This window comes from Pristis pectinata, chromosome 20 (assembly GCF_009764475.1).
Source record: "Pristis pectinata isolate sPriPec2 chromosome 20, sPriPec2.1.pri, whole genome shotgun sequence".
NCBI classification, from domain to species: domain Eukaryota; kingdom Metazoa; phylum Chordata; class Chondrichthyes; order Rhinopristiformes; family Pristidae; genus Pristis; species Pristis pectinata.
The window spans coordinates 13,324,389-13,396,477 of NC_067424.1; the positions used below are offsets into that span (position 1 = coordinate 13,324,389).

The 72,089-nt window shown below is 42.3% G+C and overlaps 1 protein-coding gene across 5 annotated transcripts; it reads left to right on the forward strand.

Moving 5' to 3' along the window:
- The first annotated feature begins 25,268 nt into the window (after positions 1 to 25,268).
- Positions 25,269 to 43,931, forward strand: LOC127580962 (zinc finger protein 623-like). 5 transcript variants are annotated; one of them, XM_052034967.1, is made up of 2 exons: positions 25,269 to 25,446; positions 41,726 to 43,931. In XM_052034967.1, the coding sequence occupies exons 1-2, from the start codon at positions 25,393 to 25,395 to the stop codon at positions 42,776 to 42,778; spliced, it is 1,107 nt and encodes a 368-aa protein (XP_051890927.1). In that variant the 5' UTR covers positions 25,269 to 25,392; the 3' UTR covers positions 42,779 to 43,931. The 5 variants fall into 5 exon arrangements, with proteins under 5 accessions (XP_051890927.1, XP_051890931.1, XP_051890928.1 ...); XM_052034971.1 differs by lacking the exon at positions 25,269 to 25,446 and adding an exon at positions 33,046 to 33,266; XM_052034968.1 differs by lacking the exon at positions 25,269 to 25,446 and adding an exon at positions 36,889 to 37,606.
- The last annotated feature ends 28,158 nt before the right edge of the window (positions 43,932 to 72,089 follow it).

Below are 72,089 nucleotides of genomic sequence, written 5' to 3' on the forward strand. Positions count from 1 at the left end.
AGGTTTTCAATGATTTCCTCTTCCTTTACTACTTTAATGTAAATATTAACATCTCCCCAGGCTTATCTTTCAGTTATTCCTTTGTCTCTTTATTTTTTCTTTATCTTCTTGTTTGTCTTGCACAATTATCCCTCTTGCTTATGCTCATTCTTCTGTCACAGACTTAACTTTCCCTTTTGTTCTTTACCTGAATTGCATAAACCCACACCACTCAAAACCTTTGCCCAATTTCCCCCAACACTTGCTCATAACCTGTTAAACTCCAAATTCCTTCCAGCTTTCACTAATGGTAGACAACCCAAAACATTAACTCTGTTTCCCTACAGATAATGCCTGATCCGCTGCATACTCCCAGCTACTTTATTCTGCTGAGTTTAGCTTTAGCTTACAAAGTCTGTTGAAGATCTTTGACCTTAAATGCTAACTCTGTTCCTCTTTCCACAGATGCTGCCTGGCATGCATGAAGATTTTCCTGTTTTTATTTCAGATTTCCAGTATCTGCAGCTTTTTGATTTACAAACAGGACTTGCTGAGTCCTGGGACTCCCTTGAACTTCAATTGTTATCTACCTTTAACTTTTGGAAACCTTCCAATTCTTGGAGATAATTTTGACATTGGGAAATATTGTAATTCCAGCATTGTTGGATCAACTACCCAGTGTATGTCTTGCCCCATGGTGACTTTTTATTGATTAAGGCCAATATCTCATCTAAAGGTATTGGTATTGGTATTGGTTTATTATTGTCACTTGTACCGAGGTACAGTGAATAACTTGTCTTGCATACTGATCGTACAGGTCAATTCATTGCACTGTGCAGTTACATTGGGTTAGTACAGAGTGCATTGATGTAGTACAGGTAAAAACAATAACAGTACAGAGTAAAGTGTCACAGCTACAGAGAAAGTGCAGTGCAATAAGGTGCAAGGTCACAACAAGGTAGATCATGAGGTCATAGTCCATCTCATCGTATAAGGGAACTGTTCAATAGTCTTATCACAGTCAGATAGAGGCTGTCCTTAAGTCTAGTGGTACGTGCCCTCAGGCTCTTGTATCTTCTACCTGATGGAAGAGGAGAGAAGAAAGAATGACCCAGGTGGGTGGGGTCTTCGTTTATGCTGGCTGCTTCACCAAGTTAGCGAGAGGTAAAGACAACACTCAGGACTCAGTACTGCACCAATAAGGCAGGCTAAGTCATGAGGTGTAGTCTTCAAGAGGGACCTCTGACTTGGAGGTGACAGTGCCAAACACTGAATGATGTGACATTGATTAGCCTATTACATAAAAAGGAAAAAAATGCAGATGTTGGAAATTTGAGATAAAAACAGATAATACTAGAAATACTTAGCAGGTCAGGCAGCATCTATGGAAAGAGAGACTTAAGTTCTGATAAAGGATCATTGACCTGAAGCCGTTTCTTTATCCACAGATAATGCCTGACCTGCTGCATATTTCCAGCATTTCCACTTTTTCATTTCTGGTATATGATATGCTTGGACCTCTCTGCATCTCGTTGGTTAGATTCTATGTTGAAGAATTTTTACTGGATTGAAGGTGGCCCAGGAAGGAACTACCAGTTATGCAAGATCCTTTCTGCCTCAAACTTCCCATTCGAAAGTCTATAATTTATGACGCCAGATTTAAACTCTGCATAAATGTGGCAAATAATTCAACGTATCATTATAGTGGGTTTACCTGTCATTATCTAATGTCAAGTAAATTGACCTTCTCCTTCCTAGAAACCTGAAATCCATGGCCCACCACAGGACATCTGCTACTGAAGTCCTCATCCGTGGTTTTATTACTTCCATATTTGCTTATTCCAATGGGATCCTGTTCAGCTTCCTATCATTCAACCTCCTCAAAGTTCAGCTTGTCTAAAACTCTGGAGTAACACACAGAAAGCTGGAGGAACTCCGTGGGTCAGGCAGCATCTATGGAAGGAAATGGACAGTCGACAATTCGGGTTGAGACCCTTCATCTGGACTAAAAGATTGGGGGAGATAGCCTGTATCTATTGAGGTGGAGGGAAGGGGTGGACCAAGAGCCGGCAGGTGATAGGTGGATCCAGGTGAGGCGGGGGTGATAGGCAGGTGAGGGAGGGGAGAGTGGGAATAGCGTCAGAAGCTGGGAGGTGATAGGTGGAAGTGACAAAGGGCTGAAGATGATGGAACCTGATAGGAGATGAAGGTGGAGCCTGGAATAAAGGGAGGGAGGTGGGGAGGGCAGAAGGAAGTAGTGGGGGAAGGAGTTGTGGGTGATGGGCAGATGGTGAAGGTTGAGGGAGAGGTTAAAGGGTCCGGGTGAATTAGGATCCTTTTGTGTCTTCACCTAGCACTCTGCTGTGTATACCATAATTTGCATCAACACCCTGCACTCCACAATCCACATTCTCTCCCACTGAGACAAAGACTCAAATTTAAAATCTCAGTCAGCTCTTACCCTCATCCCTTTCCATTTCTGTAACTTGCTTTAGTGCTACAAACCTCTGAGGTCTCTCTGCTCTCTTAATTCTACCATATTGTGCTGACTCAATTTTCATCACCCCAGTATGGCTGCTGTGCTTTTAACTGCCCTAAGCTTTGAACTTATCTTTCAGCTCTCTCTAAGATGCCCCTTAAAATCTATCTTTTGTTTTGTCTGTCGGCTCTTCAGTTTTGGCAAACAACAGAGTAGAGCTACCAATAAAATATTCTTTACTGAAGACAGCCAATTCTCAATCAACATTGTGTCAGATACAACAATGTATGAAAAGTCATATCACAAGATATATTCAAGTCATAAATCTTTAAGCAAACATTAGGTCATCCCTCTTGATATGTGCTTATGTGGCTTGGTATGGCGTTTTGTTTGATAACACACTTGGGAGGCAATGATGGATGTTTTACAATGTTAAGGATGATGTATAGAGGCAAGTACTTATTGATGTCTTCAATCAGGACAAATACCACTGGCTGTGATTTGCCCAGCAATATCTTACTGGCTGTATGCTTGGATCTTAGGTTAATCTCCTTGTCCTGAACATTCATGACTTAACAAGCTTTCATTTGCATTTTCATTTTTTTACCCTCTAATTGGAAGTGATGGTTCTCTGGAGCTGGATTGTTCAAGACTGAGGTCATAAAGCATTTGGGGGTCTGGAAGTGTCTCTTCCCCAGTCATGTTGAGGCAGAGGTTCAGGAGAAAATATCAAAGGTCAGATTGAAAGACAGTTGAAGGGCCTGGATTATAAAATTAATTATAAAACTAAAGCAGTTGTATGGAATAAAGATACAGGTCGATTGTAAATGCTTGAACAGGCTGGTGGAGCTGAATGACCTAATCCTGTTGCTGATAATAGCCTTTAATGATACATCAGTTGGCACAGACTACAGAGTGGGATCATCTGTGCCTGAGTGGTTAGACAGTAGTAGTGATGTGTTGCTTTTTTACATATGCACCTGATGACCTTTTAATGATGTTACTTTAACACACAAGAATCAAACATCCTGTGATGATGATCAGGGTGAGATTCATTGCTTACTTTTTGATCATCCCTCCCTAACAATATGCATAGATAAGTCACAAAAAGATCCAATAATGCACTCTGACAAAAGTCTGGTAGATCAGGCCATAGAATTGGGAATAAATCTGTATGTAGACAACTGATCGAATGCTAGATTCCTTAATATATTACTGCCCTCAAAGAGGATCTCTGTATTAAACCATGTTTTGCTCAGAAAGTAGCTTTTCCATCTGGATTAGTTCATTCAGTCTGAGAAATCTGCTTCTAATTATTAAAGATAAACACTTGGGTCAAAGCACCTCGTTTGTCTGTTTTTCTTCCCTTAAAAGGGGCTCATCAAGTACTTGCCTGTCTCTCTGTTTTATGACTAATACTGCAGCTGGCAGTCTTTCCAACTCTCCACTCTCATTCCCTTTGAGTTAAGACTTCACAGACTCACTCTCTCTTCCTAATCCCATAGCGTGCAAACCAGGATATTCCATACCATTTCCCATTGTCTCCTTTCCCAAATTCTCAGGACCCCTGAGTTTCATTTTCTTCTGTCATCTCACCAACTGCAGATGTTTAGAACCCACAAACCATTAAGCATGAAGCTTAAACCTTTGTTAGGTTACTAATTAGGCCAGATTGGCTTGACCACCCATGAAAGGAAAATAAATTCTTACACTTACATTGATTTTCACAAATTCAGGGCATCCCACAGTACTTTACACCCAATGAAGGTCATTTGAAATGTAATCACTTTTATAATGCAGGAAATGCAGAGAGTCAATAAAATTGGTATTTGATTACGTGCATTATAGAGTGATGTATATGTATAATTTTACATCACACTGGTAATTTGACCGAGCCTTCCAGGCACGAGTGACCATAGCATCACATCAGCCACACACAAGATAATGTCAGTCGTAGCGGTTAGCGTAACACTATTACAGCACCAGCGACCCGGGTTCAATTCCAGCTACTGCCTGTAAGGAGTTTGTACATTCTCCCCATGTCTGTGTGGCATTCCTCTGGGCGCTCCGGGTTTCCTCCCACATTTCAAAGACGTGCGGCTTAGGAAGTTGCGGGCATGCTATGCTGGCACCGGAAGCGTGGCGACACTTGTGGGCTGCCCCCAGAACATTCACTGTGTGTTTCAATGTACGTGTGACTAATAAAGGTACCTTACCTTATCCTTGCGTAATATTCCCTTCAGAAAATTCATCGGGAGCAGTGTAAATTGTCCTGGAAGCAACCACTGATGATTATTCTTGGACAGCCACTGGTGATAGAACATGGAACATAGAACAGTACAGCACAGGAATAGGCCTTTTGGCCCATGATGTTTTGCGAACTAATTAAGCCAATGACTCCTAACTAATCTAATCTCTCTTCCCCACATATTGACCATATCCATCCCTTCTCTGCACATTTGTGTGCCTATCTAAGTCTCTTAAATGTCTCTATTGTATCTGCCTCCGCCACCGCCCTGGGCAGCACATTCCAAGCACCACCACTCTGTGTAAAAAACTTGCCTCGCACATCTCATTTGTACTTTCCCCCCTCACCTTAAATACATGCCCTCTAGTACTAGACATTTCTAGATGTAGTGATAAACTGAGGTGCCTGTAGACCTTTGGGTATATCCCACATATTGCTAGTGCCCCCCACCTCAACACACTGGTCCTGAATCCCCAAGATGCATCCTCTAAACACTGGACCCCAGACGCTGCAATCTTCCCAATTCCCTGACCCTCCAAGGCCTTGGTTCTCCCAATCCCCAATCTTCCTCACACCTTTGATACCCCAATTCCCCCCTTAATCCGCCCAACCCTGCTCTTCCAGTCCCCCAATCGGCACATCTCTAGGGCTTCTTCTATCTCCACAATCTCCTGATCATTTGATCTCCTGCTCCCTAGTCCACTGAGACAAAATCCGAACTCCAAACAGGCCCACCCTCTCACCAGAAACCGGATTTCAGCTCCCAACCTAGATCTGGCCAAGGACATCACCCTATGCCTGAACAACCCTGCCCCTACCCCCAAACCTACCAATACATTTCTGTATAAAATAAAAAATTGTAATGACCATTCCGTTGCATTTGAAATGCTTGGGTACAGGAGAAATCCCCAGACATGTGCGGTAGCTGGAGTTAAGATAAAAAATCATCTTTATTATAATTGAAAAGCAACGAGGCTTGAGGGGGCTCAATGGCTTACCTTTTCTCTATGTTTCAGTGACAACCACGTCCTGCGGGTGAATTGAAAGAATTTGCATTAATACAAGCAGGGAGCTACCTTGCTAATTTTTCCCACACACTTAGTGCAACTGAGAAAATAATGAGTCATTAGTTTTACAAAAGAGAGCAACACTGGAAAACAAAAATAGATGCACGATTGAGGAAAATAAATAGAACAATTTTCTCCCTTTTGCTTTGGTGTGGTGTGGAACAATGCACAACCCTATGCGTTTTCCCCCCGGAGAGCTGCAGTGTCCAGAATGCAATGGAAAACAGGAAGCCTTACAGGAATGACACTTGTGGTTGGATCGGGCACCCCGCCCAGAGAGAACCTTTGCTCCTGGGAACAGATGTCTATAAATAGGATTTCTAGAGATTTATAGGATTCATCCTGTTGCCATCCTGTCCCTGCTCCACCCCAGCTAACAACTCTGTTCCATTTTGATGTGACAAAGGAAGTTAATTACTTAATTGTGGGGGTCAACATTGCAGGTCAAGAACTTCCCTTTCCTGCTGCTACAACCCTGGTTGAGGCTCTTCCACTCCAATCTAAATCTCTAAAGGTTTTTAGTAATGATTGATGGGTCAGTGAAATCGATTCATCAGGCTTCTGAGTGACAACTCCACTGATGTGTCCATTACCAGACTAAAGGACTTCATCTCCTTCTTCATCTCTTCTTCACCATGCCTTCGTGGGAGTCTGGTGGAAGCAGGGTGGCTCTTTTGTGGGCAGCCGGGGTGGTGGCAATTGATGTATGTCCCTAAGCCATCTCCATCCCCTCCCTTTCACTGCCTGAACAATAGGATTTCCGTTTCTCCTCTGCCGCATCATGTGCTCTGAGGTTCTCAGAAAATTCCAAGGACCTTTTGCAGGAACTGTTTCGCAAAATCTGTAGCTTTCATTCTTGTAAACATTCATTCCTCAGACCTACTGTTTGTTTATTCTTGGGATGAGGGTTTTGTTCAGTTGGTGGAAGTGAGATGTCATCTTGAATCACTCAGTCCTTCAGGTGAACCTATAAGTCAAAGTCGAGTTTATTGTCATATCCATGAGTACATGTATGCAATGAAAAACTTACTTGCAGCAGCATCACAGGCACATAGCATCTGATGCACAACATTCTCAAGGAAAAACATAAATTATATAAAATTACACATGAAAGAACACAATTAGAACCAAAAAAACAAAGTCCATTGTAGTGCAAAGTGGTCAAAGTGGTCATATAGTTGCTAAATAGTGATTAGGGTTGTGGAGGTTGGTTCAAGAACTGAATGGTTGAAGGGAAGTAGCTGTTCTTGAACCTGGTGGTGTGGGACTTCAGGCTTCTGTACCTGCCTCCCAGTGGTAGCTGGGAGAAGATGGATCTAGTGACAATGAAGAAAACATATTTCCATATCATGCTGGTTTTGTCTGTGGCAGTAGATCCAAAACAATATACTGTGGATACTGGAAATGTAAAATAACACAGAAAATGCATGAAATACACAACATGTCAAACAGCATCTTTGGAGAGAAAAACAGGTCATCGCTCTGAAACTTTAACTTGATTTCTGTTCCCCACTGATGCTGGCTGATGTGCTAAGCTTTTCCAGCATTTTCTGGTTTTATTACCCCAAACCAGTGGTGTGCCAGCTTTGATTATGAGCTGAAATTATCAGAGTAACACTTGAACCTAGAGCCTCCTAACTCAAGAGACAAGAGTGCTTCCTACTGCACGATGTCTGACATATGACATTCAGTAAAGGAGTCTTCCTGCTTTTCTTTAACTCTTCTCTGTGTCTTTTTTTCTGAACAGTCGAGAACATGTCAGTCCAGTTCAAAGTGATAGCAGGACTTGGCTCCATAAACTGATTGGAAGAGGCACCAGGCTTCCTCTCCAGCCGATAAATACTACTTTGTCTCCTAGCTGTGTTATCGTCTTCGCACAGCTTCTGAGAGCAACTCCATCTGAGTCAACCCAGAGCCTTCAGCTGTCCACAAAGCCTGCACTTATCTCCCTCATTGTTAGATAGCTAATATTATTAAAACTTTACTGATATCTGTTAAAGGGGAGGTGTGGTCTTGGCCCAGTCAGCAAGCATATCAACAATTTACAGCTTCGGTCTCCTATTTGATTTTCCACCCCTTATCCTCACTAGTCTTCTTTTTACCTACAGAATATTGTCCATCTCCATGCCCGGCATTAATCCCCACGCTTTGGAGATCCCCATCCATGCGTCTGTTACCCAACCATTCCAGTGCTTTCCTGGCTGCCCTTTAGTCATCTCCCCTCAATGGATATGAGTCATTCAGAACATTCTGAAGCCATCTGCTCTTACCCTAACTCACCCACCCCGTGATCAATGACCTGCACCGATGGCTCGTCTGAAAATGATTCAACATTTAAATTCTCTGCCTTGTATTCCAATCCCTCCATCATCTTACCCTTCCCTAACCTCCTGCAGTCCCACACTCCTTTGTGTCCTTTAATTCCTCCTTCAGTTGCATCCCCAGATTTCATTGGGAGCCACACCTTTAACTATCTTGGGTCCTGATGCAGGTTTTCAACTCGAAATGTTGACAATTCCTTCCCCCCCCCCCCCCCCCCCCCCCAGCCACAGATGTTGCTCGACCTGCTGAGTCCCTGCAGCAGATTGTGTGTTGCTGCAGGTTCCAGCATCTGCAGTCTCTTGTGTCTCCATTTAACTATCCTGGCCCTAGTTCTGGAATTCCCCCAATCTTCCTCAACTTTCTCCACCCCATTAAGATTTGTATTAATTCTGACTCAGTAACAAACTTCTTTAACTGAATGTCAAATTCTGTCTGATTATGTTACCCTGGGACGTTTACTATGTTAAACCATAGAACCATAGAACAATACAGCACAATACAGGCCCTTCAGCCCACCATGTTGTGCCGACCTTCAAACCTCTCCTAAGACTATTTAACCTCTTCCTTCCACATATCCCTTATCTTAAATTTCTCCATATGTTTATCTAACAATCTCTTGAGAACCATAGCACAATACAGCACAATAAAGGCACTATATATGTGCAGGTTATTGTTAATGCCCACTAAGCCAGTTGTATATGCTTCATTGTTGGAATACCTGGGTGGTCATAGAGTCAAGCAGCATAGAGACAGGCCCTTCGGCCCATCCTGTCCATGCTGACCGTCGACTGCCTATCCATACTAACTCTATTTACCAGCACTTGTTCCATAGACTTCTAAGTTTTGGTGTTTCAAGTACTCATCTGGATGCTGTGAGAGTACCTGCCTCCATCACCCACTTGGGCAATGAATCCCAGATTCCAACCACCCTCTCTACATTCCAAACGTCTTCTCCAGCATCCTGTTGGTGTATCTCAATGTTGCATCCAGTGCACAATTCCTCTGACTCAACAACTGACATTCCATCTCTAACTAATTAGTAGTTAGCAAAGCCTTTGCCATCATCTCCTTCCCCCTGCTCCCATTTCCTGAACTTTTGTTTCGGTATGGATTCAAATCCCACCCAAACACCTTGCAGCACACAGTCATACATAGAACATAGAACAGTACAGAACAGAACAGGTCCTTCGGCTCAATGTCTCAACCCTAATTCCTCCTACCTACAGAATGCCCATATTCCACCATTTTCCTCTCATTCATGTGCCCATCCAAGCCCCTTTTAAAAGCCCCCAAATAATTTGCCTCCACCATCCTATCAGGCAACATATTTCAGGCATCCACCACTCCCAGAGTAAAAAAACATATCCCTAAAAACATATCCTTCTGAACCTACCCCCTCTCACCTTAAATGCATGTCCTCTGGCATTGGATCGCTCAATAATGGGAAAAAGATATTGCTTGTCCACCCTACCTATGACCCTCGTAATTTTATACACTTCCAACAGATCACCTCTCAGCCTCCGCCATTCCAGAGAAAAGAGCCCAAGTTTGTCCAGATTCTCCTGATAGCACATGCCCTCTAATCCAGGCAGCATCCTCGTAAACCTCCTCTGCACGCTGTCTGAAGCCTCGACATCCTTCGTATAGTGAGGTGACCAGAATTGCACCCAATACTCTAAATGCGGCATAACGAGAGTTCTATAGAGATGCATCATAACTTCTTGACTCCTATACTCAGTACCTTGATTAATGAAAGCAAGCATTCCATAAGCCTTCTTAACCACCTGTGTAGCCGCTTTCAATGAGCTATGGACTTGCACCCCAAGGTCTCTCTGCTCTTCAACACTGTTAAGGGTCTTGCTCTTAAGAGCGTATTGCCTCTTGACATTAGTCCCACCAAGTTGCAAAACCTCACATTTATCCGGGTTAAACTCTGGTCAAAGACAGTGCCAATGAGCTCTGTAATCACACTTGGTGCATCAACCTTTCATCGGAGACAACGAGAGAAATCGGACCTTGGGTGTTTTTAAATAAAATGACAAGAGATAAAGAAGGAAAATTATTTCACAACCAACAAATTATCTACGAAATGAGTTCACTTATGTATGCAAATGTGGTGCTGCTTGAGGAGGACTGTTAAACTGAACTTCTTCAGTCTTCCTTCATATAATGTCGTGGGAATTTTTATATGAACAGTTAAACAGTGTAATGCCTGGTGTGAGATGCTCCTCCTCCATTAGCACAGCAGACCCTTGGAGCTGTCCTTTCGATAGTACAGCACTCCCATTCCCCTGACGGTGCAGCAGTTCCCCCAATACTGGCCCCTTACTAGGTGTGGTGTTGCTTCAATGCTGTCTCTCCAATGGCACACTGATCTCTCAGTACTGGTGCAGCATTCTCCCATTACCATCCTTGTACAGCACACCACTAGATAAGATATTATTTATTAGTCACATATACATCGAAACACATAGAGAAATGCATCTTTTTGTGTTACTGAGAATGTGCTGGGGGCAGCCCGCAAGTGTCGCCACTCTTCCGGCGCCAACATAGCACGCCCACAGCTCCTAGCCTGTACGTCTTTGGAATGTGGGAGGAAACCGGAGCACATGGAGGAAACCCACGCAGACACGGGATGAACATACAAACTCTTTACAGACAGCGGCGGGAATTGATCCCGGGTCACTGGTGCTGTAATAGTGTTACACTAATCGTTACACTACCGTGCCGCCCAGATACCCTGATACAGTGCCCGTGACTGAGAACCACTCACTTAATAGTCCAGCACTTCTTCAGCAATGGTCTTCTAACCATAATACTCTCAGATCTTTATACAGGCTATCTGCCCTCTATCTTTCAGTCCAGATGAAGGGTCTTGACCCAAAACATTGACGGTCCATTTCCCACTACAGATGCTGCCTGACCCGCTGAGTTCCTCCAGCAGTCTGTTTTATTGCTCCAGATTCCAGCATCTGCAGTCTCTTGTGTCTCCGTAATACTCTTTTGTGTTACTCCTCCAACAGTCCAACATTACACCTATTTCTGGTAATCACTCCCATGGAACTGTTCTTCCGCCAGCTCAGTGCTCCCTCTGCACTACATCAGAATATCAGTCCAGACTGCTGTCTACATGGAGTTTGCATGTTCTCCCTAGGGCCCTGTGGGTTTCCTCTGAGTGTTCCAGTCTTCTCCCACAGCACAAAGTCTTGTAGGTCGGTAGGTTAATTGGTCAATGTAAATAGCCCCTGGTGTGTAAGTGAGAGGTAGAATCTGGGAAGAGCTGATGTGAATGTGGGGAAGAATAAAAATGAGATTGGTGTAGAATAGCTTCTTTCTCACTGCTATCAGACTCCTGAACCAATCACCTCTTTCACATCCCCTTCCTGGTGATGCTGCCACGTCCTTGGACTCTTAACTCTGCCTCTCTCAGTTATTCTGCTATTGTCATTTTAGTATTCTTTTTGCACTACATCCGATTGCACTACAATCTTTGCACCATTCTGCTGCTTTGCACTTGTCAAACATTTATTGTTGTATTTATTATTGCCATGTATACTGTTTACACTGTGAGCTTCACGCGAACAAGGAATTTCATTGCATCCTGGTCTATATGACAATAAACTAATCTAATCTCACATGTGTGTGCTTGATGGTCAGCAGAAACGTGGTGGGCCAAAGGGCCTGTTTCAGTGTTCTATGACTCTATGATTCTAAGACCCTATGATTATGTCCTCAAGCCATGAGTGTGGGAGTTGAATCCACCTCCTTCAGGCTCAGAGGGGATAATGCCATTGCTGTACCAAGCTGACAAGTGAAGCTGCAAACATGCAAAATATTTTTGTCCGAATAATGGCTTATCTTTCTGGCAGTCATTTCCTGCATTGCAATATCTTTGGCGCAGTGGGAGGAGAGGAGGAGAAATGTTACATCTCCTCTATGAAGTAGTCACCCTTTGTAAGATAAATTCTGTGGTGCCTTAAATTTATAAGCAGCCTGTAATATTACAGTGGGAAATGACAAGCTAATTTAACATCCCTGTATTGGCCTCTTAAAGACACACAGTCAACAGAAAGAGGAATAGTGGAGCAGACTCATTGTTGAACTAGTCCAGCTCTTTCATAAAATCACGGCAGACTCTGCCTCTCTAAGTACACAACTTTGTATTTTTGCAAATACACACCTTATGTATTTTGAGAGCCATAAAAAATGAGTCATAAAAAATACGCATGAACATTGAGTTCTCCCACTTTAAGTAATCCCCACCCCCCCTTCCCCACAAACCTCACCCCCCCCACCACCACGCTTCTTCTCTTCTTCCCTTTCCTAGCCTCATTTTTTTTCTACCTTTTTTTCTTTTCTCTCTTTACCTTTGACCCATCCCCCAGTGGATCTGCTCTCCCCTCCTCCCCCACACCTGCCTATCACTATCTCTTACCTGCATCTACCTATCACCACCTTGTGCCCACCCTGCCTCCCCTCTTTTATCCACCTATCACTGCTCTGCTTTTCCATCCTATATACTGGGCTTCCCCTTTTCCTACCTTCAGTCCTGAAGAAGGGTCCTGACCCGAAACGTTGACCGCCTGCTTTTCTCCATGGGTGCTGCCTGGCCTGCTGAGTTCCTCCAGCAACATTGTGTTTTCATCATAAAGAAAATAAGGTGTATTTTATACACCTTTGTTTTTTGAACACCTTATTCTCTTTATAAGAGTCAGCAGCTTTAAATTTCTGGGCATTAACGTAAAGGATGACCTGTCCTGGGCTCAACACATTGGTGCAATCACAAGGAAGGCGTGCCAGTATCCTTACTTTCTTAGGGAGTTAAGGAGGTTCGACTTGTCACTGAACACTCCAACAAACTTCTACAGGTGTACTGTTGAAAGTATCTTGACTGGTTGCATCATGGTCTGGTACGGCAATTCAAATGTGCAGGAACATAAGAAGCTGCAGAGAGTAGTGGATTCTGCCCAATACATCATGGGCACATCCATCCCCACCATCCACAGGAGCTGCTGCCTCAAGAAGGCAACATCTATCATCAAAGATCCCCACCATCCGGGCCATGCCATCTTCTCACAGCTGCCATCGGGCAGGAGGTACATGAAATCCCACACCACCAGGTTCAAGAACAGCTACTTCCCTTGTACCATTCAGTTCTTGAACCAACCGGCGAAACCCTAATCACTACAGTTTAGCAACACTATGACCACTTTGATCACTGCACTAAAATGGACTTCGTTTTTTTTGTTCTAATTGCATTCTTTCTTCTAAAAATTGTGTATAATTTGTGTTTAATTTATGCTTTTCTTGTGAATGCTGCTTATATGATGCTATGTGCCTTGTTGCTGCTGCAAGTAAGATTTTCTTTGCACTTGCGCATACATGTATTTGTGCATCTGACAATAAACTTGACTTTGACTTTGAAAATACACACCTTATGTATTTTTGCAAATGATTGGGACAGCACAGTGGTGCAGTTAGTGCTGCTGCCTCACAGTTCCAGCGACCAAAGTCTGATCCTGAACTCGGGTGAAAATGGCGCAGGGTTTGCAAGTTCTCTCTGTGACTGTGTGGGCCTTCCCATGGTCATCAGTTTCCTCCTACATCCCAAAGATGGTCTGGTGGGTTATTTGGCTGCTGTAAATCTCCCTTAGTGTTGGTTAATGGCAAAATGAATCAAAGGACAATTGATGGGCTTGTGTGAGAGAGAATAAGTTGCAGAGGAACAGGAAATAAGGGGAGAGGGAATGGGACTAAACAAGATTGCTCCACTGGGAGCCAGCATTGATCTGATGGGCCAAGAGGCCTCCTTCTCTGTCATTACAAGATATTTCACACCAATCTTCTTCTTCTGCTGTCTCTTCGTCCTTTCCTTCTGCTTCCTGGCTGAGCATGAGTTCCTCAGGATCTGACACCCTCTCATCCTTCAGGGAATGTATGAATCGAGGAACTATTCTCCCACGCTTGGCATCATAAAGTGGTTGAGGTCCGTTCACCTACAATGGAATAGGCTCAGGAACAGGACCACAGGCTAGCTGCAGGTACAAAAGGAGACCAAGATTAACAGAACATTGGCTTTTATCTCAGGGGGTCTGGAATACAAAGGGGAGGATGTTATATTTCAGTTGCATTGACCCCATCTGAAGTAACTGTTCAGTATAAGAACATTAGAGAATAGGAGCAGGGCTAGGTCATTCAAGACTGGCCTGTCATTCAATATGATCATGGCTGATCTCTCCCAGACTTCATTTCCTCTTCTGTGCCAGTTCCTCATAGCCCTCAATTCCCTAATACTTCAAACATACATTTAGCTCCTCTTTAAATGTCTACAATGATCTAGCCTCCACAATCCTCCAGCAAAGAGAATTCCAGAGATTCACCACCCTCTGAGAAGTTTCCATGCATCCCAGTTTAGAATGGCCTCCCCTAACCTTGTAAACATGTCAAGATTCTCCCACCGGTGGAAATATCCCGACATCTACCCTATGGATCTCATGCGCTTCAATAAGATCCCCCTCCCATTTCTTTTAAACTTCAAAGAATATATCAAACTAAATTACAGGTGGCATAAACTTGGTTTATATTCCCCCAAATTTAGCAAATTAAGTGCTGATAGGATTGAAGCATTGAAGATGATACATGGGGGAGCCCAGGGTAGGAAAACACAGCCTTGTAATTGGAAGCTGGGATGTTTTAATGCAATTGGAAGTATATTTTCACCTAATGTTTACTTGAAACCTGACTTAGACTGTGAATGCTGGGAATCAATTATATCCTCCAAGAATGAGATCTGAAGAACATAAAATGTCAGAAAACTATTTGTTTTTTAGAGGTAGAAAGAACACTCAAGTGTTCAAAGGAGGCTGGTCTGATCTGGGCTCGAGCTCGACAGTGAAGCAGTGGTCTCCCTGCAATGAGGGAGAACTGCTGCCATCTGGTGGTGACCTCTTAGGTTGTACCCCTTCAACACCAGACCAGCATGGTCTGGAAACCCTCTGAATTTATAAAAGTTACCAGGACTCCTATTGATCTCTGTGATAAAAAGAAAACTCTGTTACGAAAAATAGCGAATGTCATAGCATTATGAGTGCTGCATGCTATCTGATTTTGGGAGAACACTCACTTAGCAGGTGTCCAGTTTTGACAGACAGAACATAGGATTCCCACAACACTGATCTGAGGATCAGTACAGGAAATGTACAGTGAGACAACATGTACAAACCCATCTGTGCATGTGCATTTTTTCAGAGCTTGAATATCATTTCAAATCATCATGAAACCCCCCCAGACAAGTGCATCAGTAGATGTAAGGGTCAAGTGCAGAAGTTTTCAGGTAGATATTTTATTAGTGGACCTTCTCAACACAGCTAAGTCTGAGAGAGAAAGAAGCAGACCAGGCTAAGCTAAAGGAACAATCAGAGCTTTACACGGAGTACTCTTATTCCCTTGTTAAATTGTCTGCTTGATAAACACATATTAGAAAATCACCATTCAATAAGACCACCATGCATTTTATGACCTCTTTAATGGACAACTTCACAGGTGTCAGAAACATTGAATCCAAGCCATGTAGGAGAGAGCAGGACAGGTAACTAAAATGGTTGAAGAGGCATCTTAATGGAGGAGAGAGAGAGGTAGTGAGAAAGCTCCAGAGCCTAGATCCTAGGAACAGAAGGCTCAGCAGCAATGATGGAGCAAATAAAATCAGCCTATGATAGGAAAGGCCAGTGGGCGATAGAGGGTTTTGGCAATGGAGGAAGTGTGCGGCCAGGGAGATACTTAGAAGCAAGATGAGAATTTTTATGTTGTGGCATCAGGACTGGAAACCACAAAATGGGTGAATGGACTTCGGTTATGATAAGGCAATGGAAATCGTCTGTCTTATTAATGGAGATGACATGGGATGGAAAGGTCAGTTCATGGTTAAATTGGATGGCAATGGTGTAGTTTGTTTCAGCCTGAGAGAAGGATGGAGTTGCCAGTGAGGGTTCATAGCTAATGACACTCACCTGCACTGTACCCTTGAAATAGAGTGACTGACCTAGTACTCAGCCCTCTGCTCTACTCCCTATACACTCATGACTGTGTGGCCAGATTCTGCTCTAACTCCATCTACAAGTTTGCAGATGATACCACCGTTGTAGGCCGTATCTCAAACAGTGATGAGTCGGCGTACAGGAAGGAGACAGAGAGCTTAGCAGAATGGTGTCATGACAACAACCTTTCCCTCAATGTCAACAAAACTAAAGAGCTGGTCATTGACTTCAGGAAAGGGGGCAGTGTACATGCATCTGTCTACATCAATGGTGCTGAGGTTGAGAGGGTTGAGAGCTTCAAGTTCCTGGGAGTGAACATCACCAATGACCTGTCCTGGACAAACCACGTGGATGCCATGGCCAAGAAAGCTCACCAGTGCCTCTACTTCCTCAGGAGGCTAAAGAAATTTATTTTGTCCCATTTGACTCTCACCAACTTTTACCGATGCACCATAGACAGCATCCTATCAGGATGTATCACAGCTTGGTATGGCAACTGCTCTGCCCAAGACCTCAAGAAGCTGCAGAGAGTTGTGGACACAGCCCAGCGCATTACGGACACCAGTCTCCCCTCCTTGGACTCTGTCTTTACCTCTTGTTGTCTTGGTGTAGCAGCCAGCATAATCAAAGACCCCACCCACCCGGGACATTCTCTCTTCTCTCCTCTTCCATCGGGTAGAAGATACAGGAGCCTGAGGGCACGTACCACCAGACTTAAGGACAGCTTCTACCCCACTGTGATAAGACTATTGAACAGTTCCCTTATACAATGAGAACTATGACCTATGACCTCATGATCTACCTTGTTGTGACCTTGCACCTTATTGCACTGCACTTTCTCTGTAGCTGTGACATTTTACTCTGTACTGTTATTGTTTTTACCTGTACTACATCAATGCACTCTGTACTAACTTAATGTAACTGCACTGTGTAATGAATTGACCTGTAATATCAGTTTGTAAGACAAGTTTTTCACTGTACCTCGGTACAAGTGACAATAATAAACCAATACCAATACCATCAGTACTGCACCTCAGTGGTGTACAATGACAGACTTTTATGCACTAGTATAGTACTTGTGTTAGACAGTGAAAGACTTGTATTCACTAGTACTGTACCCATGTTATAAGTGACTGAGCTACACCCACCAGTCTTGCATCCTTTTTACACTGTGATGGACCTATATCTACTTGTACTCTACCTATGCTAAACAATGACTTACTGACAGTCCTATACCAATCAACACTATAACTATATTTTACAGTGGCTGAGGTGTACCCACAAGTGCTGTACTATTATGCACTAACAAACCTATGCTTACCAATACTGCATCTGCATCATACAGTTGAATTGGAATTGGAGTTAGTTTATTGTTGTCACATGTACCCAGGTCCAGTGAAAAACTTGTTTTGCATGCCATCCATACAGATCAGGTCATTACAAGACTATTGTAACTCTATCCTAGTGTTATACAGTAAAAGACCAATATCCAGCAGTGCTACACTTGGGTCAAACAGTAATTGACCTGAATTGCCAGGACTATATTCCAGAGTCGTACAGTGAAAGATCTGCTCTCACCAGTACTACATCCCAGTATAATACAGTGGCAAACCTGTGTCCACTTGTACTGTACCTAAGTGTTGTACAGAGGTAATTGTGCACACACCAATACTGGATCACAGTGCTAAACAGTGACAGAACTGGATCCATCAATACCGCACCCTAGTGTTCTACTGTGAATATTTGTAGTACTGGCGGGTAAGGTCATTCACTGTGTCCACCAACACCACATCCCAGTGTTCTCCTCTGACAGACCTGTATGCATAAGTACTGTATTCCAGTGCTGGGCATGACAGATCTGTAGACAGTAGTACACTACTTAATGCATTCTGTATTCTTTTAATGAATAGAGTGAAAAGAACATGCACATCCAAACAGGTTAAAACAACTAATCAAATTTATTGTTACTTAAACAAAGAACACAAGTAAAACTGTTTGATGATGTAATTAATACAGACAGTTGCTCAGGTAACTCATGAAGTATATTCGCAGAATGCTTTAATTTAAGTATCTATTCATTAATACCAGCATAAACTGATGTAAAGTGATGTAATTCCTTTTATTCCCCCCACCCACCACCGTTCCGTTCAAGAATACTACAGCTCAACATTTGGGCATCAATAAGACAGATTCTCCCACCATTTCCCTGAGAACAGACAACAGAACCGGGAGTTACCTTGTACAGCTTTGATGTTTTCAGTACATTTGATATCTATAAATAACTTGTTTCAACTCCCACAGAAATACTGTACCACTCAACCATAAGTTCAACAAAGATGTCTAGGCAGCCATTTTAGATCTTGCTAGCAAATGCCAGTGGTCCCATTTAACTGGTAGTAAAGTGTGGGGTTTAATGCATGTATTTCAGGATTTGACAGTATTAGTTTCCTCAAGGAGGACTTTGTGTACTTATGGCATTATCCTTTCTTTTCTCACTGGATTGAGACAGTAAGGGTGATGCTTTTGGTCTCTGGCTTCAGCCTCAGTCATCATTGATACAGTTACTGTTGCCTTCTCCCAGAGGTAGGGGTCCATTCTATGCTCATCCTGGGTACTTCAGGAAGTGTCTCACCGCACTAAGGGTTTGTTGAAATCTGGACAGGTCTGCCATTGACGTATTGAATCAGGAGGCTGAGTCTTGCTTCTTCCCGCTCTGCAATAACAAAACCATCAGTGGTTTCTATGGCTCACTTCAAGCAGCTTTCAACAGGAACATGGGGTTATGCAGCGAGGACCTGCAGATATCCAACAGAGCTTGCTATCTTTGAGCCCTAACTTGAGACTGAAATGGGCAAAGGAACCTCATTGTAATATTGAAAAAAAAGGTAGAATTGATTCATTAATGAACCGGACAGATTCAGCATAGATCTCTCCCAGGCTAAATCAATCATCATTGTACTCATGCTATGTCCAAAGTGCAGGCTGAACTCTGTCAAATTTAAGCTGCAATATTTTTACAAAACAAGTCATGTCAGCCCTTTAGTATAGTCCCAGAATTTTTGAAAACTCAAGATTCATTTTCAGGATTGCTGGGACTAAATCTCCAGGAGAAAAATTATAGGGTTAATAAAAAAAAATGAACATTGTATCCACTTCTTTTATTGCCACAGTCTTGTTAATTGACCAGTAGAGGCTGTTTGATGAGCATTAATCATTCAATTGTGTAATGTAGAGTCTGTTTGCATTTTGATTGGCTGGGAGAACAGCGCTGTGTTTCTAGTGACCAATGACATGAGTGTGAGGCCAGGGCATGCACTGACCCCTCCAGGAGTACATTCAACCAGGATAGGGAACTCCACCATAGGAAAGAGATACTAATTAAACTCCCGTTTATTTAAACTTGATACTGGCATATTCAGACACACGTTCAGGATGGTGGACAGTAGTGGGCTGGCTCTCAACCTCGAATTCCACTGCGCTATAAATCACTGAGGGAGCCTTTGCTACAACCACCTCTGGGTGCTCCAAGCCTGCGTCCTTTGGATCTTGTGCATGGGGTTTCTGGACGGTAGCATACAGAATATTCTCATCCATTTTTTTAGAAGTTGTATATTCAAAACTGTTGGTTGGTCTTTCGGAGTTCTGCAGTGGAATCAGAAAGGAGTGTTTTTAATCAAAGTAGTAGAATTAATGACAACTATAGTAAAAACTGTCTGTAGATGAACAAACAGGAAACAGTCAACCCATTGGTATCCACACCAGCCTTAGATATTAATATAGCATCTTTAAGATACAAAAGGAGGCATGAGTAGAATAGGAGAAGGAAGTGGACAAGTTGTTAGGAGTAGCAAAAATAAACTTGGTCAAAGAATCATAGAGTCATACAGCATGGAAACAGGCCCTTTGGCCCAACTGGTCCATGCCGACCAAGATTCCCATCTAAGCTAGTCCCATTTACTGGCATTTGGCCCATATCCCTCTAAACCTTTCCTAGAGAAACAAAGGACTGCAGATGCTGGAATCTGGATGAAAAACACAATGATGCTGGAGGAACTCAGCAGGCCAGGCAGCAACCGCCTGACTGCCTGCTTTTCTCCACGGATGCTGCCTGGCCTGCTGAGTTCCTCCAGCATCATCATGTTTTAAACCTTTCCTATCCATGTACCTATCCAAGTACCTTTTAAATGTTGTTAATGTACCTGCCTCAACCACTTCCTCTAGCAGTTCATTCCATATACTTACCATTCTCTGGGTGAAAAAGTTGCCCCTCAGGTACCTATTAAATCTCTCCCTTCTCACCCTAAACCTATGCCCTCTCGTTCTTGATTCTCCAATCCTGGGAAAAAGACTGTGCACATTCACCCTATCTGTGCCCCTCATGATTTCACACACCTCTATAAGATCACCCTTCATTCTCCGATGCTTCAATAAAAAAAGTCGCAACCTGCTCAACCTCTCTCCTTGAGTCCCGGCAACATCCTCATAAATCTCCCCTGCACTCTCTGAGAATCTAAGAAATTCATCTTGATTTCCAGTGCTCAAGTACTGACCACCTATTTATTTCCCATCCAATATTCAGTTCCATTGAAGCCAATGTTGGAAGGAAGCAGCACAATTGGCAAATATTGCAGCACCCATTCAGCACCCAGCAACTATGATGAACTTCTATACCTTGATTCCAAAGGGCCTTAAAGAGGGAGATGATTTAATAAGCAAATAACATGAGAGCTCTCTGTACTGTCCTTTGCCAATATTTATTTTTCAAACATCGAACAATTGCCTGGTCATTATCACATTCGTGGGCCTTTCCTCGGCACTGATTGGCTGCCACATTGTCAAAGATGATGCCCAAACTCATTGTTCCTTCTTCCTACATTAAACTGGGGCTGCAGAACGTCCAACCCAGGGGAACTTTTCCTCAGAGTTGAGTGCTTCTAGTGCACGCTGCAACCATGGCCTGTCAGTCGTCTGACTGAGAAACAAACAAGGTCACGGAAGTGATAGTCTTGTGTTTATGCAACACCCCTCACAATATCAGGCCCTCCCAAAACACAATACTGACGACAAAGCAGTTTCAAGGTCTAAACACTGTTGAATTTAAGGAAGTGACACTCTAATCTGCTGCCGATGCAGAGAGCGAAACTGTGAGATGGTCCTCCTCCTCCTCTCAGTCACCCTGTCACAGAGTCATGGTCATACAGCACAGGCCCTTTAGCCTATCGACTACATACTGACCATCAAGCACTCCTTTACACTAATTCTACAAAGGTTCTCTTTTATTCCCTTTATTTTCCATCAGCTCCCCTCATATCCTATCAATCGCTTATGCACTAGGGGCAATTTACATTTGACAATTAGCCTAACAACCCACATATCCTTGGGATGTGAGAGGAAATCAGAGCACAAGGAGAACGTGTAAGCTCCATACAGATAGCACCAGAGGTCAGGATCAAACCTGGGGCCACTGAAGCTGGGAGCAGCAGTTCTACTAGTTGTGCTACTGTGCTGCCCTCCACAAACAGCTTCCCATCATCATCATTTCTCAATGCCTTTAATCCTCAAGCTTCTCTAATAATGGTAGTCACTTGTAAAATTATCATATATAGTCCATCCCTGGTTTCCCTGAGGAGGTGGTGGCAGACTGTGTAATACAACTGATTGGTTTGCTAGGAGACTTCAGAGGGTAGGTAAGAATCAATCACATTGGTGCAACACTGTAGTCACATATAGGCCAGACCAGGTAAGGATGGCAAGTCCCTTCCCTGAAGGAACGGTTTGATTTCTACAACAATCCAGAAGTTGATGGTCACAGATACTGATGCCAGGATTGTTTTGTTCAACTCATCAAGTAGTCAACGATGGGCTCGAACTCTCATTCATTGGATTACTAGTCCATTGTATAAATACTACACCATCATACCTAGCAAGTCATTATTGCCTTATTTCTCTCTAAGCAGCTAATAATCTGTGGTTAAATTTAGACTTGTCCATTTTAATCTCAAGTTCTCCAGGTACAGACCTGAAATTGGCTGCTTCATGAGTTTAGTAAAACAATCCTGGTATCATCACCTTTGCCAATCAAATTCTGGATTGTTATAGAAATCAAACCAGTCCTTCAGGGAAGGAACTTGCCATCCTTACCTGGTCTGGCCTATATATGTGGCCTCCTCTACGTTGGAGAGACCAAACGCAGACTAGGTGACCATTTCGTAGAACACCTGCACTCTGTCCATGACCGCAATCTGCATCTCCCCGTTGCCAGTCACTTCAACTCCCCCTCCCACTCCATCACTGATATGTCAGTCATTGGCCTCTTCCACTGCCGGGACAAATCCAAATGCAAACTGGAGGAACAGCACCTCATTTTCCGTCTTGGGATCTTACAGCCTAATGGGATGAACATCAAATTCTCCCACTTGAAGTAAACCAACCCCCCCACCTTGCCTTTTCTTTTCTTCCTTTTTCTAACCTTTCTCTTTTTTCTCCTCACCATTTTTTCTCTCTCTCCTTTTCCTCTCCTCCCCTCCCCCCATGGGGTACCTGCTTCCATACCTTTGACCCATCCCCCAGTGGATCTGCTCTCCCCTCCTCCCCCACACCTGCCTATCACTATCTCTTAACTGCATCTACTTATCACCACCTCGTGCCCACCCCGCCTCCCCTCTTTTGTCCACCTGTCACTACAATCTTCAGTCCTGAAGAAGGGTCCTGACCCAAAATGTTGACCTTCTGCTTTTCTCCATGAATGCTACCTGACCTGCTGAGTTCCTCCAGCGTCTTGCTGTTTTTTCATCTAGATTCCAGCATCTGCAGTCCTTTGTTTTTCTACTTTTGGATTCTCCACGTTTCTCTACACGCTTCTCATTGGTTTCTCTACGTTTCTCTACTTTCTACAGTGTAGAGACTACACTTGCCCATCAGAGATGGAAACCTGCCATCTTCACCTTTGTCTGGCCGATCTGTGACCACAATTCCACACCAACGTGACTCTTAATTGGCCCCACAGAACAACCGCAACTTGTTTACATCTTCCATGTCTCCCAATCTGTTAAGACCTTGAATTAGGACTTGTTTTCAGGGGAGAGGTCTAGAGAGAGTACCTTTCTATCAATAAGGGTGTACCTATCAATTTACTTATCTATAGACGCTATCTCCTTTAAACAATCAAACCCTAAACAAAAAATAATTTTTGCTTACCTCCTCTTCCTTTGTTCTCACCTTCTGGGAAATATCTGGGTCCTTGCCTGTGAAAGAAAAAAGGCAAAGCTTGACACTGTTGCTACAACATCACCAAAGGAGGCAGTGATGTAACCATTGGCAACTTTGGCATCTCCTGCCAACACTACATGTCACAGGTGATCACACAAACACGGTGTCAGATAAAGATCTAAGCAACTTCAAAGTGTTTATAAGGCTTTAAATGTTCACTTTGCACTAAAATGGACAGTGTTTTTTCTGATTATGTTCTTTCTTGTAAAAATTGTGTTTAATTTATGTTTATGTTTTTCTTGTGAATGCTGCTTATATGATGCTATGTGCCTGTGATGCTGCTGCAAGTAGGTCTTTCATTGCACCTGTGCATACATGTACTTGTGCATATGACAATAAACTCAACTTTGACTTTGATAATTCTGCATTCTTGGTGGAAAGGCATACTCCAGATAACCGCAGACTGGAAATGGGGCTCTAACAACTGGATTTCCCCAGGAAGAGACTTCTGCCTCTGGTATTGGTATCGGTATTGGTTTATTATGGTCACTTGTACCGAGGTACAGTGAAAAACTTGTCTTGCATACCAATCATACAGGTCAATTCATTACACAGTGCAGTTACATTGGGTTAGTACAGAGTCCATTGACGTAGTACAGGTAAAAACAATAACAGTACAGAGTAAAGTGTCACAGCTACAGAGAAAGTGCAGTGCAATAAGGTGCAAGGTCACAACGAGGTAGATCATGAGGTCATAGACCATCTCATCGGATAAGGGAACCAGTCAATAGTCTTATCACAGTGGGATAGAATCTGTCCTTAAGCCTGATGGTACGTGCCCTCAGGCTCCTGTATCTTCTACCTGATGGAAGAGGGGAGAAAAGAGAATGACCGGGGTGGGTGGGGTCTTTGATTATGCTGGCTGCTTCACCAAGACAGTGAGAGGTAAAGACAGAATCCAAGGAGGGGAGGCTGGTGTAACCACCCCTCAAGTCACTTATGCCATTCTCTTGGTGAGAAAAATTGGATGGGCTATAAACCTTGAACCAGCCCTGTTGATAAGCATAACAGGTTAAAATCAACCCCAACGTCATTCTTTGTGATGTTGCCCATACATAATTTGCTTGTATTCTCACCTCTGGGCAGAAAAAGACGGGTTCAAGTCTCCCTCAGTATCACACTGGGAGTGTCTGCTATCTCCTCTGGAGATAGCAGACACTCCCAGTGTGACACTGAGGGAGTACTGCACAGGCAGAAATGCTATTTATTATTAATTATTAAACAGAGGCCCAATCTAGCCTCTCAGGTGGATGTTAAAGATATTGTATGAAATTTTTCCCCTGTGTCCTGGTGAACATTTATCCCCTTTCTGACATGACCAAAATTAGATCAGATTACCAATCGTTTTGGTAGCAAACAATCTAATGGAGGAACTGTATGGGTCGAGCACAATGTGTGGGGGGAGAGGAATTGTCGACATTTTAGGTCAAAACCCTGCATCAGACCTGAAATGTTGACAATTCCTATTCCCCCCTCGTATGCTGCTCAATCTGCTGAGTTCCTCTACCAGATTATTTGTGGTTCCAGATACCAGCATCTTCCGTCTCTCGTGTCTATCATTTTAGCAATCTGTTTGTGAGGGTTTGCTGTGTAGAAATCAGCTCTTGCAGCTCCTCTTTAATCAGCAGTGACTTCACTAACTGCAGTGCACTTTGAAATGGACAGAGGGCATGTAAAGCTCTGAATAAATACAGTCCTTCTTAGGTTGCTGCTCTTCAAAGGATAATGATACACTTACGCAGATGGTTTCTCTTCTTATGGATGAGATACAGACAAACAGCAAGGAGCAAAACCAGCACCACGAAGAGAATTGATCCCACTGAGGCATACTTCACATAATCTGGTGGCAGAAAGAAAATATCTCATTGCTGTCATTGTGTGAGAACATAAGAAATAAGGACAGGAGGAGACACAAAAAATTCTGCAGATGCTCGAATCTGGAGCAATACACAAAAAAAGTGCTGGAGGAACTCAGCAGGTCAGGCAGCATCCATGGAGGGAAATAAACAGTCGACGTTTCGGGCTGAGACCCTTCATCAGGATAAGGTAAGATAAGATATCTTTATTAGTCACATATACATCAAAACACACAGTGAAATGCGTCTTTTGCGTAGAGTGTTCTGGGGGCAGCCCACAAATGTCGCCACGCTTCTGGCACCAACATAGCATGCCCACAACTTCCTAACCCATACGTCTTTGGAATGTGGGAGGAAACCGGAGCACCCGGAGGAAACTCACGCAGACACGGGGAGAACGTACAAACTCCTAACAGACAGTGGCCGGAATTGAACCTGGGTCACTGGCGCTGTAATAGCATTATGTTAACCACTACACTACCGTGACAGGAGGTGACCAGGATTTCCTTGAGACTGCTCTACCATGCACTAATATAAGATATCTTTGTACCTTTGTATGTGTGTACCTCGAAACACACAGTGAAATACATCTTTTGCATAGTGTGTTCTAGGGGCATGTGGCTAACTCCTCCTTCACACCTGATCCCCACATCCTTGGATTCCCTGGTGCCCAACAATCCATGAGCCTGAGTACATTTAATGACTGAGCACTTGTAGTCCTATCAGAGAGATATACCAAAGATTCACAATCCATGTGTAAAGAAATGTCATCCTATTTCGTCCTATCTCATCCTAAATGGCCAAGCCCCACTCTGAGGAATTTGATCCTTAGTTATTAATTGTCCTGTCAACTTTCCAGCATTTAGAAAGCAGCCAACATAATCAAGGACCCCTCCCACCCTGGTCCTTCTCTCTTCTTCCCTCTTCCATCAGGCAGAAGATAAAAAAGCTTGAGCTTGAACTACCACAAGGCTCAAGGACAGCTTCTATCCCGCTGTTACAAGGCTCTTGAACGGACCTGTTCTATGATGAAGATGAACTCTTGATCTCTCCATCTACCTTGTCATGGCCCTTGCACTTTATTTGTCTTCCTGCAGTGCACTTTCTGTATATGTAACACCATATTCCGCTTTCTGTTTTGCTTTCCTTTTGTACTGCCTTGACGTACTTATGTATGGAATGTCTTTATCTTTATTTCTTTATTTGTCACTGTACTGTTGCAACAACAACACAACGAGATTACTATGGCACTCCCTTGCCTAATAAAAACCAAAACAGTAAATTGATAAGAGCAATTATAACTATAAAATAAAACAAACATACTTACACAAATATAAAGTATAAAAAAATATAAAAAGGCAGTGTGCAAATGAACCATGATGATAATAATAATGATGATCAGCAGCATATCAATATCAATATATTAAATAACACCATGATGAGTCCAGCCGGTAAAGGAGGGAAAGACATAGTATGTGAATGTATGTATGTATAGAAGGTGTCAGTCCATGTTCAACAATTTGACAGCTTTGGGAAAAAAGCTGTGTTTCAGTCTTGTAGTGTGTACATGTATTGTCCTGTATCGCCTACCAGAGGCGAGTAGTTTAAAAAGGTAGTGAGCAGGGTGAGCTGGTTCTCGAATGATGTTTAAAGCCCTGCTCCGACATCGAGCCTGATAGATGTCCTCCATCGCTGGTAACTGAATTCCAATGATGTTTTGGGCCGTCTTGATGACCCTCTGCAGAGCCTTCTGCTCCTTCCTAGTGCAGCTGGCATACCAAGCAGTAATGCTGTATGTTAGGATGCTCTCCACCGCACACCGGTAGAAGTTCACCAAAATGTTCTGAGACAGTCTGGCTCTCCTCAATTTCCTCAAAAAATAGAGGCATTGCTGTGCCTTCCTAATGACAGCTGAGGTGTGTATTGCCCAGGAAAAGTCCTCGGTGATGTATGCCCCCAGGAATTTAAAACTGGAGACTCTCTCCACAGCCTCGCCACGAATGAACACTGGACCAAGATCTATCTTCCTTGACTTCCTGAAATCCACCACAATCTCTTTAGTCTTTTGGGTATTGAGAATGAGATTGCTGGCGGAGCACCAGGCTGTCAGGTTTTGTACCTCATCCCTGTACGCCAATTCATTACTGTTCATGATCAGGCCAATGACTGTCGTGTCGTCTGCAAACTTTATGATGGTGTTTGTTTCATGGACGGATGAACAGTCATGAGTAAAAAGGGCATACAGGAAGGGACTCAGCACACACCCCTGGGATCTGTCTGGATGGCAATGCAAACAAACAAAAGCTTTGCACTGTATCTCGGTACATGTGACAATAATAAACTGATTACCAATTACTCTATTATGGGGTAACAGTACTATTTATCGTCATTGGACAATAGTCTCCCAGCATTTACCCTGTCAAGGGGGCGAGAACCTCCCATAACTTACAGTGTCAAAGGGCAACAAACTGCCAGTGTGTACCCTGTCAAAGGGCAAAAATCTCCCAAAATTTACCCAGTCAAGAAAAAAACAACCTCCCAGCATCTACCCTTTACCTTGTCAAGGGGAATTACTCTCCCACCATTTACCCTGTTAAGGGGAAACCATCTCCACATATTTCCCTGTTAAGGAGAAATAACCTGCAAGTATTTACCCTGTGCAGAGGCACATCCGCCCAGCACTTACCCTCTCATGGGGAAGCAGCTCTCTGGAAGATTCACCCTCCCAGCATTACTGTGTCAAGCCTATTTTCAATGAGATCATCTACCATTCCCCTGAACCCCAGGGAATGGAAGACCATTCTCCTTTCCCTCTCACTGGATAACTGCCTCACCCCAGGACATAATGTTACACAGAAACCCAGCCTGCCTCCTCTCATATTATGCTACAATTGTATTCCACTCCTGAATTTACTGGGAGATGAAAGGTGCTTATTATCCAATAACCAATCTGTAGGCAGCTTTTTTTTTAGCAGCATGATATCAGATGTCACAAGGCTGGAGAAAAGGATATGGAATGAGAACAAGAACAAGTTTGGAGGAGTCATTGTTAACCGCCTCTGCAAACTGGCATCATTCTCAGATTGCTAAACAACATAAACAGACCCCTAGCTGAACTCAAAAACAAATATGTAATATTTATTTCAACATCTTACTCTGTTGCACATACACTTTTCACTTCCTGAGTTCAGAGGGAGGTCAAGGTTGTTTTCTTAAAGTAACAGATTTATTTATCATAGAAAAATGTAGCAGTACCATTAAGAAGGAAGCTCTTCAGTCCATCCACCCCTGCCCAATCTCTCAAAGAACAATCCCTTTATTTCCACTCCCCTGATTTTGCTCCCTCCCACTTTCTGTCATCCTACTTTTCTAATGGTATTCCCTGTCCTGACAACAACAAGCAAAGATTTTTGCCCTCCAAGATCTCCCTTCTTTCTCTTGGCGATGATCTCAACTTATGTACCTCTAGTCACCTACTACGTAACATGAGTGTCACCATACCAAAATTTTGAACACTTGAGCCACATCTTCTGTTAAATTTCTCTGGTTTAATGAAAAGAGCAGCAAGGTTTCATCACAGTGGTATCACCTTCTTCTCTACATCTTGTTGGTCTCAATATTCTTTCAAGAGCAAAACCTTCAATACTGCACACATCTAAGTGCAGCTTAAAAGATGATCTGTATGAGTAACATGATCTATTTTTAATCCACAATTTATTTTGAACAGGCTTAACAACTTTATTAAGAGATTGATCAATGTCTCATCCTACTGTCTCACTGGTAAATTTGTCAGTTCTTCCATCTGTCTTGTCATTGAATCTCCATGGAAGGTGATTCAGCTGTCAGGTCCAGGATAATCTTCTACCAAACCAACCCAATTTGTCCCATTCCCCGGCACTTTCCTTGTAGTTCTGCACTTTTTTTCACCTTCTTTCCTTACCTAACTCCTTTCTGAAAGTGTGATTGAATCTGTTTCCACCACCTCTTCCAGCAATGAATCCCAGATCATAACCACACACTGCATAAGAAAGTTACCTGTTACTCTTTTGCCAGTCACCATAAATCTGTGTCTTTGGTTTCCAAACTTATCACTTGTGTCTCTTTATTTACTCTACCTAAACGCTCCATGATTTTTAACAGCTATCGAGTTATCTCTCAAACTTCTCTACATAAACCTCATTTTACTCTGGCTGCCCACATAACTAACTTTAGTCATCACTGGGACCATTCTAGTACCTCTTTACTACCCTCTCTAGACGGCTTTCAAACGCTCACTAAAGTGCAGTGCCCAGAAGTGAAACGAAATACTCTGGATGAAGTCAAATCAGCTTTCGTGAAGGTTTAACATAACATCCTTACTCTTCTGCATTTTAGCAAGGGTATAAAGTCCAGAATCCCCTGTACTTTTTCAATTGCTTTCTCAATATCCTGGCACCTTCAAAGATCTGTGCGCATATACCCCAGGTCTCTCTATTTCTTCTCCCCAACTACCTCACTCCTGCCCCCCAAGTGGTGAAGTATGTCAACTATTCTACCAGTCTGTCCTCTTGAAGTCGATCACTACCCTCCTCAGTCACTCTTTGCTACTTATAGATTTTGAAATGATAATTTACAAACCCAAGACCAAGACATTAATTTATGTCAAGATAACCATTGGTCCCAGCATGAATTCCTGTGGAATACCTCTGTATAATTTCCTCCAGCCTGTTAAGCAATTGTTCACCCAAGACTGCTCCCTGTTCCTAAGCCAGTTTTGGATCTTGGGTACTGCCACTTTATTCTCTGGCCTTCAATTTTGCTAACAAACTTTTTAAAATCCATTCGTAAAACATCCACCTCAGCTAACACTCCGTTACCTCATCAAAAAAAGTAGAAAAGTAGAATTTGCCTTTAATTGTTCCTTCATTAATTCGCACATACATGATGCATACAATTAAACATTTCCCTTCCCAGTACCCTGATCCAGCTGATCAGCCTGACCTATCTTTCCTCTGATTCCACGTCTTACCCATCCTTTGATAGATCACAAGGTCAGGATTATGGGGCAGGGATATTGACTGAGTTTTTCCACTGCCATGAACCCAAGTGCAGGAGCAAGAGTACAAATCAACATATTCAGTCCAGCAGATAGCCTATTCTTGTAAAAATCTAAATATCTGGTTTCTTTTTCTTGTGCTGTTCTTATCTCCACAACTTGCCACATCAAGTTCCTGCTCCAGAGATACCGCTCTCACACCCCATCTGAGACCTCACCTACCGTTATTTCTGGGGGTTGGCCAGGCAGCCTGTGAGGTAGGCTTATGCCTCGTGATTTCACATTAACATGGTGTTGTTCTCAAACAGAACAAGGGAAAGTCTGCTTCTTTTATCCTGTTGAATTTAACCCCGAAACAAAACTTACCTCTTTGAGCCATAGTTGTTGTTGTCATTGTTGTCACTGTTGCAAGGGTTGTGGTAGGTTCTGTTGTTGTTGTTGTTGTTGTTGTTGTTGTTGACCTGTTTCTTGATGAATGTTGACCTACAACAGGAATAGAGTTGCCAAGTCTATGAACTGTTTGCTAACTGCCATCTTTCATTTTTGGCACAACATGCATAGGAATTTTTTGGATATAGTATCAGACCAATGATGGTAACTTGGTCCATTTTATCTTAATTACAAAGGCCAGGAATTATCTGGGGAGGTTTGTGATCTGGGCCAATTAAGGAGGTTGGGTGTGGGGTGTAGAGATTGGTGGGTGGGTTCTGAAGGAGAGGAAGTGATGAGCAGGGTCTATGAGGGTATAATTATGAAAATCTGGTTCTTCTGGGAGTGCCCAACAACAGGTGTGCCTCAGAACAACATTCCAAAAGGAGCAAAACACAGAGAATGATGTCATGGAAATCATGTCAGATGGTAGGGTGCTTCACAAATGGAGCTGCCCAGCCAAGTTTTAGAGTGAAGTTATTAGACCTGGAAATGCAATTGTGTTTCACTCCAAGAAAAAAAAATCCACTTTTAGATACATAGCTTTGGGAAAAAGAAACATCAGCATGCATCTGAATTTCAAGGCCAGACACTTTTTTAAAAGTAAGGATCGCTGCTGAAGTTATGTGCCTTGCCTGACGATGCACTCATGGTGTGCCTTACTCACGTCAAACCCATGTGGTTTTTTCCTTAATGCAATACAGAGTTTCACAATATAATGACTGACAGTAACTACCCATTGGTTGTTTCCTTTTAGTCCTTTAACTTGTTGGTATAGAGATGTTGCAAGCTGTTTCACTCCCTGTAAATACAATAGACAAAAGGGTTAACCAAATGAAAGGTAGGCTTCCAAAACCTCCACCAAGAATTCGTCACCTCTTAGCTCTACTGTTCTCCTTGACTTTCGACCAAACTCCAAGCAGCATTAACCTCAACTTCAAACTCTACTGTCTCTCCCCCTTGCATTCATAGAACCATATCCTTCTAAATTCTCTTGACCCCATTACTATTTTAAGCTCAGCACAAGTTGTTTATTTAAACTCTTGAGGTGAAAATGTTGTTAGTTTCCTCTCCGCAACCCCCAAGAATAATCAGTAACACCTCAGAATATTTATCAAATTGTCTTCATGTCTGCTGAAGTATGAGCTCAGACATATTCCAATACCAATAGTTAATGTATCTAGTGCTTTTTCTGAAGGAGCTTACTAACAATAAGGAAGCGCTTAGTCCTGTCAAGTGTCTTGGGGTGTTTTCTGCATTAATGTCGATATACGAATGGAATCTGTTGTTATCCTTCAAGACTGCCAAATAAACTGTCAACCCCTTAATGATATTTTGAAATGTTGACATTCCAGGAATCAAAAGGATAAAAAGATTATATATGAGTCACAGTAAAAGGATGTGTTTATCCTCATAGACCTGTAAAAGATGCTGCTTCAAGGCAACAGATAAAGTTAAACAGAAAGGAGTATAAAGTGATTAAGAGGACTGTAATGCACTGTTGATCTATTGTCCCAAACCAAAACCATTTGAACCTTCTCAATTAGATTCCAAATTATTATGATCTTGGTTATTAGACCTCTGAGTCAGAAGGTTTCTTGGTTCAAGTGTTTCTCCAGAGACTTCAGCACAAAAAATTAGGTGACCACTCAGCAGAGTACTGAGAAAGTGCCTGGGTTGGCCTCTTTCAGATGCCTTTAAAACAAGGCTCTTTACACCTTTCCTGCTGGGCATAAAAGATCATCTGGCAAAGGTTTAAATTTTAGATTCAAGGAAATTGCCAGAAATACCCAGCATCTCAGCTAGCACTAAGTTTTCAATTAATATTCTAATTATATCATCTGGTCATTGTGTACCATTTTGGTAATTGGTTTATTATTGTCACATGTACTGAGATACAGTGAAAAACTTTGTTTTGCATGCCATCCATACAGATAATTTCAAAACATAAGTAGATCAAAGTAGTGCAAAGGGAAAAGCAATAACGGAATGCAGAATATAGTGTTACAGTTACAGAGAAAGTGCAATGCAGGTAGAGAATAAGGTGCAAGGGCCACGATGAGGTGGATTAAGAGATCAAGAGTTCACCTTTATTGTACAAGAGGTCCATTCAAGAGTCTTATAACAGTGGGATAGAAGTTGTCCTTGAGCCTGGTTTCAAGCTTTTGTATTTCTGTCCAATAGAAGGGGAGAAGAGAGAGAATGACCAGGGTGAGAGGGGTCTGATTATTTTTCTAGTTTATTTACTTATGGGGCATAGACATCACTGACCAGGCTGGTACTTGGCCCAAATCTTATTGATAGGTCTGGAGTGACACCTAGGCCACTACAGGGAAGGGTGGCACATTCTCTTCTCTGAAGGGCCTTAATGAACCAGATGCTTTTTATTCCAGATTTATTCAAATACTTGAATTTCAATTTTCCAGCTGCCATCATGGGAACTGAACTCATGTCTCTGGATCAACTCTCCAGGCTAAGGTGCATTGGGAAAACCTTAATGAATACAAAATTCCAACGGTTTTACAAAGCTTACAGTGAGTTTGAGGGTGAGTTATCACTTTTACAGATCCATTAAGACAGACAAACAACTCATCCGTCAAGGGAACAATTTATAATCCATGGGGTATCTCTTATCACAAATAGTTGTGCAATTTCCATATTCATATTGGCAGGCACCACTAAACTCATTATTACCTTGGCAGTAAAAGCTGGGCTAACAGAAAGTACCTTGATTTGGATTTAAAGTTCAATTTAAGGTGTCAGTACCTGTGCAGTTGCAAATGACTCTGAGCTGTCAATCTCATGGCGAGCTTATGATTCTGCTGTAAAATAAGAAAGCTGATTCCACACCTTTCTCTTATTTATTGCTCTTCTTGTTACATTAGTTGTTTCCAAAGATCATATTGTGAAAAAGATAGTTGACTATTGGCACAGTCTGATTTGTGATTTTAGTGGACCAGTACTGTGGAAGACGATACTATTCACAAGGACGTTACTGGACTGGAAGGCTTGAATTATATGGAGGGGCTGGATAGAGTCATAGAGCAATACAGCACGGATACAGGCCCTTCGGCCCAATGAGTCCATGCCGACCACGGTGCCCACCCAGCTACTCCCAATTTCCTGCATTCAGCCCACATCCCTCTAAGCCCTGTCCCTCCATGTACCTATCCAAGTGCTCTTTAAATAATATTATTGTACCTGCCTCAACCACTTCCTCTGGCAGCTCGTTCCATATACTCACCACCCTCTGTGTGAAAAAGTTGCCGCTCAGGTCCCTTTTAAATCTTTCCCCTCTCATCCTAAATCTATGCCCCCTAGTTCTGGACTCCCCTACCCTGGGGAAAAGACTGTTACCGTCCACCTTATCTATGCCTGTCAGAATTTTAAACATTTCTATAAGGTCACCTCTCATTCTTTAACTTCATCTTTCCAATAACAGGGTGACCAAAACTGTACACAGTGCTCCAAGTGCGGCCTCACCAACAATTTATACAACTGCAACATAATGTCCCAACTCCTGTACTCAGTGCCCTGACTGTTGAAGGCCAGCATGCTAAACGCCTTTTTCACCACCCTGTCTACCTGTCATGCCGCTTTCAATGAGCTATGCACTTGTACTCCTAGGTCCCTCTGTTCCATTACACTCCTTAGTGCCTTACCATTCGTAGTAGAAGTCCTATGCTGGTTTGACTTTTCAAAATGCATCACCTCACACTTATCTGTATTGAAATCTATTTGCCACTCCTCGGCCCACTTCCCTACAGATCAAGATCCCCCTGTAATCACTATCAACAATACCTCCTAATTTCGTGACATCTGCAGACTTACTGATCAAGCCTTGTGCATTTGCATCCAAATCATTTATATAAATAACGAATAACAAGGGTCCCAACACCGACCCCTGTGGCACACCACTAGTCACTGGCTCCATTCCAAAAATCAACCTTCAACCACCACCCTCTGCTTCCTACCTCTGAGCCAATTTTGAATCCACCTAATTAGCTCTCCCTGGATTCCATGGGACCTAACCATCCAGGCCAACCTACCATGCGGGACCTTGTCAAAGGCTTTACTAAAGTCCAAATAGACAACATCCACTGCCCTACCCTCATCTACCTTTTTGGTTACCTCTTCAAAAAACTCTTAAAGGTTTGTCAAGCAGGACTTTCCACCCACAAAGCCATGTTGACTCCTCCTAATCACACTCTGTCTATCCAAATACTGGTAGATCCTGTCCCTCAGAGTTCCCTCCAGTTATTTCCCCTCTACTGACGCCAGGCTAACTAGCCTGTAATTCCCTGGATTGTCCTTGCTGCCCTTCTTAAACAATGGAACTACATTAGCCACCTTCCAGTCTTCGGGAACTTCACCACTGGCTAACGATGAAGCAAATATCTCCACAAGGGTCCCCGCAATTTCTTTTCTAGCCTCCCAAATGTCCGAGACATAGGCGGCCTACTCTCTCCCTAGCTACTCTTTTACTCTTTATATAGCATTAGAACCTCTTGGGATTTTCCTTAACCTTACCTGCCAGATCCATCTCACACCCTCTCTTTGCCCTCCTGATTTCCCTCTTAAGAGTATTCTTAATCTTTTTATAGTCATCAAGGGATTCACTCGTCCCTGACCTCCTAAACCCAATGTATGCTTCCTTCTTTTTCTTGACCAGAGCCTCAATATCTCTCATCAGCCAAGGTTCCCTAAACTTGCCAGTTACTCTTCACCCTAATGGGAACATAGTGCTCCTTGACTCTTGATATCACACTTATAAAAGCCTCCCACTTGCTATTCGCTCCTTTCCTTTCAAACAATCAATCTCTGCTAGATCCTGCCAAATTTCCCCAGATTAGCCCTGCTCCAGTTTAGGACCCTGACCAGTGGACCCGTCCTAACCTTTTCCATCACTATCTTAAAACTAATTATAGTCTCTGGAGCCAAAGTGCTCCCTGACCACTGCTTCTGTTACTTACCCTGCTTCGTTCCCTCAGAGGAGGTTCAGTATTGCACCCTCCTGAGTAGGGTCCTCTATATACTAACTCAGGAAACCTTCCTGGACACATTTCACAAACTCCACCCCATCTAGGCCCTTAACATTCAGGGTAGTCCTGTCAATACCGGAAAATTAAAATCTCCTACTAATACAACCCTATTATTCTTACAACTATGAGCAATTTCTCTGTACATCTGTTCCTCAAGTTCCCACTGACTACTGTGGGGTCTATAATACAGCCCCATAAAAGTGCCCCTCCCTTTCTTGTTTCTAAGTTCTACCCATATGGCCTCACTGGACAATCCCCAAAGAATGTCATCTCTAAGCACTGCTGTTATGTCCTCGCTTATCAAAAAGGCAACACCCCCTCCTTGCTTACCTGTACCTCTGCCACACCTGTAGCATCTGTATCCTGGAATACTGAGCTGCCAGTTCTGCCCTTCTCTCAGCCATGTTTCTGTTATGGCCGTAACATCCCAGTCCTCAGAACCAACCCATGCTCTGAGTTCTCCTGCCTTACCTGTTAAACCTTGTGCATTGAAATAAATGCAGTTTAACTGGGTATACCTCTCCCTGTCTTTACTGTGCCCCTGGCTATCCTGATTACTAAACTTGTTCTCACTGGCTACTGCTTTATCCCATGACTTGCTCCTGCTCAGAGTCTGACCTCCCTGCCAATTTGGTTTAAACCCTACTGCGTAGCATTAGCAAATTTCCCTGCAAGGGTATTGGTCCCTCTCTGGTTCAACGGCAACCCATCCCTCTTGTACAGGTCGCCTCTGCCCCAGAAGAGATCCCAATGGTCCAAGAACCAAGAATAGGCTGGGACTTTTTTCCCTGGTGCATAGGAGGCTGAGGAGTGACCTTACAGAGGTATATAAAATCATGAGGGGATAGATGGTCACAGTCCTTTTTCCCAGGGTAGAGGAGTCTGAAACTAGAGGACATAGGTTTAAGGTAAGAGGGCAAAGATTTAAAAAGGGAGTTGAGGGGAAAATTTGAGGGGAAAAGGCTGATGGTTTATAGCTGGTATTGGTATTGGTTTATTATTGTCAGCTTTACTGAGGTAAAGTGAAAAACTTGTCCTGCATACTGATTGAACAGGTCAATCCATTACACAGTGCAGTTACGTTGAGTTTAGTACAGAGTGCATTGAGGTAGTACAGGTAAAAACAATAACAGTACAAAGAGTCACAGCTACAGAGCAAGTGCAAGGTCACAAGGTAGATCATGAGGTCAGAGTCCATCTCATCGTATAAGGTATATAACGTAACCGTTCAATAGTCTTATCACAGTGGGGTAGAAGCTGTCCTTAAGCCTGGTGGTACATGCCCTCAGGCTCCTGTATTTTCTCAATGTTATCTGGCGGTTGCTGTTCATGGGGCAAGCTCTTGTGCAAAGTGCCGATTGCACTTCCCTACCCTGACCTTGACTGCACTTCAAAATCAATCAGTTGGCCGGACCATGTGCTCGTTGACCTCTGTTTGTGGGATCTTGCTGTGCACATTACTCATGTGTACTCTAAAAGTGATTCATCGCCCGCGAACACCCAAAAAGTAATTCACTGCAAAAAAAAGCCTTGGTGGACAATAGGGAGATCCTATGGATTTACGTGTAAATTCTTACTGAACAGTAGCTAGAAGACCCATTTTAAGTGAAGATTGTGGAAAGTATTTACCCATAACCCATAGCTGGAGAAAGGAAAGTGAATTGTGCATGCGCATGCAAAGATCTTCAATCTCTTTGTATTATGGTTGAATCTCCCTGCGCCGCTACCGGAGTCGGTGATCGGGAAACTCACACGGCGGCGGTGAAACTGCTACCGAGCGGGGGCAGACACTCCCGGATCACCCGCAGCCTTCCCCTGGGAAGGCGATGACCGTGAGTAAGGAGGTAGCGAGGGTTAGCCTTCGGGGCTTGTAAACGTGCGGCCAGTTCGCATCATCCCTGGTTATCGGAGGCTTCGGACTCTCCATCGGGAGAAGAAGGGGGATCTTCTCCCATCTCATCCCATCCCTGTGTTTGTAAGGGAGGGGGCGGCACTGTGGAAGGCGAGAGGGATCAGTCAAGCTCATGGGGTCTCCCTGGGCCTTGCTCAGCTCACCCTTGCTTTCACAGTTAACCTGCCATTCTCCACAAATCAACCTCCATTGCAGTTTATGAATTAAGTGCATTAGATAGAAGCCATTAAATCAGGAATTCGCGGGTCACTTAATGCAAACTGACAGCCAGACAGCACTCCACCGTCAGAGCTGCTGTTCTTTAAACCCCAGCTTTGAACCCCGGTAAAAAAAATCCCAGAGAGTACACCAGGGCCCCCCGGTGATGGTTTATACCTCAATCAAAATGACCACATGATGTTCCTGTAGGTGGGATCAACATGTGTGCGAAGCGGCTATTGCCCTTCCTTACGTGACACTGAAGGCACTTCAGAATTAATCAATCAGTTGGCCTGACCATATGCAGGGAGGTACACAAACCAAATTCTTCCTTTAAGTACCAGTAACAAAATTCTCTGTAAGGTGTTTTACCTCTCAAGGCCAACACTTACTTATTGGCTGTTTCTCGTTGCCATGAGAAGACACAGATAAGCCTTCTAATTGAGGTTAGGAAGTCCTTATCTCAAACGTTGCTGCTCTGTTTAGAAAGTAAGCATTCTTTGGCTGTGAGCTCCAGTACAACAACACATGTATGCAGAGCGGTTGAGTGATGTTTTATCACAGAGCATCAGGCAGTTGCGGGTATCAATTCCAAAATGTGCAACTGGATCAGCGTAAGACCTCAGTTGGTGTAATGTGGCCAGTTTTAAGATTTCCATAAAAGGAAGGATGTTGAGGTAATACAACAGATGCATAGCATGTTTACTAAGCCTTGTCAGGTGTGAGAAAGTTTGAGATAAGTGGGACATTTACAGCTGTGATCATTTGGAGTAGAGAAGATCATAAAAAAGATTTAAGAGAGGGTCTTTTAAAATTACAATGGATTGGGATAAGGATAGATTGAAGTGAACATTTTCTGGTAACTGAGGTGATTATTTTCTGGTGATTGAAGAGATACAAACCTTAGCACCAGAGATACTTTCAGCATAGAAAAATGCCATTTGCATCGTGGTGCCAGAACTGGGAGACCAATTGGATTTGCTTTTTAATTTTTTAAGAGATTTGGGCATAGTTACGAGGCTACGTCCCGAATTAATGGAGTTAGAGGTAGAAGCAGGAACCATATCAATATTTTAATGGAATAGAAAGGTGACAGAAGGAAAAAAGAAAGGGATATTGGACAGAGTGGGTAGAAGGAATGAAGGTTACTGCCAACACAGACTGGATGGGCAGAACTGCCTGTTTCTGTGTTGTAATTTCTTTCAATGTTGATTCATGAATAATGAACACATTGATTCTTGTACACCTCGTACTTTTGAAGTTTGGTGACTACATTATTTAATTATAATTTCTAACATTTTCAATTTTGTTGAATTCATGGTCAACATTAAGAGAGATATTATCAGGAAGCAAAATTATTTTGGACTCTCATGTCGGTATCAGATGGGAAGTCTGGTGAAGTGTAAATTTCAGTTTTCACATCAACTATTTCCAGGTTCTTTATAGTACAGGATGCACATAAGGTTCTAACCTTTCTGTACTGTCCCAGGGAAGGCAGTGTGTGGGTTAGACACCAAGTAAAGCTTCTTCTATATTGTCTTATCAAATACTCCCTCAGCAAGTGGAGCATGGTTTTGATTATAGAATACATTCTCCTTTTTATCTTTACAGGACAAGTACAGAACAGTCAGAGAAACTCTATTGTCTATCACTCTTAAAGCAGCTGCAGCAAGGATTAGATACAGAATAAAGCTCCCTCTGTGCTCTCTTGTAAAATAGTCCTAAGGCAAGTACAGCATGGATGAGGTACTAATAAAGATCCCTCTACATTACTTCATCATACACTCCAGGTCAGATATACCCCATTTAACTAAAAGGTGAAATATGGTTTATGTTGCTTCATTAATTTTACATTAGACTTGGAAGATCAATTAAAGAGTATTGATCTTCCAAGTCTAAAGTAAAATTGATGGAGCAAAGTAAACCAAATTTTACCTTTTCCAACCACGAACCAGATATCCTGTAAGCACCTAACTGAGTGAAAATGTGGTCTTATTTTGTAGTTGTTCTGTTTATAGACTCAATTGAAACAATCGAATTTTATTTTCAGTAACAACCTTTAGAGCCAACAGAGATAATGAGATGTTCATCAAAGATATGCCAAAAGCAAAGTCTATCTGTTTCTCAAGATACAATGTTCATTATTTCCTATTATTTTACTGTTTCCATTTTGCACGAAGGTTCTTGACTTCCTTCCCAACCAATAGCTCTAATAAAGTTGACCATTTCTCCCCTTTAGATAGTGGATTCCTAGAAAATATTTTAAATTGTCCTTGAAAAGAACGTGGGTCATGCTGGCCAATGGGATTAGAACATAACAGTCAGTTGTGATATAATCCATTTTAACAACACTTTCTGCAGCTATTTTAAAATGTTTTAGCAAGTGATAAACTCAGCTATACTTTTTAACCAATCACTATTTTGTTCTGAGTATCCACTGATGCAAGCTTTCCAAGGCTACATTAGAGGGGCAGTTAAGAGTTAGTGATGTTTGTGTGGGATGGAACCAAGATGGGGAAAAGATGGTTTCCTTTCAAACAGAACATTATTTAAGCAATTGAGTTTTTACAAACCCTACAAGCTCATGGTTGCTTCTGCTGAACTGGTTTAGGTTCAGAGGTTCCTACGGTGGGATTTAAACCAGTGTTCTGAGGATTATCAGACCAGTACTGTAACCACAACGCCATATGTAAATGTGTGAATATTCACTTTGTTTCAGAACATCACAACACAAACTAAACTTCCTTTGTGAAAAGAAATTCAGGATTAATGAAGTTGATCAAAAATTCTTGTGTGTATGTTAGAGAAATTATTCCAGAAGGGGGAAAAGGATCAGTACTGGGACTTTTGTAAGCACATGGATCAATGCAGGGACCTCTGATGTTTGTAATGTATGTTAATGACTGGATGTGAGTGTATGAGGTATGACAAGTAAGTGTGTAGAAGATCCGAAAACTGGTGGTGTTGTAGATAGAGAGGAAGGTTGTCTAAGACCTACAGCATCATACAAATCAGCTTGAAAGTTTGTAATGTATGTTAATGACTGGATGTGAGTGTATGAGGTATGACAAGTAAGTGTGTAGAAGATCCGAAAACTGGTGGTGTTGTAGATAGAGAGGAAGGTTGTCTAAGACCTACAGCATCATACATATCAGCTTGAAAGTTGATCGGAGAAATGGCAAAAGGAATTTAATCCTGACAAATGCAAGGTGATGTATTTTGGGAAGGCAACCAAGGGTAGGATGTACACAGTAAACGGTCAGGCCCGAAGGAGTGTTGACGAACAGAGGCACCATGGGGTACATCCATAAAATTATAGGGTCATAGATGAGGTAGATAATAATCTTTTTCCCCTGGTGGGGGTATCTAAGACAAGAGTGCATAGGTTTAAAATGAGAGCTGGGACATTTAGAGTGGATCTGAAGGAGAATGTTTTCACACTGAGGGTTTTCACACTGAGGAGCAGGTGGAGGCAGAATCTCTCACGACATATAAGAAGCAACTAGCCAAGGCAATGGACTCAATGTGTACAGAGGCGATAAGTGTAGATAGGTACAACAGGTAGCGTGGACACGGTAGGCTGAAGGGCCTGTTTTTATGCTGTATGACTCTCATACATCACAGAAACAGGCCCTTCAGCCCAACTAGTCCATGCCGACCCAGATGCCCCATGCAAGTTAGTCCCATTTGCCAGCATTTGGCCCATAACCTTCAAACCTCTCCAATCCGTGTACCTGTCGGAGACTCCAAAAGAACTGTTAGAATGAATGAATAAATGACAGCACAGGGAAGCAGCAGCGAGTTGGCATCTTGCCAGTCTGTCCACAAGATTAAAGTGTCCATTTCTTTGCAGCAGAGCCTGGTGTCGGGAATCACTTCCCCAACAGCGTTGAACATGGAGGTAAAGAAAGAAGCTGGTGATTTAATGAGTGAGCCACAACACCCTGAAGCATTCCAGTCCTGGTACCACTACTTTTGCCCCGAATGTGGCAAAGGCTTCAAGTCTCCCTCTGGCTTGGAGAGGCACTTGCGGGTTCACACCGGTGAGAGGCCGTTTGAGTGCCCGGTGTGTGGCAAGAGTTTTTATAGCTGCAGCAACCTGACCCGGCACCAGCGGATCCACAGCGAGGAGAGACCATTCGGCTGCTCGGCATGCGAGAAGCGCTTCTACACGTCCGGCGAGCTGGCCCGCCACACCCGAGGTCACACACGGGAGCAGCTCTACCCCTGCTCCGTGTGCGGGGAGGGCTTCTGCACGTCCGGGGAGATGGCCCGGCACCGGGCTTCGCACGCTGGCGAGCGGCCCTTTGAGTGTGGTGTCTGCAAGAAGCGCTTCTGGACCGCCAGCTACCTGGCGAAGCACGGCCGCCTCCACAGCGGCGAGCGGCCCTTCTCCTGCTCCGTCTGCCACAAGGCCTTCCGGGCGGCCGGCTACCTGGCCAAGCACGAGCGGATCCACACCGGCGAGAAGCCCTTCGCCTGCGCCGGGTGCGGCAAGCGCTTCTGCGCCTCCAACAAGCTGGCCGAGCACCGTCAGATCCACCGGGCCGACAAGGCGTTCGAGTGCCCGGCCTGCGGCAAGCGCTTCCGCGCCTCCCGCAACCTGGCGCAGCACCGGCGCGTGCACAGCGAGAGGCGGCCTTTTGTCTGCTCCGTCTGTGGCAAGACTCTGGCCTACTCCACCACCCTGCGCATCCACCAGCGCATCCACTCCGGCGAGCGCCCCTTCAAGTGCACGGACTGCGGCAAGAGCTTCACGCAGGCCTTCAGCCTGAAGCTGCACCAGTACCACCACAGCGGGGAGCGGCCGTACCGGTGCCCGCTTTGCGGCAAGGGCTTCATTCTGGCCAGTTACCTGGCAAAGCACCGGTGTACAGCCCTGCAGGATGACAGGTCCAAAAAGTAAGGCTGCAGCGGCTCTTCTGATTGTCCTCCCCGAGCTACACCCTCCAAAACAACCCAACATCCTCATAGAGTCTGCAGCACGGAAACAGGCCCTTCGGCCCACCAACTCCCTGCTGACCATCAAGCACCCATCTGCACCAGTCCTACACTGATCCCACTTTTTCTCCTCTCCACGTTCCCATCAACTCCCCGCCCCCAATTCTACCATTCATCTTCACACAGTTTACAGTGGTCAATTAACCTACCAACCCACTGGGATGTGCGAGGAAAGGAGGATGTAACAAAAGTAATGCGAGGACCATTAATGAGAAGGTTGCTAAGACTCGAGGGCCTGAGTTATAGGGAGCAGTTGGGCAGGCTAGGACTTTATTCCATGGAGTGTAGGAGACTGAGGGGTGACTTTATAGAGATATATAAAATCATGAGGGGCATAGATAGGGAATCAAGAACTAGAGGGCATAGGTTTATGGTGAGAAAGGAGAGATTTAAAAGGAGCTTGAGGGGCAATGTCTTCATGCAGAGAGTGGTGCGTATATGGAATGAGTTGCCAGAGAAAGTGGTTTAGGCAGGTACAATAACAACGTTTAAATGACATTTGGATAAGTACATGGATAGGAAGGGTTGGGACTAGCTTAGGTGGGCACCGTGGTCGTCATGGACGAGTTGGGCCAAAGGGTCTGTTTCCATTGCTGTATTACTCTATGACGCCCTGGGGGAAACTCGGGTGGTCACAGGGAGAACGTGCAAACTCCACACAGCACCGGAGGTCAGGATTGAACCTGGGTCTCTGGCGCTGTGAGGGAACAACTCTACATGATGGCCACTGTCTCCTATCTGTAGTCACACTAAGTGACATTCACCTACCAACCTAGGACCTGCTCACCTATACTGGCTGCACCTTAAGCAATGTCTCAATATGTAAAGTTCTCACCCTTGTCTTCAAATCCCTACCTTCATGACCACCTCCAGCCCTACAACGCTCCCACATCACTGCCCTCTCCAATTCTGCCTTCTTGACCTTCTTTGAATTTACTATTTCAACTGACAGCAGCACCTTCAGCTGTCAAAACCCTAAGAAATGGAATTCCTGACATAAACCCCTCTGCTTCTCTACCTCTCTCTCCTCTTTTAAGATGCCCCTTAAAACCTACCTCTTTGACCAAGTTTTTGGTCGTCTTCTAACTTCTTATGTGTCTTGTCAAATGTTGTCTGAGAACCCTCTTGAGTAGCTGCTTGGGTTTTTGGGATGTTTAAAGTGTTGTATAAGTCCAAGTTAATTGTTTTCGCTGTTGCTGAGATCTGGCACAATATACACACCACACTTATGTAGCATTATGTAGAAATCATAGCACAGAAATAGGCCATTCCATCCAACTGTCTTGGGCTGGTTACATTCCATGTGTGACTGCTGGCATTCCTTCTAACTGATCTCACTAATTCAATATTTTTTGCTAGTTACTCAACTGATTTTGTAATATGTCGAAACCACTTCCCTTGCCTGCTTCCTATGTCTATGAGTTCTGCATTTTAATCACTTGGGTGAAGAAATCTCCCTTTCTTATTGCATTTACTTGTCATTCTCTTGTATTTCTTGCTCTTAGTTCTCGATTTTTCTACATGTGGAAATATTTTTGACATGGACAATGGCCTCCTCTGCAGTAGATCTTTATGGTTCTCCACATCTCCAACCCATTCACATCTAAAGACCTTCATCAGGTTATTGTCTTTAGTGAAGAAGGTAAATGGTCCAACCTATCTGATCTTCTAGGATAACCATAATCTCTCAATTCCAGTCATGCCCTTGTAAAGCTGAAGTTTGGGAACTATTACTGTGCTGTGTACACAAAGTGTACCCTAACCGAGGTCCTGTACAAGTTTAACATAAGCTTTTGAATTCTATATCCCTTCTCACAAGTTCCTGTGCTTTGTTAGTATTCTTTAATTGCTTTGCTGACATGTGATCTCGCTCCTAATGAAATTTCATTCAAATGTCGCTGGAAATGGAAGGAGTGTTAATGTGTTTGTTGGAAATATTTGTCTGAATTTGCTGTGTTCCCAATTCTAGTGCTCATCTCTGATAGTTTATTAAAAGAATGACTGACCACAACTTGTAAAAATGTTGCTTCATATTTGATGTAGTTTTATGCCATTTAACGTGAGAAGGGGTTAAGGACATGCATTTAAGGTGAGAGGGAATAAGTTCAAAGGAGATGTGAGGAGCAAGTTTTTTTTGCACAGAAAAGTCATAGGTGCCTGGAATGCAGTGCCAGGGGTGGTGGTGGAGGCAAATATGATAGAGGCGTTTAAGAGGCTCTTAGATCAGCACATGGAGACACAATTTATTCCGCAGATGCTGGAATCTGGAGCAATACACAAAAAGTGCTGGAGGAACTCAGCAGGTCAGGCAGCATTCATGGAGGGAAATAAACAGTCGATGTTTCGGGCTGAGACCCTTCATCAGGACTGGAAAGGAAGAGGGCAGAAGCCAGAATAAGAAGGTGGGGGGAGTGGGAGGAGCACGAGCTGGCAGGGGACAGGTGAATTCAGGTGATAGATGAGGCCAGGTGAGAAGGGGAAGGTAGCAGGAGGGGGAGAAGATGTAAGAAGCTGAGAGGTGATAGAAGAGGCAAAGGGCTGAAGAAGAAGGAATCTGGTAGGAGAGGGCAGTGGACCATGGAATAATGGATGGGTGGGGGGAGGAGAGGAGATGGGCAGGTCATCGAGGCTGGGGAAGGGAGCACATGAATCAGCACATAAATGTGTAAAGAATGGAGGGATATGGACATTGTGTAGGCAGAGGGATTAATTCAGTTTGATGTTTTAATTAGTAGTTCGGCACAACATCGTGGGCTGAAGAGCCTGTTTCTGTGCTGTTCATTCATTCTCAGTCGCTGGGTTAAAACCCTGGAACACTTGATTTAACAGAACTGCGGGAGCGGATATATATGCATGGATTGCAGCTCACCACCACATCAGCATGGTCACAGTGGGTCTGCTTCCATCTTGTATGACCCTATAAGTCTACAACCACCTTCATGAAGGAATTAGGAATAGGCAATAAATGTTGGCTTTCCTTATCCAAAGAACAATGTTCAGGGATTCCTTCACGCTCACTTGACTGGACAGTAGATGCCTCAGCTTAACATCAGATCTGAAATATGGCACCTTCAACAGTGCTGCACTCCCTCAGTACTTTATCCACCCTTCACTATTTTGAAGAAGAACAAAGCGTTTTTTCCCAATAACTTAGCTGATTTTTGACCTTAGATTATCTGGTCTTTGCAATGTGCAAATTGGCTATCACATTTCCTACAAATGCAGCTATTTTTGAAAAGTACTTCAGTGGTTGAGAAACACACTTGGATATACTGAAGTCATGAAAGATGCTGTATGAATGCAAGTTCCTTGCATAATCTTGCACAGCTCCTTAAAGCTGATGTGTACATTGGAACTAATAACGTCAAGATTAGTACATTGGAATTGATGTAAAAGCAGCCCAGCCTCACTTAATGTGATCTCTCCTACACAGAGCTGCAGTTTGACTGCTGGGGGTGATCCTTATTCCCTTCTCATGGTTCATTGAGCCACTCGGTTAGAAAACTATTTGTTCTGAACACAATTGTGAAGGACGTAGCAGCCGACTTACATTAGACAGCTACCTGACCATTGTGCCTGCATCAGAACTGGGTGCAGTCTCAGCCCTTTCAACGTATCAAACTCCTCATCAATGGGAGGCAGAGTCTGCTGCCTAAAGTTCAGATACCTGTCCCATCGACGCTCAAACAAGTTGTGTTGATTCCGTCAATTCAATCAGGCAGCATCCCAGATTCCTAGCAGACTATTCCTGGAGGCTAGGACTCTAGGTTAGGTTAAGCCCTGGGTTGTTGGTAATGATTCTACAGAATGTAGTTTTCAGTCGCACTGGCCATACCTCCAATAATACATCAGCTCATGACCTTCAGTATCAGCAGCAGTGTGGGCAAGTGCCAGAAAATGCAATATAAATGTTTTTTTCTCATAAAAACTGAGGCCCTCCCCTGCCCTCAATGCAGTAAATGTTTCATATGACCAGAAGCAGCCAATACTACAAGAATAAAGGTGAAGTTGGTTATTCTGTTCATTCCACAGCCACCGAAATCTGCATGGTTCTGGAATGTGCTGCTGGAGGAGGTGGAATCAGATACAGTTACTATGTTTAGGAGGCATTTGGATAGCATAGCAGGTTATGGTCCCAATGCAGGCAAATGAGATTAGTGTAGATCTGCAGAAATATTGGCATGGACAAGGTGGGCCAAAGGGCTGATTTCTAAGCTGTATAACTCTATGGCTCTGTCATTCAAATCGCACCACGCACCTGGAATGAATGCAATTGGGTAGAGAAGCTCAGCTTCTTCCAGGATACAGCAGTTCACTTGATTTACTTCTCTTCCTACTGGACCTTAAGGAGCATCATTCGTGCCGGTATTATGCAGGGATGAGAGCTAGGAACTCTTGAGGCAATCATTGACATCCTGCAAGCAAGATCAACTCTGTATCAGATACGATTCCAGATTCTCACCTTCAGTTCTTCTTACCCCATGTTTTTTGCTGGAACTCACTGGCCAAATGGTACTTGAATGATGATCTTAGATCACCTGGCCCTCAGGTTGTGCCCGGACCAACAATAAATCAACCCACAGCAGGATTTAGAAATTTCAGATTGGTGGGCAACATTCACAAGTGGCAGGAATTCCAACACAGTAAAGGCCGGACTAAAGCACTGACACATTATAATTTACACAATGCTTTACTGAAACTCACCGAGATATGTTGAGAAAACCTCCACCCCCAATGCTTCAACACAAGGAAGAAACAGCAAAGCCACAGGGGGAAAATATCGCCTCCAGATTCCCCTCTAATTTATCCTGACTGCAACATAAAGTGACAATCATTAGTCATTAGTCATGTCCAGGTTAAGATCCTGAAATTCGTAGTACCACCATAGCTCACCAACATCTGAAGGTAACGGTGGATCACCATTAAATGTGGCCTTGGTGGTCAGGCAAAATATACAAATGGCAGAATTACTATAAAAAGGGTTGAGAGAAGCTTGAGGAAACGTAGAAAAGGGATCTGAAAATGGAGAGAGAGAGAGAGATAGATGCAGAATAGTAGAGTGTGATTGAATCAGAGATTAACAACAACACAGATAGAGACAACGAAACAAAGTTAGAGAATTAGGGGAACTGGATAGAGACTCATAATGAGTCATAATATGAGTTATAGACATCTGCTAATGAGTGAGTGAGATCGTGAACACAGAGAATGAGATATAGGGAAGTTGTAAGTACTTACATGGAATGGAGAACCTTTCCTTAGTGTGCATTCAAATATTCCCTTCCTCACAATGTAGAAACTGGCTGTGCTGAACCACATTTGTAAGGGACCCAGCAGAAGCAAGGACTTTATTTACATAGACTGATTTATATGGGCCAGATTTAGGCCAGATTTAGGCACTGGCTTACAGGGGCTTAATGCAGATTTTTAATTAATTTTCATCTCTTCCGCTGTTGCTTGCCTTAGACACACAGCAGACCCCTCTTTAAAGAGAGAACGAGAAGAGAAAGATGAGAGGACAAAAAGAATGAGGATGAGGAGAAAGAAAAGAGAATGGTAAGGGATCAGAGAGAGCGAGAGAGGGAATTAAAATAGACTTTGAAAAAATGAAAAAAAAGAGAGGGAGGAGATATTGAGAGGGAATGAGGTGCTAATGGATCCAATACCAATAGGTACCTGCTGGTGGTGCTGTTGAACTGTGTGAAGTTATTGCACTCCGAGCACCACCAACTGCAGCATAGGGGTAGTGCAGCCCAACACAGTCATTCATTACACAGTCGAGAGAGGGAGTCTGGTAGTGTGTAGGTTGAAATATCCAAACCATAGTAGGTCGCTATGGGATGCGTACAGGAATTTAGATTTTGCCACTGTGGAAGGGGTACGTATTATACATGCGGGAGTCCCTTGTGAATATTGGAAGGTCCCATGCACTTGCTTGACCTCCACTTCCACCTCAGCATGTCCCTGTACTTCAAGATTCATCATTAAGTTGTGGCTCATTGGAACAATTCCAGCCCAGCACCAAGTTCAAGAAACTCTGGAAATGTAACCCTAAACTCTTAAAAAAGGAATTCCCCTCAGCATTTCCTCTTCATTATCTCACCTTGGAAACACATTTTCTTCCAGGTCTAGGGTGCAACACGTTGCTACTTCTGGAGCCACTAGTTTGGTAGGATGCTTGAAAATGGTGAACTGTGTACCCACGGACCATCTGAGGGCAACGTGGGGCAGAAAGAACAGGGTCAACAGACAAGCTAGATAGTACAGGGTAGGATGCAGAGAGCAAAATTCAGTTGAACAGTGCTATATCAAGAGGCAAGGATAGGAATGGTCGGAAGAGCATTGGTATAGTCCAAACTGGAAGTGATAGTTTTTAGCAGGAAACCACAGCTCAAGATTATTATATTGTCACAGAGTCACAGAAAGGTACAGCACAGAAAAAAAGCCCTTTGGCCCACTGAATCTGTACTGACCATCAACCATCCATCTATAATAACCCTTTATTAATCCCATTTGTTATACAGTATGTCTATACAACATCTTAAAAGGCACTTTATCAATACAAGTCATTCCTTCTTTCCATCTTTCTTACAAAATAGATAACTTCAAGAAAGGGATTTTGTTGCTTCAAGTGGAGATATTTACTGTTTTGAGTTGGCTGCCATCCCAGTTATTGGCTGTGCTGCTGTTTTCTTATACATTTCCACTGGTAAGTTAACAAACTCTGGGTTGTTGACCTTCAGGCACTTACAGAGGATTGAGAATGTTCCAAAGTCTTGCACTATAGTCAGAATGAATTCTCAATCAAGTTACATGCTTACCCCCAAGTAGTGAAGAGTGAACTAAAGGTTGTTAATTTAAGGCAAATGATGACTTTTTAAAAGGAACTGAGTCGATAACTGTCAAACTGAATGGCAATTAAGAATAGTAACAGATCTGCTTTATTCATATGGGAGTAAGGAAGAAAACATTGAGTTCTTCGAAGAGATTTTTTTATGTTATCCCAAATAACAGACATAAGGTAGGTGCAGATATCAAATTAAAAACGGATTAAAGATAAAAGAGGTTTGCATTTCTGAAGTCCTTTCTCATCATTTTCAGAATGTCCTAAACTCCTCTACTGCCAACAAACTACTTTTGAAGTGTAGACACTGTAATAGGAAAGCAAGTTCTGCAAAGAAAGCTCCCACGAACTCCAATAACTAGATAATTTGCTTCAGAAACATTGATTAAGTGATTAACATTACTTAGGATGCTGAGATTAACTCCACTGTTTTTCACCTGATACAGCAAATGGGGTCTCAGGTGAGATCTCCAGAAGTCTCTACATTCAGTTGCTCCTTCTACACTTTACTAAGTGTCAGCCTAGATTTATGTGCACAAGGGTCTTGACCTCAGGACTTTATATCTCAGAGGTGGAAGTGCTGCCAACTCAGTCACAGCTGACGCATAAACAGATCTCTACCCATCCAAATTTCAAGTCAGGAATTGCACTGATATTGGAATGGTCATCACATTTATTAGAGTTGTTTTAGAGACATCTAGATCCTCAATTTCCCATTAATTACTCTAATACAGTCCAGGATTGTTTGCTTGTTCCTGTAACATGGAATCCAGAGTATTTCTGAATCCTTGCCTGAGCTCTTTATTTACATGACTAATGAGTTGGAGATAGAGTAGGGTATATGATTCACAGCAAGTGGAATATTATACAGGAAATAAAGTTATCTTACATAGAAAACATAGTCTTATTTGAAGAGAAAACAGGAACTATAGCACTTTCTAAAAACAGGTTAATTTCATGATAAATACTGTGATGTATATAAATCTTAGATATAAAAACAATTGCAGTTACTTCCAACATTGTGGGCAATAAATTTGATTGCCATGTGCATTATCCAGTAACTTAAATTTTGCTTGGTTATGGTGCTCTCAATCTGCCCAGTCCTTCTATCGTCACTTTTACACCAAAGATACAAAAGCCTGAAAGCACATACCACCAGGCTTCTATCCTGCTGTTATAAGACTATTGAATGGTTCCCTAGTACGATAAGATGGACTCTTGACCTCACAGCCTACCTCGTCATGGCCTTATTGTCTACCTGCACTGCACTTTCTCTGTAACTGTAACACTTTATTCTTCATTCTGTTATTGTTTTCCCTTGTACTACTTCAATGCGCTGTTGTAATGAAATGATCTGTATGGATGGCATGCAAAACAAGTTTTTCACTGTACCTCGGTACATGTGACAATAATAAACCAATTTAATTTACCAATTAGGCCATAATTCTGCAGCAATGGGTTTCCCAATGGAAATGCATCTTTACTAATATAAACAGAAGTACCAGCTGTGATTCAGTGGATATCTTGTTGGCTTCCGAGTCAGAGGTTCAAGTCTTATCTTGGTGAATTTTCTACGAAAACTTGGAGTGATATTTCAGTACAGCGCCACTGGTACTGCCATCTCATGGACAAGAGTTGAAACTGGGGCTCCATCTGTTCTCCTAGGTAGATATAAAAGATGCTTTGGATTTAGTAATGCAGTAGGTGCATTATCCAAAGAATCCTGTCCAGTATTTATCCCTCAACCACAAATGCAGATTATTTGGTCATTATTACATTAGTGTTTGTGAGCTCTTGCTATGCACAACATGGTTGCCAAGTTTCCTATCTTTCTTCTTTGGTAGTGATTCAGGGAGCAGTTGTTCAGCCAATGGAAGAAGGTGACTGAGGAAGATCCCCGCAATGACGTCCCCTGTGGCAGACAGCAGGGAGACCCCTCTGTAGTTACCACGGTCAGACTTGTCTCCTTCTTCTAATACTGGTCACAATTACAGCATCTTGTAGACTCCTGGAACATCCTCCTCTTCCCAGATGCGGGCGATGAGGCCATGGAGTTGTGACGGAAGTTCCTCACTGCAAATATTTTAGGATTTTGATGGGACTACCATCTGCTCCGAGAACCTTGTTATTTCTGAGTTGGGATATGGCCTTCCCAATATTCTGTCGGTAGGGAGTGGTGGCAAGATTGGCCCGGATAAGCTGATATGGGATGGAATCAAGGGTGATCACATCAAGAACAAAAGGAGGTCTTCCAAGTATTCCTTCCAGCACTGCTGACAACCTCTCTGTTCCTGATGAGTTCACCTTGTTTTCTTGGCTCTCCTGAGTCCATAGGCTTTAGATGGCTTTTACAGCACATACCAGTGCATGTCATGGCTGTCAGCAAGTTGCAGAGCCTCCCTCATCCCCCCCAACCACCGTCTGTTTTGTAGGTCCCAGGTTTTCTGCTGGACCTCTGCTTTCAGGCACCTGTACAGCTGTTTCTTCTCCCTTGAAGAAAAGTGGAGCTTGCAATCCGGGAGCGCCTTATTCTTGTGATTAGATAGCTCCTGGACATTCTCATCAAACTAGTTCAGGTGCTTCTTTTAGACAAGTCCATGTCTCTCAATTATGGTGGGCTTCAGGGCAGCCCATAAACTGTGGACACTTTGTAGCTCCTGTAGACTGGCAGCTGAATAAGACCATAAGATATAGAAGCAGAATTAGGCCATTCGGCCCATTGAGACTGCTCCACCATTCAGTCGTGGCTGATTTTTATTTCAACCCCATTCTCCTGCCTTCTCCCCGTAACCCTTAACCCCCTTACCAATCAAGAACCTGTCAATCTCTGCCTTAAATATGCTTAATGACTTGGCCTCCACAGCCCTCTGTGGCAATGAATTCCACAGATTCATCACCCTCTGGCCGAAGAAATTCCTCCTCATCCCTTTACTGTGCCCTTGGATCCTAGTCTCTCCTCCTAATGGTTGTTTAGACTACACTTAAAAGCATTTAACTAGCTAAACTTCGGCATGTCTACAAGGTTCTATATTAATGTAAAGATGTCCCTCTTTATATCGCAGTGGCTCATTTTCTCGTCAAAGCAAATGAAGTGGTGAAAATGTTTGACTTTAATTCAGTCTTACCAATTTTTCCAAAATCTGGTTAAATTTTTTGCAATTTTAAAGGTTTCAGCAAGGCTTCCATTTTTAAATGTTACAGATCTTCTAACATATTTGGTATTACTTGTGGAAAGGGGACTCATAAGATATCTTTATATGCAGATGACCTGTTACTCTATATCTCCAACCCGGAGAAATCTATCCCTGCAGTATTATCACTACTTGCTCAATTTAGTGTTTTCTCTGGTTATAGATTAAATCTTAATAAGAGTGAATTTTTCCATTAAACATGCAAGTCCCAATCTATAGGCAATTACCATTTAGATTAGCGACTGATTATTTTTCGTACCTGGGTGTTAAAATTACCAAGAAACACAAGGACTTATTTAAAGTGAATTTTTTACCTTTAATTAATTACGTTAAACAATTATTTACTAAATGGTCCCCATTCTCTTTATCATTGATTGGCTGAATTAATGCAGTTAAGATGAATATTTTACCAAAATTTTTGTATCTAGTTCAAGCAATTCCAATTTTTATTTCGAAATCCTTTTTCGACACTATTGATTCCAAAATTCTTTCATAGATATGGCAGAATAAAAACCCAAGGTTAAGTAAGAAATATTTACAAAGATTAAAAAAGGATGGTGGTATGGCTTTGCCTAATTTTAGATTTTACTATTGGGCAATTAATATTAGATATGTGGCGACTCACCGTCTAGTCGGGCGAACCGGCTCGGCAGTCGGGTCGCGCGGCGTCGGAGCGACGAGGCCCAAGATGGCGGCGGGCCTCGTCTTTCCGAGCGACGGGGAGAACCCGCGCGCGGGAAAGTCCTGATGACGTAGGACTTACGTCATTGCCGGTTTTTTTGGGCGGGAGTTTTTCTCCCTTAAAGGGCCCGCACAAGGCGGGAAAATAAACCAGTTCTGTTTGGCAATCCTCCGAGTAGAGTCTTGTTTTATTCCGCGGTAGCAACCGCTACAGATACTTAATTTTCTGGGCACAAGATTTAGATGCAATTCATTGTCCCTGTTGGGTACACCTTGAGTGTGAATCGGTGCAAGGATTTTCATTAGTTTCTATTTTAGGAGCTTCATTCCCTTTTGCACTTACTAAATTGAGTAAACAGGTGACTAATCCAATAGTTAAACATATAATATGGATATGGTTTCAATTTCGTAAATTTTTTGGATTGAATAAATTTAATTTATCAAGTCCTGTTCAATCTAAATTTTTCTTTCAACCATCTAGAATTGACTCAGCCTTTTCCTTATGGAGAATGAAGGGAATAACATGTTTTCGAGATTTATTCATTGATAACTGTTTTTTATCTTTTGAACAGTTGTCTAATAAACACAATCTGCCGAGATCACATTTTTTTCGATATTTACAGATTAGAAATTTTTTAAGTTACTTTACCTTCTTTTCTGACACCATAAAAAATTGAAATTACGGAAAAAATTTTAGGTTTTAATCCTTATCAGAAGGGCCTGATGGCAATAGTTTATGATCGGATTATGAAAATACGTTCAGAGGAACTTGATAAAATTAAGAATGAATAGGAAAGAGAACTCTAGATACTTTTACCTACAGAGGCATGGAAGAAAATTCTTCAATTAGTTAATACATCTTCTATGTTTGCTAGACACTCTTTGGTACAGTTTAAGGCGGTTCACAGGACCCATATGTCCAAGGACAAGCTAGCCGTTTTTATCATCATATAAATCCTGTATGTGACAGATGTAATTCGAAGGTGGCCTCCCTGACACATATGTTTTGGTCCTGTCCCCTTTTAGAAAAATATTGGAAAGACATTTTTAACATTATTTCATCTGTATTGAACATTGATTTACAACCTCTTCCTATTACTGCAATTTTTGGGTTACCAATGATGGAATCTCGCCATTTGTCTGCTTCTGCTTGTCGCATGATCGCTTTTGTCACATTAATGGCCAAGTGATCCATTTCTTTCAAATGGAAGGATCCAATACCTCCCACCACTTTTCAGTGGTTTTCTCAAACTATAGTACGTCTAAATTTAGAAAAAATTAGGAGTGGTACTATTGATCCTTTGCTTAAATTTGAGGAACTTTAGAGTCCATTTATTCAATATTTCCGTATGATGTAAGCTGACCTTTTTCAGATCCTTTTCAAAAACCCTGGAATACAGAGGAGCGGAGTTGACGACATAATAATGTTTTTTTTTAATTGAAGAAATATCAGTCCAGTTTTTTCTTTGAAGTTTTTGGTTTCTTTTTGGTCTATTATCAATTTTTTTTTGATTTGGGGGTTCTTCTTTCATATAATTAAATCTCATTTCTTTTCAATCTTTCCTTTTGTATTTGTTCACTTGATAAGAGAACGGGAGGTCTAGATTAATCTTTTTTTATTCCATGTGATTATATATATTAACTGTTATGATTGCTATCCTGATCTCTTTACACCATATGTATAATTACTAATGTTATATATATTATTTTGTACTAATTTGAAAATTAATAAAAAGATTGAAAAAGAAATGTTACAGATCAGATTCACTGATCTCATAGAGCCATAGAGCCAAGCCAAGCTAATATGCAAAGGAAGAAAGAATATTCTTTCATAGCTTCATGAGATTATCAAGTTCTTTTCTGGCAATTGTACTTCTGAAATATAATTGCCATTGTATTGTTGGAAAGGTGTTTGCCAATTTATACATACCAAGACTCCAGGAAAAGCAATGTGTTTTTTGACCAGATGCATTTGTGTGATCTTAACATTTGGGGCGGCATGGTAGCGTAGCGGTTAGCATGACGCTATTACAGCGCCAGCGATCAGGGTTGGATTCCCATCGCTTTCTGTAAGAAGTTTGTACGTTCTCCCATGTCTGCGTGGGTTTCCTCCGGGTGCTCCGGTTTCCTCCCACATTGCAAAGACGTACGGGTAGGTTAATTTGGGTTTAAAATGGGCAGCGCAGACTCGTTGGGCCGGAGGGGCCTGTTACCATGCTGTACATAAAAATTTTAAAAAAATTTAAACTGATAAATATCATCAGAGTGTAAGGAAGAACTCTCATGCCCTTCTTAGTAACAGAGCTATTTTTCCACCTGATAGGATAGACCAATGTTGTCTTCAACTGGTGGAAGAAGGCACGTCTAAATCTATGGGCCCCCCTCACAATACACTATGTTAATTTTTCTGCCCTAGTCTTTGGACTGAGACTTGAGCCCACCACCTTCTGATTCAGAGGAGAGACTGCTAACCACTGAGAGAATTAAGAATAAAAGCACAATGGAGAACAAGTCACAAAGGTATATTGGATAAAGAAAATAATCTGAGACAAGATTTAAATTAACTGGATAAATGTGTTTGCAAATGCATCAACAGATTGGTATAGGAACTTTTCAATCCTGAGGCTATTTAGGGGGATGAAATAAGGATGTTTCCCAAATGGCAAAATTAGCATTCTTCAGGGAATAGATTCACATGAACAAAGTAAAGGAAAAGAATCAGATTTGACCTAACAGTACAAAAGTATGAGGAGTGTTGAAGGTGTAGAGGGGTGGTGTGAAAAATAATTACATAAATTGTATAACGCACATTCATTTCATTCTGCCTAACCAGTCCATTACATCTTATTGTTCCGAAGTTCTTCTTCTTAATTACACTATAAAGTGAAAATCTGTGGCTCACATTTTCTTTATTTTAAGATACAGGCCACGTGCTTCTGATGGTGTGTTTTTTGACACAGAAGATAGTGCACTTGAAAGTGGTGTTGTGCTATAAGACTAGATATTATTTGCACCTATCACAACATAGATTCCTATTTATTCTTGCAGTCCTTGCTGGTGATTATTCTCCACACAAGCTTCCCACTTCTTTGACATCATTCAGCCTTATCAGGCTAACCCTCTACTCCTTGGAACATCTAGCTTTTGTCAGATAGATCTATGCTTTTTAATATCATCTACTCCATTCAAAATTGAGCTCCATATTCTAAACATTTTGAATATAGTTCTTCCAGAAATCCCCATATAAAGAAATACCTTTCAAACAATAAATTTCTTTTTCTTGTCTTGCTCTTCAAGTCATAGTATTAGAAAAATGGAGACCTGTTTCAATAACCTTTGTTCTCTTGTCAGCTGGTTTCCATTAGAGCTGTGTTTGAAATATGCAGTTAGCCGAAGGGCTTGTCATAACAAATACCTGGTTCATTGAAACCTTGTTTTGTCACAACATTGCTTTATTGTGTGCATTCTCAGGGGACCCTGGGAACATAAGTATGCTGTAGCAATGAAGGGCAATTTGCCTCATCTTTCTCATGTTCAGATAGATTTTACACCGAGCCATTTTTCTGTTCTATGACTCTATGACTCTATTTTCCTGTTGTCTTCACTGATCATCTATATTCTTCACTAAATAATTATCCAGAACCTATCAGGGTGACACAGTGGCACAGTTAGTAGAGCCACCACCTCACAGTGTCTGAAACCTGGGTTCAATCCTGACCTCGGGTGCTGTCTGTGCAGAGTTTGCATGTTGGGTTTCCTTCAGGTGCTCTGTTTGCCTCCCACATCCCAGACATGTGAAGGTTGGTAGGTTACCTGGCCACTGCAAATCACTCTTAGTGCATAGGTGAGTGATGGAATCTGGGAGCCGTTGATGAGAAGGTGGGGAGAATAAAAAAAATGTGGGATTAACGTAGGATGAGTGTAAAAGGGTGATTGATGGTCAGCACATTCTCAGTGGGCTGAAGGGCCTGTTTCCATGTTGTATAACTCTATGACCTTTCCTTGAACTTCGTAATGGTAAAATTGTTTTCTGCTCTTCATCTTCACATTCATGGTGCTTGTCCTAAGACCTTGGTCTCATGCAACACTTACTATGGTCCAATAGTCAATTGACAGATTCATCATAATCCTACTTTCTTAATACACAATACAAAGTCCTTCAAGGCTTGTTTTCTTTTCTAAAGATCTTAGGACCTGGATCTTTCGTTTTCACTTTACCAGCAATGGATTGCAACCTCCACCTCCCCCACTGCTCTGCAGCTCACATGCCACTGCTCGCCTCTCCCAAGAATATAACAAAATAGGACTAGAAGTGGTCTGTTTGGCTCCCTGTCATTTAGTAAGGTAGTAGCTCATTTATTTTCCCTGTGTTCCTATACAATTCCCATATTCCTTGACTCCCTTTGTACCCAAAGATCCATTGATCCCAGCCTTGGATATAAACAACAATGGATCATTTACACACTCTGGTATAGGAATGCCCAAAGATTCACAATCTATTGAGTGAAGAAATTTACCTTCATTTCAGTGTTGATTAACTAACTGTTATACTGAAATGATCAATCTCAGTTCTGCACTCTTAAGGCAGGCAAATCATCCTCAATTTGCGTCTGATGATTTGAAAATATTTGCTACACTGATTCCTGGGGAGAGCAATATGAGGAAAGATTTAGTAGACTGGGTCTATGTTCCCTAGAGTTTAGAAGAATGTGAGGTGATCACATGGAACCATAACATTCTTAATGGTTCAAGTGAATACAAACTCAAATTATCTTTGTACAAATTTTCCATATGGGCTCCTCCAGTCAAGTGCCTTAAGCTGTTTATAAATTTCAGCGAGATCGCTGAGACTTCCAAAACCCAGGGAATATAGTCTTTGTCTACTTAATCCCTCCTTCTAGGACTATCCTCTCATCCTAGAAATCAGGCTAGTGACCCTTCCAATCAGTTTTCTGTATGTTTCCCCTCCAGGAATGGTGGGGGAAAAGTCTTTGGGACTTTGGAAAATTTACTTCCCATCATTAGACCACTTAGTGTAATTTCCCAGTGCCACTGAGTTTGTTCTAATGTCCTAACTTATACTTATCACTCAATCAACAGCCTATTTAAAAAAAACATCAGCTGATCATTTGCACATCCATGGGATGTTGTTGAATATAAATTAATTGCGGTGTTTCCTTTACTACAACAGTGCCAACACTAGTCCATGGGCCTCAGAGGGTCTTGCTTTATTCAAAGTGCTATAGGAAAGAAAGTCTTTCTTTAAGACAGGAGTGGTATATGACTTGTAGCCTTGCCTTTCTTGACAGGCAAGATCTTATTTAGATCTCCCAGCTTGAAGAACCTGTTGGATAGTTAAGTCAGCTGCCTGATGAGGAACACCACTGATTATAGCAATGAAAGTAGGCATTGCCTAAACTTCATTTGCCACTCAATCCTTCTAGATAGCATCAGTTGGCCTTTGTTAAACCAGTCATTTCAAGGAGGTGCTGTTGTTTATTACCTTGTCAATAGAATAGCATAACCAAAAGTGCAGTGATCTAATATTACTGTCTGGAAAGATTACCACAAGAGCAGAGGGAATTGGCAGTGAAAGGATCTCAGGTCCCAGTTAGTGCTTGTGTAAGTGAGGTTTCAGTCACATTCTGGCAAAGCTTATGTGTAACTATATTCTTTGTGTGTGAGCTTTTGTGTGTGTATTTGTGGGTTTTAATGCTTGTATGTGAATGCATGTGTGTATGTGGATTTCATGTATGTATTTAAATGACTCTGTATTCTGTTATTGTTTTTACTCTGTACTACCTCAATGCACTGTGTAATGAATTGATCTGTACGAATGGTATGCAAGACTAGTTTTTCACTGTACCTCGGTGCAAGTGACAATAATAAACCAATACCATTGTTTGGCAGAGAGAAGATGTGGGCTGATTCAATGGGTGTAAAGGGTTCCAATGCATCACATCTGCCTCACTGAACAAAAGCTCAGAAACTGGGCAGCTATTTAGGGTCATGTTGCTCAGAAGTGATGGATGGAGAAGAAAGCTCATCAGGTCTTGGTGGAACCTTGTACTATGACCTTATTTGTTAGTTTAATCACTATCAGACAAGGTAATCAACATACTGAAGCACCACAAACTTCTAGTTAACTGTTCTCTCTCCAGCAAGTTAAATAATTTCCTCGTTCAGAAAGCCCATTCATTTCCCCAGCTGGACTGCATTAGTGTCTGATTGTCTCATTCCTCCTCAAATATAGATTTGGTTTAATGGCATCCAGCAGTCAAGCAAACCAAGTTTGGAAATGATATAAGCTGTTTCAGGGGGAAATGTTATTGACATATTGGGATTATTCATTGTTTTTGATCTGGACAGAACCTTAATGTTGGAAGGGAGTAAAATCCATTCAGGTTCTCAAGCATGTTCCACTTTTCAATGAACTACCTTTACTAGCAAATAACTAAGATTCTAGATGCCGACCAGGTGATGTTTGCAGAGCTTAGTTCTGATTTTAATGTTATGAGCCCTTTGTTTTAGAATCAAAAATTGAACCCTCAGGAATGAATTAAATCGAAATGGTGACAAAACCACACCCAGTTCTTGCATCCATGTAGCTATCTCATAAAATCGAAGTTTCAGGTTTGTATTTTGAAATAAAAGATTAAGTAAATTGTCATTTGAAAGATCAGTGATAGACGGACCAATTTTCTGCCAGCTGGATGTAGAAATCCCCATGGCACTATTTTCAAAGAAGATCGAAGGAATTCTCCCAGATGTTCTGCTGAACTTTAAACCCTCAACCAACCTCATTAATAAAAAATTCTAGTCATTTTCACATTGCTGTTTGTGGAAGCTTGCTATGTAAAAATTGGGTGTCACTTTGTGTGCATTATAAAAGCAAATGCAGTCACAAGTGCTTCATTGGCTGTAAACGCTTTGGGGTATCTTATGGTTGTAAAAGGGGCTTTATGTATTTACTTTTTTTCAGTTTTTGGGTATTTCCCCAAGATGTTGACAATGTGGCTGATTCTTTAAAGTTTTTCAACTGTCCATTGTCCTGGAGTGTTCAAGAGCTATAGCTTAATCCCTAAGGCATTGATACAAGCAACTGAGGAGAGATTTGATAAAGACATTCAAAAGTGTACCTTTTTTACATTATATTGAATTTTTTTGCTTTATAAGTTTTAGCAATATTGGAGACAAGGAGAAAAAACTGCTTGACCAACAGTTAGGAATTGTTCAATCGGTTAATAAATAGTTTGATCATTAAAGTCATGTCACTTGGATGGTCATAGCAGTTAACCAACACGTTTAGAGAGGAGGTCATATGATGAAACCAGCACATTCAACCAGAGTCAGCAACCCTATCCTGAGCCCTGAAATTCCTCACTAAACCTCTCCACCTTTTTTCCTTTATTTAAAATGCCTCTTATAGTCCAGTTTGACCTTGATTATGATCACTGTTATTTTGTAGCTAGGTGTGAAATTTTATTTGATGAAACCTTCTGTGAAACAACTTGGAACAGTTGACCATATCCAAAGCAAGTGGCTGGTATATACATGTAGTAGGAGCAGGAGGAGAAATTTTATTTAGTTTCACAGCTTTTATTTACAGAAGTGCTGAGCAGTAAGTCACAACATTTTCTTTCTAGCCACAGAGTGATGGACGTAAGAAACCTCTGTCACAATAGCACCAAGGTATTCAAACACTGAGTACGAAATAACACTCGCAGTAACAACCTCGCAGCCAAACCATGCACTATGAGAGAAACCATTTTTCATTTTTGAGCACATCAACTGAAAATCACCGGGTTCTATTTCCCACTCCCTTTAAACTCACCAGGTTCACTTGAAGATGTGTTAGAAAGCACACCACTGCCTCTACTTCCTCAGAAGGCGAAGGAAATTCGGCATGTCCCTGATGACTCTTACCAATTTTTATAGCTGCACCATTGAAAGTATCCTCTCCAAATGCATCACAGCTTGGTATGGCAACTGTTCTGCCCAAGACCACAGGAAATTGCGGAGTTGTGAACACAGCCCAGTCCTGGGATGTAGATGTTTTCACATGAATTATCTCGGTCTCACTTAGAATGTAAATCCATCACAATTGTGATCAATTTTCCCATGAATGGAACTGCAAAATCCATATATATCCCCAACCATGACTTGTTGGGGCAGGGCCAAGCATTGAGAGGATCCTCTGGTAGATTTGTACGTAAATAAAGATTAAAAAATGCAGCAGCGGAAAATCTGAAATAAGAACAGAAAATGCTGGAAACACTCAGCAGGGTGGGCAGCACCTGTGGAAATTCTTCATCAGAATTGGGGAAGAGAGAAAATAAGTTACTTTTGAGTTACAGAAGGAGTTGTGAGGGGTGGATAAGACAAAGGAAATTACTTTGATAGTATGAGGTCAAATTTGTCAAAGGGCTGAGTTGTAGATGAAGTCATCTGATTGATAGTTGAATGAGAGAGGTTAGAACGAGAGAGTATGAACAAAAGAACATAAAGCTATGAAATGAGCTCAGTTAGAAAAAGAAAATAAAAGCAAAGAATTGTAAAGTTGTAAAATACAGTAGGAATTGTCCAAGTTATAGTGAGAAATATGGAGCAATATTACAAATGGACGACTTGCAGCAGAAGCAACCAGTTCTGACACAAGCAGAGAAAGTGAATGTAAAATTAAATACTAAGTCCAGAAGGCTGCAATGTACCCAGATGGAAGATGAGGTGAGCCTTACAGTGACCCTTTTAATAAGAGTGCAGGACACTACAAACAAATAGTTCACAGTGAGACGGACAGTTAAGGTGGTGGGCAAAAGGATGTTCAGGGTTGCCCCTGCAGACTGAAGGCAGGTGCTCCACAAAGCAGTCACCCAATCTGCTTTGGTTTCTCCATTGTAGAGGAGACCACTTTGCGAGCACTGAATGCAGTACACTAGCTTGGAAGAAAAGCAAGTGAATCGCTGCTTTAACTGGAAGGACTGTTTGTGTCCCTGGATGGCGGAAGTGGAGGCGATGAAAGGAGGTGGGGGTCGGGCAGGCACGGTAGTGTAGCAGTTAGCGTAACGCTATTACAGCGCCAGTGACCTGGTTTCAGTTCCAGCCTCTGTCTGTAAGGAGTTTGTACGTTCTCTCCATGTCTGCGTGTGTTTCCTCCGGGTGCTCTGGTTTCCTCCCACATTCCAAAAACGTACGGGTTAGGAAGTTGTGCGCATGCTATGTTGGCGCCGGAAGTGTGGCGACACTTGCGGGCTGCCCTCAGAACACTCTACGCAAAAGATGCATTTCACTGTGTGCTTCGATATACATGTGACTACTATAGAAATCTTATCTTATCATCTCCCGTGGTTCCATGGGAAGACTTGTGGTTGGTGGAGATGGAAGAGCAGACTGGGGAATGGTTTCTGTGGAAATCTGAAAGGAGTGGTGAAGATATGTCTGTTGACGGAATTTTGTTCAAGCTGGTGGGAATTGCAAAGAATGATCTGTTGAATGTGAAGGTGAGTGGAGTTGAAAGTGAGGACCTGGGGAAATCTACCCTTACTCTGTCCAGGATGAGAAGGGGTGAGAGCAGAAGTGTGGGAAATGGATGAGATGCAGTCAAGGGCTCTGACAACTACGATGGAGGGAAAGCTGTGATTCGGGAAGAAAGACAATATTTCAGAGATACCTGTAACATAAGAACATAAGGAATTGGAGCAGGGGTAGGCCATTTGGCCCGTCGAGCCTGCTCCGCCATTCAATAAGATCATGGCTGATCTGGCCGTGGACTCAGATCCACCGACCTGCCTTTTCCTCATAACCTTTTAATTCCCCTTCTATGCAAAAATCTATCTAACTGTGGCTTAAGTATATTTAATGATGTAGCCCCTACTGCTTCCCTGGGCAGAGAAATCCATAGATTCACTACCCTCTGGGAAAAGCAGTTCCCCCTCATCTCCACCCTAAATGTATTCCCCCAAATCTTGAGGCCATGCCCCCTGGTCTCGTATCACCTACCAGTGGTAAAAACTTTTCTGCCTCTATCTTATCTATTAATTTCATAGTTTTATATGTCTCTATAAGGTCCCCTCTCATTCTTCTGAATTCCATTGAGTATAGTCCCAGGCGACTCAATCTCTCCACATAGGCTAACCCCCTCATCTCTGGAATCAACCTGGTGAACCTCCTCTGCACCACCTCCAAAGCCAGTATATCTTTCCTCAAGTAAGGGGACCAGAATTGCACGCAGTACTCCAGGTGTGGCCTCAGCATAACCTCCCTGCTCTTAAATTCAATCCCTCTAGCAATGAAGGCCAACATTCCATTTGTCTTCTTGATAACCTGTTGCACCTGCAAACCAACCTTTTGCGATTCATGCACAAGCAGTCCCAAGTCCCTCTGCACAACAGCATGCTGCAATCTTTCACTATTTAAATAATAATCTGATCTTCTATTTTTCCTTCCAAAGTGGATGACCTCGCACTTACCAACATTGTATTCCATCTGCCAGACCCTTGCCTGCTCACTTAACCTACCTATGTCTCTCTGCAGACTCTCCGTATCCTCCGCACAATTTGCTTTTCCACTCAATTTAGTGTTATCACCAAAGTTAGATACACTACACTCGGTCCCCTCTTCCAAATCCTTAATGTATATCATGAACAGTTGCAGGCACAGCACTGACCCCTGCAGCACCCTGCTCACCACTGAGTGCCAATCAGAGAAACACCCATTTATTCCAACTCTGCCTTCAATTGGTTACCAATCCTCTAGCAATGCTAATACATTACCCCCAACTCCATGCATCCTTATGGATGTCTTTTATGTGGCACCTTATCGAACACCTTCTGGAATCCAAGTATACAACATCCACCTGTTCCCCTCTATCCACTGCGCTCATTATATCCTCAAAGAACTCCAGTAAGTTTTTCAAACTGGACCTGCCCTTCCTGAATCCATCCTGTGTCTGCCTGATGGAACCACTTCTATCCGGATGTGTCACTATTTCTTCCTTAATGATAGCTTCAAGCATTTTCCTAACTACAGACGTTAAGCTAACTGGCCTATAGTTACCTACCTTTTGCCTACATCCATTTTTAAACAGTAGCGTGACATTCACTGTCTTCCAATCTGCTGGGACCTGCCCAAAGTCCAGAGAATGTTGGTAAATTATCACAAACGCCTCTACTATAACTTATGCCATTTCTTTCAGTACCCTGGGATGCATTCCATCGGGACCAAGGGACTTGTCTACCTTTAGGCCCACTAGTTTGCTCATCATTATCTCTTTAGTGACAGCAATTATATCGAAGTCCTCACCTCCCATCGCATCCATAACATCTCTCTTTGGCATGTTAGATGTGTCCTCCACCGTGAATATTGACACAAAATAGTTGTTCAAAGCCTTGGCGATTTCCACATTACCCAATATTAATTCCCCCTCGTCTTCCAAGGATGGAAAGTCACATCATCAGAACAAATACTGTGGAGACAGAGGAACTGGGAGAATGGAATAGAGTCCATATAGGAGGCAGGGGAGGGAGAAAGTATAGTCAAGTAAACTTCCTCCCAACTACAGGTCTGTCTTACGGGGTGGGATTAAGTAAACTAGGTCTCTATTCTCTCAAGTTTAGAAGACCAAGGGGTGACCTCATTGAAATGTACAAAGTTCTTAGAGAGCTTGAGAGGATAAATACAGGGAAGATGATTGCCTTGGTTAAGAAGCCTGGAGCCACAGGTCACGGTCCCAAAGCAAAGCATTGGCAAGCAACATTTAGTCTGAAACCATCCTGCTCAATCTTCATCCATTTTTGTTGCCAATTATCAAAACAACATTCAATGTATTCAAACACTGAGTAAAAAAATAACACCCAAAATTTGTCAGTCAAGCTATAGGCATGGGAGAATCCATTTTTATCTTCTGTGTACCCATTCATTAGAAGATATTTATAATAATAGGATCACAGTATTCTCAAAGTGGCTTCACTATGTGGAAATGTTGTAGGTACAGTGATCAAAACAGCACAGTACTCCAAGTATTATCACCGTTTTCAGTATGATTCCCTTACCTTTGTACCCAACCCCTTTTGACTGAATACCAACATATTTCTTACCTTCGTAATCACTTGCTGTATCTGCATGTTTACTTTCTGTAAATCATGAATTGGCTCACCTAGATCCTTCTGTACTTTAACTTTTATCTGTTTCTCACTGTTTGAAATATACAGGCCATCCCCAAGTAATGAACAGGTTCTGTTTTACAGACATCCATAAGTTGATTTTGTCCGTAAGTCAGAAAATACACAAAAATCACTCATTATGGTAACCATACATCCACAGTACTGTAATGAATGGCATCAATATCACATAAGACCCACAAGAAAGAATAATCACTAAAAGTGGAGAGAGAAATCTAATTCTGCCATTCATAGGAACGAACATATTTATGTCTGTCAGACTTTTGAATTTGATATTATGGGAGCTTGTTCATATGTAGGGATATCCATAAGTTGGGCATTTTTAACCCAAGCACAGCCTATATTCTGTTTTTCTATTCTTTCTACCCTTGTAAATAACCTCAATTTTTCCTAAAGTATGCTCCATCTGCCATCTTCTCTTTCAGTCACGTACACTGTCCCCACCCATTTCAAATTATTTGCATCCTCCTTGCAGATCATTTTCCCAACTCAGTAAACATGGATTGCTTATGCCCATTAATGGAGATTCAGAACAGATAAAGTACTGGCGCTGATCTCTAACAGTCGGCTAACCTGTGAAAGATCCTTCTTTCATTTTAACCACAAACCATGTGAGCCCTTATTTTATGTTATAATCTTTTATGTGATAACATTAAATGTCTTTTGAAAATCTACACCTATCACATCTTCATTTCCCTTGCTACTTTCATCCTCGAAAGATAATTGTCAAACACAATTTTTCTTCAATAAAACCAGATTGGCTCTGTCCAACTCGTCCATGCCGACCAAGGTGCCCACCTGGGTTAGTCCCATTTGCCCACATTTGGTCCATATCGCTCTAAACCTTTCCTATCCATGTACTCATCCAAAAGTCTTTCAGTATTGTTAATATTAAATGTTTAAATTATCTCTCTGCAGCTAACACTACCTTCTACACTGTCAACAACTCCACCAATCTTTGTGTCATCTGCAATGATCAAGCCACCCACATCCATGTCTAAGTCATTCACGTATATCACAACTAACAAGGGCCCCAGCACCGATCCTTGTGGGACATCACTATACACAGGCATCCAAACACAAAGACAACCCTTCACCATTGCCCTCTGTCTCCTAGTACCAAGCCAGTTTTAAATCCAGTTTGAATTACACTTTTCAAAGAATTCAAATCGTCAGACAGGAACTGCCTTTGACAAAGTCATGCTGGCTGTCTCTGATTAGTCCCTGCCTTTCCAAGTGATCATTAATCCTCTCCCTCAGAACTTGTCTTCCCAACCACTGATGTTAGGCTAACAGGTCTTATAGTTCCCAGGCTTTTTTCTGCTGCTGGGACCACGTTTGTTGTCGTCCTGTCATTTGGTACTTCACTTGTGTCCAGCGAAGATTTAAAAATCTCAGAGCACCAGCAATCTCTTCCCTTGCCTCCCACAGCAGCCTGTGATAAATCCCATCCGGTCCTGGGGATTTATCCACCTTTAAGCCTGCCAAAGCATCAAGTAGCTCTTCTTTATTTATGGAGACCTATACCACCTGACCCGGCATTCGATCACCTGTACTGTGTGTATCATCATCACTGCCACTACCTGCTGTTTCAGGAATCACCAATCCTTCCCCTCTGGGCATTTACCCACAAAAGAAAAAAACTGCCGGACCATGGGGACAGAGCGTGATGGAAGTAGGCTTTATTGGATGTTCTTTCATTGAAATGGGATAGATACAATGGGCTGAATGGTCTTCCTTTGTGTTGACTGCTTCTATGAATATGCAGAATGCAACAAGCAACAATAATTCCGGAACTGTGTGTGTTGGATGTACTGCTGGGCCCCACCAGATGTATTCAGGCATCTAAAGTCAGACTTCAAAGTGCTATTGCGTGCCCTATTAAAATTCCTGCAGTCCCCTGAGCCTCATTATATTTCTTCTGTATTACTGAAGTCATAAATCCATGACTGCAGGGAATATTCCTAATTACCAATCAACAACATAGCTCTGAATCTTCATGAGTGATATTTGTGGATTGACGCATGACAAAAGCATAATGACAGCTTCCTGGGGTGCACACATTAACAAGCATAATAAATAACTGGTACCATGTACGAGCTGGATGTTTTAAAAAATAAAATCTTTTCCCAGAGATTGAGATGATAGGCTTCCAAAGCCAATTGCCCTTTGCATGTGGTAATCCTATCACTCTGTAGCATTGCACTGCTCCCTCCCTTGGTAACAATATCCCATGGAGAAGGTAAAAACTGCAACCCCCACCCTGATCGAAAGGAACATCAGTGATCTTCTTTCTGCTTTACTGAGTCATATGGTCAGAGGCTAGCTGGAGGGACACAGTGAATAAGTAGGATCAAGGCAATGGTCGCATTCACAGCTATGGTCAGTACTTCTCTCTGGTGGGTGGGGGTGACCAGTCTTCAACCCAGTGCAATACTGCAAAAACTGGGTTGACCTTCTTAAAGGGAAAGATATGAAGGGAATTGACAAAGATGTTTGAAGTCATCAAAGTTTTAAGGTAAGCAAAAAGAAATGGCCAATGGATGAAGTGTCAGTTTGTCAGTAATCGGAAGCATGTATGTAAGGTTATTGATAAACAGCCAGAAGTGCACAAAGAAAGCCTTTTTTATGCTTTGGATTTGGAATACACTGCCTGATAGTGTGATCAAAGCTGATATGATAGTAGCTTATAAAAGGGAATGGATTGATAATTGAAGGTTAAAAACTGCGGGAACAGGAAGAAGGGTGGGGGAATGCAACCACATGGAATGGTCTTCAAAAGTTCCAGACTAGATTTTATGGGCTGAATGGCCTCCTTCTGTGCTGTGCAGTTCAACAGCAGCCTCAAACAGGGATATCTGCATTATGCCCTCCACACTAAAGTTGCAACAATGTATTTTGAGATTTTCTTTTATATATTTTTGAAGTTTACAGGTTGGAACTCAGGAATTGATTGATTCTCCCTTGAACTTTCTCCTGTTCTGGATTTTCTCTGGGTGACTCTTTTGGACAGAGAGGCTCATCAGCTTATCAATGGACACTATGATTTCAAGCACTCAAGTCTAATTTCTTCTGTTATATCTTTTCTTCATTTATGCAATTGGTATTTGATTACCACAAGAATTAATGATAAGATTGGAATGGCAGGAATGCATGTTGGCACCATCCTGTGGAACATAATCCTTCACAGGTTATTAACTTGACATAAATGGAGCTAAAAGTTCCACTGAGCTCTGGGTAAAATCCATTAAACAACAATTTAAGAAGGTTTGGCATTACCTTTCCTCGTACTACACCATAACCTTTTAGGATTAGATTCTTCATACTTGGCCCTTTCTTCCCTTGAGTGATGGCATTAAGAGATGAGCTGAAAATGGAAAGGTGGAGAAATGAGCCAGATAGAATATATGACAAACACAAAGTCCTTGTTATTTGCAAGGGATAGGGCCATGGTCTTCCCATGGTTAATAAAACACAGATAGGACTAAGGCCGCTGGCAGTGACAACTTGTTTGTAAGTTTCAGCCTGTCAGCTTGTATGTTTCAGCCTGACCCACGATCTGGACTGACCTCACAAGTGCAGGTACATGTTCCCAATTTTTTGGTGCCTCTGCAAAAAATTTGAAGGGGAGCCTTGGGTGAACTTGCGAATACACAGATCCACGAGTAGTAAGTCAGTAAATAAAACATAGAACATAGAACACTACAGCCCAGTGCAGGCCCTTCGGCCCACAATGTTGTGCCGACATTTTATCCTGCTCTAAGATCTATATAACCCTTCCCTTCCACAAAGCCCCCTATTTTTCTATTATTCTTGTGTCTAACTAAGAGTCTCTTAAGTGTCCCTAATGTATCTGCCCCCACAACCTCTGCCGGCAGTGCGTTCCACACACCCACCACTCTCTGTGTAAAAAACTTACCCCTGACATCCCCCTTATATCTTCCTCCAATCACCTTAAAATTATGTCCCCTCATGTTAGCCATTGTTGCACTGGGAAGAAGGTTCTAACTGTCCTCTCAATCTATGCCTCTTATCATCTTGTACACCTCTATCAAGTCACCTCTTATCCTCCTTCTCTCCAAAGAGAAAAGCCCTAGCTTGCTCAACCTATCCTCATAAGACATGCTCTCCAATCCAGGCAACATCCTGGTAAATCTCCTCTGCACCTTCTATAAAGCTTCCACATCCTTCCTATAATGAGGTGACCAGAACTGAACACAATACTCCAAGTGTGGTCTAACCAGAGTTCTATAGAGCTGCAACATCACCTCGCGGCTCTTGAACTCAGTACCCCGACTAATGAAGGCCAACACTCTATACACCTTCTTAACAACCCTATCGACCTGCATGGCAACCTTGAGGGATCTATGGACGTGGACCCCAAGATCCCTCTGTTCCTCCACACTGCTAACAGCCCTGTCATTGAACTTGTATTCTGCCTTCAAATTCGATCTCCCAAAGTGTATCACTTCACACTTATCCAATAATGAGGACATAGTGTACAGCAGAAAAGCAAGCTATTTGGCCCTACAGGCACATGTCACAAATAAGTCTCCTCCCCTTTTTCATCTAACCCTATCAGCATATCCTTCCAGTTCATTATCCCTTACTAATTTAGCTAGTTTTCCCATTCAATACTTCTCTACTATTTGCCTCAATTGCCCCAGGTGGTAGAAAATTCTGTATTATACCAAGTCTCTGGGTAAGGAAAGTTTCTCCTGAATTCCCTATAGAATTTAGTTGTGCCGGCCCCATATTTACTACCTTTAGTTTTGGCCTCCTCCATAACCGGAGGCACCTTTGCTATGATAACCTATTAAATCTTTCTGTAAACTTAAGAGTTTTGAACAGTCTCTGACAATCTCGGCAAAGGTTCGAACAGTCAAGTGTTAAATTCTCATTCTCTATTAATTATTGTTCCTAGCTCAGAAGGTTATGGATTTCAGCCCCATTCTAGAGACCTGAGGACATAATCTAGGCTGATACTCCCAGGTGAGTACTGAGGGAAGACTGCACTGTTGGAGGTGCTGTATTTTGGCTGAGATTCATAAATAAAACTTAACAAAGGCAATGAAACATGTTGGAAAAATTGTTTACCCATAGCATAAAAATCAGCCTTCACTAATAAATTTCACAATCTCAGTTTGAGTAACAATGTTGCATAAAACTAAAATAAAATCTCAACAACATTTACTTTTTGGTAAACATTATTCTGAATCTAGTGAACTCTTACACACAGTAATGTCAGTGTTGTAGTTTATAACTTTCATGAGAAAACTTGGAAGAATATATTGGGTTCATTTGAGGAAGGTTATATAAGCTATCCAGTGATTGCACAAGAGTAATATAACAATTTGCAATCATATAGTGTCTTCAATGTAGAAAATGCCCTGAGGCGTTTTTGAAAATTTAAGAATTTATCAAGACAAATGGTCAAAAATGTAAGTTATAAGTTGCAGAGAGGGACCATGAAACGATTGGTATTTACCAGCAAACTTCAGCTCATTGACCTGAAGGAATGAGCTCCTCAATACCTAATAAGTTGCAAGCCCACATTGCCTTGACATTGTTGGTCTGTAGAGTCACCAGCATGGTCCTTCTCTGGTTGAAGAAATTCCTGAGGGTTTTATTTTATCATCTCCCATTTCTTACTATCCTACTCCCAATCTCCTGCCACTGGCCATTCAACATATCACACCATCTCCCTATTCCAGTAGGAAAGCATCCAGCTCCTCACGATTCAACTGGGTAACTACTAATTATCAAAACAGCCTTTGTCACTCAAATTCAGTATATTTAAAACTAGTAATCAAATGTTCAAAGAAAATGAAAGAAAAATGCTTGTTTTTTTCATGCTTCTAAAGTTACAAATAACAATGCCTTGAAGATCAATCTTTACACTCATGAGACCGCAGGGCAGCCAGAAAGATTGACAGACTCATAATCACAAGCATTACCTCCATGCACCATTGCCTCAAGGCCTAAGGTAGACCAAGTGTTTCCATCGACAGTCTATTGTGAAAAATGATCCAGGCTATTAAACTCCTCTTCAGTTCGTATTAAATAGGATATTGATACAGAAGGTATTCCATCTTGAATTTTAGTACATGCAGATGGGCTTGGCTTAAAGGTCTGTTGCTCTGCTGACCTATCATGTCAAATGGTTCTGATATCTTTAATCATGCTATGGAAATGCCTGCAGAGAAATGATTTTGGGGATGAGGGTTGGTGATGATGTGGTAAGCAGTTCAGGGGGCACTTTGAAGATCCAAGGAAATTCACAGCTCATGCGTTATATTTTGAGGTCATTAAAGGAAACCA

Excerpts from the sequence above, each read along its gene's own strand:
- LOC127580962 (XM_052034967.1), top strand. The coding sequence starts at position 25,393 with ATGGAGGGAAATAAACAGTCGACGTTTCGGGCTGAGACCCTTCATCAG. Across the intron at positions 25,447-41,725 it reads AGACCCTTCATCAGGATAAG|CAGAGCCTGGTGTCGGGAAT; the intron begins GTAAGATAAGAT and ends ATTTCTTTGCAG.